Source organism: Malaclemys terrapin, chromosome 2, assembly GCF_027887155.1.
Source record: "Malaclemys terrapin pileata isolate rMalTer1 chromosome 2, rMalTer1.hap1, whole genome shotgun sequence".
NCBI classification, from domain to species: Eukaryota; Metazoa; Chordata; order Testudines; family Emydidae; genus Malaclemys; species Malaclemys terrapin.
Genome location: NC_071506.1, coordinates 133,491,423 through 133,563,511, shown reverse-complemented (window position 1 = coordinate 133,563,511; position 72,089 = coordinate 133,491,423). Strand labels below are relative to the sequence as shown.

Sequence of the window (72,089 nt, the reverse complement as noted above, 5' to 3'; positions counted from 1 at the left end):
ATGCTCACAACAGAGGGTCTGGAATTTTCAAAGGAAGCTATGGGACTTGGGCATCTCTTTTGAAAATCTCAGCCAGAAGCTATAAAGAACCTCACACAGTTTTAGTCCTTGGTTCTAATATGCACTTACCTCGATCAGAGGCGCAGAGTAATTGATGCTTGCCAGGCCGTTTAAGATGCTGAGATGTAAAGCACAGCAGAAATGTGCACATTTTCATTCCTACCCACAGCTGGAAGAGCTAATGAAGCCGATACAAATACATAGGAGGATATAATTGTTCATATGTACACATGAGATTTTTCTCTTCTTTCTTTCTTTGAGGATGAAATGCCATGGTAAATTCAAAAGTAAGGAGGGGACAGAGGAATTTGGTGCAGGAGAGAACATCTACAACAAAAGTGATAACAGTAAGAAAGACTTGAGGGTCAGAGGAGGACAGTTCTGTGGTAGTTGGCTGATTCAATACAATCAGACCTACTTTTCATTCCAATCTTGCCCCTGAGCATGTGCCCAGGAGTTGGATGGGGAGTTCTTCTGGGGTTATAGAACAAAGCTGTTGAGCTACTTTGTGGCTAGCATCCGAGCGGTGGCCATGTTAGTCTGGATCTGTAAAAGCAGCAAAGAGTCCTGTGGCACCTTATAGACCAACAGATGAATTCACCCACGAAAGCTCATGCTCTAATACGTCTGTTAGTCTATAAGGTGCCACAGGACTCTTTGCTACTTCGTGGCTGATACTCCAATTTCAGGGCAATGCCCTCTGCAGAGGGGTATTGGTCAGCATGGCAGATACACCTGTTCTACCCCCAAATTCCCTCTCTGTGGCAGCATGCAAGGAGACCACATAGAACTGGGCTGCAGGAGCTCCCCAAAACTGGCCTCATTCTGAAGCAAGAAGACCCTCTACAGCCAAGGAGAGTCAGGATTTGCCCCATACCAAAGCACTGTTAACTTTGCCTTTCTATACTGTTGTGTGTGTCCCAAAGCTGTGTACATACATTAGCAAAATATACAGCTAACCCCACCCCCATCAGTGATGTAGGTAGGTAACTGTTACACTCATGATATAGCTGGGGAAACTGAGGCATGGGGAGATTAAGCAACTTGCCCAAAAGCCTGTGTCAGGACCAGAACCCAGTTCTCCCCATGCACAATCCTGTATTTTAGACAATGCTCCCTCTTCTGTCTTTATAATGAAGTAGAATGAAAACCAGAAATTGTTTCAATGCCTTGCAGTGTACAATATGACTTCTTCTTTCTTTCTCCCACCCTTTGCCTGTCTCTGCTAAGACTGTAAACGCTTCAGAGCAAGAACTACTTACTGTTTGTGTGTACAGCACCTTGCACCAAAGGGTCCTGATGTAGATCCCAGATCTAGGCACTCCTGTAATCAGAAAAAAACAACCTGATTATACTGAACCTCTGTTTATAGGGCAAACTGTCCGGAGAAAAGTATATCCACAGTATTTTCTCTCCGCCATTTCCTGGGGTGAAAATTCCAGTTGTGTCCTTTGAGTTTTGTTCAGGGTTATTTTTTTTTGTCTCAGGAGTTGGAGCATTTTGCTATGAAAACAAATCATTATTCTTTTCTCGATACATTGTTTTGATTGGAGTAATCAACCAACCTCCATAAAATCATTGAAGATTTGCTGCCAATCACACTGAAATCCTAGCACAATTGTACTCTCCGCTGGGGAATTTATACAGTACGAACAAGCAGAAAAGAGGATTTATTCCAATTATTCAAGTTTTTTTTTACTGCACTGATAATTAATCCTGATAGAAAAATATTTTAAATCCTCTCAAAATAACTAAGTGCTGGTATGGTTAACTGTTTCATACCTGTTTTTCAGGATTACTTCTGTTCTTCAGATACAAATATGTATTGAGATGAACTGCCTTCTATATGTTATTACTACTAATCTTTGGTATCATTTAATGCCTAGAGACTCCAATCCAGGATCAGGGTCCCATTGTATGCCATACAAACAGGGCATTACACAATCCCTGCACCAAAAAAGGTGATATACTTAATAGACAAGAAAATATACAAGCAAGAGGATGAACGACTAGTTGGGTGGTGGTTGTTGTGTCCCACCCCCCACCCCCACCACCTCCCCCCAAAACTACTGAATTAGCAAACAGTTTCAATTACTCCCTTGGGAATTTTACTCTTACTGAATTTTGTTCAACTATCAGGCAAGGAACACTGTGTTTTATATCCAGACCATGAAGGCTACATTCCTGCCAGAGGTAAATCTTTCCTTCCTCTGGGTAAAGCCACCATCTCAGGAAAAGACAAGGCCAACAATTACTTTATAACAGACTGCCAAAGCCGAATGGGTTGCCTTAAGACAATCAGAAAGTCCCCCAAGTAACGCAGAAAAACACAATGACAACATAGGTGGAGCAGTGAGTACAAAGAGTCACAAAGACGCAAGAGCAGCTTCCTCCCCGTCACTACCTTGGGACTGGAGAAGCAAACTCTGTGCAAGATGTGTTGATGAGTCAGTCACAACCCACACTTTCTGACATGGCATGGTTAAGGCTTGATTGATGTTATTCAATCAGACAGATGTCTTATCGCTGTATCACAGGAAGGTACTTCAGGCAGATCCACCCATGAGACCTCAGGGGAAGACACTTGCTTCTGAGCTGTATTCTCAGGTCAAGCAGCAAACTTCCCTTAATGACCGGGAGTGGTACATTCTGTAAAATGAATGAGATTAACAGAAGGACAATATTGGTTTTCCCTGTTTGCTTTAGCGAGGACTTTTGCACAGCTCCCAGCATTGTGAAGCTTTTTTATAATAGAATAATATAGTAATATAATATTACTCAATTGTATTGAGGACCAGTTATGAGAGACATTGAGTTTTCTTAGGGGAGACCGAGCCTGAATTTTAGCCCTCCTGTTATAAGATTTATTACAGAATGGATTAGAGAAGAGATCCAAACTTTTAACTCAAAACCTACGTGAGTTGGGACCTCTGGATCCTAAGCGTTCCTGAACTTTGGGCAAGTACAGATCTACGCTAAGATTTTCCCAAGTGACTAGTGATACTGATTGCCTCCATTCTGGAGTGCCCAACCTGAAATAATTAAAGGAGCCAGACTTTCAGAGGCTGGATGCTCAGTGCTTTCTCTTTTTGGAAACCCAAAAAGATGAGGTGCACAAAATCACTAGTCATTTGGGAAAATCTTAGCACCAATCCTAGGTCTACACTCATCAACACAAGCCAAACCTAATATCACAGCCCCTCTTACTTATGCGGTAACTATCACTTCTTTGCAACGGTTTGATGCAATTGCCTTCGACTGACACTCAATACACTCCCAAGTCCAACACAAAGCCTTGATTAGAATCAATAAAGCCTTGCACAGCTTGGAACCTGGCTAATCTTTGAGATGTCAACAACTATGTCTTGTTACCAGTCACCTGGAGTTTAAAAAAAAAAAAAAAAAAAAACAGGGTGCAGAAAACTCGGAATCCCCAGTAAAGGTCTCTGTGCTCTGGAATCCAATCTTTTGTTAAGCTGAACCATGACTATGGAGCAAGGAGAACATATTTATTCAGTATTTCTGCTGATTAGGTTCAGTAACCAAGCAGGTGTTCAGACAGGACAGGGATAGCAGAGAATTGCCTTTTATAAGCAGCTGTTAGCAATAGATTTGTTATTCTTTGTAAACACCCCCAGATATTGACACAATGGTCATGATATGAATGTATAAATAACCCTGATCCCTTTCCAAATGACATGCGTACACTTACATGGTGGCCTGTTGTGATACTTTGTCCTGGGTACCTCTCATGCATACTGCGGTTCCTTATGGAGATAGTAGATCTTGTTCTCATGCAGTGATCTATTTCTCACGCAGTGATACATTTCTCATGCCGAGTAAATAATGAGCTGTTCTCATAGCCCTGAACTGCCTTTAATCATGTACACATTTCTCATTGCAACAAGAGAGCTCGAAGATAACAGCAGTATCTTATTGCCTTCCTCCCCAACTGAAATCCTGGGAGATATTCCAGCCCACAAGAAGTCAGAGTCACTCTGGTAGGAATCCACTGAATTTACACCAACAATGGATTTGGTCCAAGGAATTTATGAGAGGCAAACTTTGCATAGCCCCCTTCCACCACTACTCTGGCTGTGGCATTCCAGGCATTTTATGCAGCCGGAATCTGGCCTTAGTGTTGAGGAAGGCCCATTTGAAACAGAAACAGCCACCATCGGGCCAAATCCTCTGCTGGTGTAAATCAGCGTTGCTCCAGTGGTTTCCATGGAGCTACTTTCATTTACACTGGCTGAGAATCTGCCCTTCACCAACGTCTTCCTTTCCTGGGCAGCTCATCTCCACTTTGTTTAGTATAGTTAGTGAGCCGATGCCTGTAACTTTTGGTTCTGCTGTCTTGTCTTCTTCCCCCTCCCAGCATCCAGACCTCCAACAGGTGCTCTGAGCGTAGTCAACTTTTGGGAACTCCAAATAATATATTCAAATGTGCCCAATAAATGCTCCGACAGGGAGAGAGACCGGAGAAATTAAATAATGAGCTTGTAAAGAAAACCCAAGCCTTCCTTGCACCTTTTGGTTTAATTGGTTACAGTCTATAAAATAAATTGAGGCTGTAAAATGTTTCAGGTGCTGTTGAAAGTACAGTGTAGTCTAAGGGAGGCTGAGAATCAGGACTCCATTCTCTGCCAGTGACTCAATGTGTGACCTTAAACAAACTCCTCAGCCCCTCTAGGCCTCAGTTTACTTCTCTGTAAAACAGGGGTATTATTTCCATACCTCTCAGTGGAGATTGCAAGGCTTAGCAGAATGAATGGGAAGTGCTTTGAGATCCACAGCTAGATGGCGTGGCAGAAAGGGAAAAGTGTCACTGGAGTTTTTCTGGTGGTACCACTATGAAAAGAGACAGCACAACTTTTAACTAACTTAGGCCCAGATCCTCAAAAGATATTTGGGCTCCTAACTTCCACTGAAATCAGAAGCTAGGAGCCTAAATATCTTTAAGGATCTGGATCTTACTTAGGGCTTGTTGACACCGGGACACACAAGAAAATTAATGTGAATTAAATAAAGATGCAAATTTTAACGTAGGTTATTTAAACTGCATTAACCCCCTATGTGGACACACTTGTTCAGAACTGAAGTGGCTTTAATCTGATTTAGCTTAATTCCCTTCCAAAGTGAATTAAACTAAATCAAATTAAGGCCACTTTAATCCTGAAAAGAGCAACCACACAGGGATTTAATGTGGTTTAACTAACCCACTTTAAATTTGCATCTTCATTTAATTCAGATTAACTTTCCTAAGCATCCCTGTGTAGACGTGCCCTTACTACCAATGGTCAGATGTGGTCTGAGCCAGGCAAATCAATGGTTTATTAAAACATCCCAGGGAAGAAACGATACGACTGAAGATGAAGAAGAGGTGCTAGCTTTTTTTATTGAAAAACCTTATCGCTCACCCCATGGAGATGGAGGGAGACTGGGAATTCATTACACCACATCAGTGCAAAGATTTCTCCTGGCAGCTCAAGGACTGTCAGGAAATGATTAAGAAAACAGAGGAAATTAAAGTAAGTCAGAAAGAGTTTTGATCCCAGTCACATTTCTCTCCCTATCCCCATCCCCTTTGACGTGGGAGAAGAGAATTGCTCAGAGCCCAACTTAATGTCAAAGGGCAACACCGTAGAGCGAGAAATATACTGGGTGCCAAATGGAAGCCTAGCCCATCTTCCGAACCAAGCTTCTTGTTTGCTTACGTTGTTAAGTATCTCAAGATAGGAGCCATCACCTTGTTATCAGCAACCAGCTGTCAACGCCTAACGAATACGGATGCGGCACCCTGACATTTTCATACTTTAATAACACCAAGAAACCAGTGAAGACTGGAGAAGCCAATGTAGCCTCGCACAGGATTTGTTTAATCATTTAAAGGCAAAATCCTGCAGTTGTTGCTCAAAGTCCTATTGAAGTCACTTGCAGTAGGTGGTTGGGGGGTGCGCCTGAATTATATCTTGGAGAAGCAGCCGTGCCTAGTGGATAGCGCTCTGAACTGGGGGTCAGGAGACTCGGGTTCTATTCCCAGTGACCTACTGTGTGATCACTTCACCTCTGTCTCCCTTCACACCTTGTTTGTTTAGAAAAGGGTCTCAGGGGACGTCTACACCAAATAGAGGTGTGAGTGCAGCACCGACAGACACACCCAAGCGGTCTTTGATCTAGCTAGCTTAAACACCAGCAGCAGCAAAGCTGCAGCCACACAGGCTGTACAAGCCCACCCAGGACTTTAAGTACATACTCAACAGCTAGCCCATGCCACCAGGGTTTCACTGCTGCTGTTATTTGAGCTAGATCAAAGCTAGCTCAGGTCTGGCTCCATGTGCTGCAGTCAGACTTGCAGTGTAGACAGACTTTTAGACAGTGTGCAAAGTAAGGGTATGTCTACACTACAGCCACTTCAGCTGTGCCACTGTAGTGCCACAGTATAGACACTTCCTACATCGATGGAAGGGGGCTTTCCATCAGTGTAGTTAATTCACCTCTCGGAGAGAATTCTTCCGTTGACCTAGCCATGTCTACACCAGGGATAGGGTCGAACTAACTACAGCACTCAGGGCATGACATTTTTCACAGCCCTGAGCGCTGTAACTCGGTTGATCTAATTTTTAAGAGTTGGTCAGGCCTAGCACAGTGGAGCCTCTAGGTATGATTGTAGTATAAATACACCTCTACCCCGATATAACGCTGTCCTCGGGAGCCAAAAACTCTTACCGCGTTATAGGTGAAACCGCGTTATATCGAACTTGCTTTGATCCGACGGAGTGTGCAGCCCTGCCCCCCCTGGAGAACTGCTTTACCGCGCTGTATCCGAATTCGTGTTATATCGGGTCGTGTTATATAGGGGTAGAGGTGTAATAATAACCCTGAGAAATTTTTCCTTAGCTTTCTGTTTGAGATACAGACTATATGTTTTACCACTTCTACTAAATAATAATAATAAAAGAATCTATAGCTCTTATACAGCACTTTTCACTGTCAATCTCAAAGCACTTTACAAAGGCAGGCAAATATCATTGCCGCTCTGAGCTCACAATCTAAACAGACAAGACATACAAAATACTGTGGTCTTCATTTTACAAGTGGGGAAATCAAGGCACAGGGCGATTAGAGGTTTTGCTTGAGGCCATTTAACAAGTCAGAAGCAGAGCTGAGACTAGAAGGTCTGCCAAATTCTAGTCCAGTGCCCCTCCGTGGGCCCACGCTACAGTATAGCAGCAACTAGCAAGCCTGAATGAGCAATTCTCTTCAGACTCCATTCCTGAGATGAGGGGATAGCCACAGTAACCCGTCACTGGACCCACTGCAAATGCCCTTACCCGTATCTCCGACTTTGATTAATGCAAATTTCTCCTCTTTGGCCCAGCTCTGTCCTAAATGCAGTCACTGAAAGCATCCTTCGTATCACGTCTGCCTGCCTCCCACTTTGAACCCCTCCACTGGCTTTCCATTTCTTACAGCAGCAAACCCAAGCCCGTAAGATGTCCCCTTTCCTGCATCTCTCCTCCCATCCCCTTTGTCTCTTTTCCCACTCTTAAGTCTACACTTAAGGTGTAGAACTGTGGGAGCTGTGTTGGCGGAAGAAGCTCCCTGCCGACGTAGCGTTGAGTACATGAGGGGTTAAGTCAGTATAAATACATCACTCAGGAGTGTGGATTTTTCACACCCGAGTAACATAGTTATACCGATATAGTCTCATTTAGACCAGACCTCAGCCTGATGCCGGCTGCCTGGAATACACACACTCCTTCATCTCAGTCACCAAGCACCTCTTTCTCCTCCTTCCAAAATCCCTTCTTCAAAAGCCACCACTCTCATTGATCTGTCCCTTCCTTTCCTCCTCCTAAGCGATCCCCATCCCTCTTGTGAACTCATCCCCTCTGCTGAGCTTTGTGTGACAGCTCCTAGGGGCCAGGGACAGGAAGCTGAGGCTTGTCGGAGCGGAGAAAAGGGTGGTTAATCTTTGTTTGTTCATTTGCTTGCTTGAGTTCTACTCCTGCCACCTTCTCCATTTTTGTTTTGCCGGCTCCCTAACGTGGGGTTTTCAGTAAGACGTGGTAGTGACATCATACCACAAATAAGGCTGTTATTTGGGGTGGGGATAGCTCTGTGATTTGAGCCTTGGCCTGCTAAACCCAGGGTTGTGAGTTCAATCCTTGAGGGGGCCATTTAGAGATTTGGGGCAAAAATCTAACTGGGGATTGGTCCTGCTTTGAGCAGGGGGTTGGACTAGATGACCTCCTGAGGTCCCTTCCAACCCTGATAGTCTATGATTCTTTTAAGGGGGGGGGAGGGATAGCTCAGTGGTTTGAGCATTGGCCTGCTAAACCCAGGGTTGTGAGTTCAATCCTTGAGGGGGCCACTTGGGGATCTGGGGCAAAATCAGTACTTGGTCCTGCTAGTGAAGGCCGGGGGCTGGACTCGATGACCTTTCAAGGTCCCTTCCAGTTCTAGGAGCTGGGATATTTCCATTAATTTCTTAATCTGCAGTACCTGGGCAGAATCAGGTGGATATGAGGAAAGACTCCACTTGCGTCTGTTTTCTAGACAAAAGAGCTTCAGATAAACAGCCAAACATGAACCACCTGGAGGTTTGCCCACTGCTCTAACCCCTTTCTCCTACAGCCCCATCCTGTGCGGTGCAGAGAGCACTCAGTGACCATCAGTTTCCAGCACTGTATTATATTATTCTTATTTGCATTAGTCTAGATTGAGGCCCCGTTGTGCTAGGCACTACACTCAAAGAGCTTCTGATCCAAACAGACAAGACAAAAGGTGGGAGAAAGGAAGCATCATTTTACAGATGGGAATGAGGCAACAAGGATATGGGGCCAGAGTTTCAAAGGGCCTCAGCATGCTGTGAGTTTTTGAAAATCTGGCCATGAGAGTCACAACACGAGCTGCTGGGCACTACTGAAAATCAGAACCTTATTTAGGCGCCTGTATGGGAGCTGAGCTCTTTTGAAAACTTGGTCCCCAGTTGTGGATGCTGAGGACTTGGGAGACTGGCCCCAAACTTTTGCAAGGTCACTGAGGGAGTCTGTGTCAGAGCTGGGAACTGAACCCAGATCTCTCAGGCCACAAAGACACCCTTCTCACTCTTGCACACACAGACTTTTAAAGCTGAGGGGAGAATGGACAACAAAAAGCTCGATTTCTCCAAATCCATCTGAAGAGCAAGTTGGATCTATTATTTTCTTTCCCTTTTTTCTCCCTTCCTCCTTCGGGGAGGCACCATTGTGTTTTCAGCTGTTTGGGCCCAGATCTGAAGCCACATAGTGACTGACATCACCCATTTGTGCTACATCCCCATTTGTGCTGGCAGCTCTCTAAAGATAGATCAGAGGGAAGATTAGCATCCCAAGCAGTATTAATAGGAGGCAGCTGCTCTTTAAAGAGACTTTTAATAATGTAAAGAAACTTAGTCATATTTTAAAAGACTTCTAAATTAACCAGGCTACCCCTTCTCCTGTACACACACTTCTGTTCTCTCTTGGCTGCTAAGACCACTTCTCGCTGCTTGCTCAAACAAGTGATGCATCAGCCCCTGATTGGCTGGATAAGATCAGTTCCATTGCTGATGTCAGACTTTGGCCCAAAGGAACTGGAGTCTTATGATTGAAATGGCAGCTTTGTACTCGGGGAAGTTGGCAGTATACACTTTAACTACTTTGCTGCCAAAAACTACTTTGCAGACTCCGTTTACACTAGAAGCAATTTGAGGCAGGGACCTCTGTCTTTCTAATGTCTGTAAAGTGCGCTCAGCCCATTCTTAGAAAGAATGCATCAGATTTATGAAGACAGTACCCTATAAAGTAGGGTATGTTCTTTGTCACAGTGACTAGAGCAAATTCCTCCCTGGCCAAGAGAGGCATTAATGAGGGGACCAATTGCTACTTCCGAAAGAGAACTGAGCAGACCACAACGATGGATTATTTAATTATTAGAAATGGCAGACTGCCACGGAAGCCTTGTGATAAAGAATCTGGGGATTACTGAGACAGTCCTCAGAAGGATCCAAAACTCTTTGTGGGACCAAGAGAAACAAAGTCCCGACACACTCCGCCGTACTCAGTCAAGGACTTCTGATTTCAGAGAATCACAGACAAAACCCTTTGTGTAAAACCCTCTGGCAGAAACACAGAGTTAGAGACGGGAAAACCCAATAGCTGAAGTCCATACTGCACAGGCGGACCAAACCAAACCCCCAGCTTTGGGGAAGGATGGTCTTGTAGTTAAAGCCCTGGGCTGAGGCTCAGGAGATCAGTGTTCAATTCCCAGCTCTTGTGTGACCTTGGGCAAGTCACTTAACATCTCCTTGCCTCCACTTCCTGACTATAAAATGGAGATAATACTACTACCTTTCTCCCACCCTTTAACTCATCTGTGATTGTAAGATCTTCAGGGCAGAGACTCTCTTATTACATGTCTGTACAGCACCTGGTACATGGGAGGCACTGTTCTCAACTGAGACTCCAGGTGAAACTGTACAATACACAGATAATAATAGGGAGCACTCCCTGAACTTTGGAAAAAGTATGGAGCCAGATTCAGTTCACATTTTGCAACTTGGGACCACCTCTGCTTTGTATTTCTGTTGGATTTTCAATAGTTATTTTAACACTACACAGAGCGGGCCAAAACAACATGAAATCTGGGTCTTTTCTTTTATGGTGGAAAGACCAGACCTTCAACTATCTCGGTTGATAAATGGCTCCTTAGCGCAATAAAACCACAAAATGCAAATATAAATCTTGTGAAATTCAGATTTACTCACATCTGTTGACCCTATTTGCATAATGCTAATCAGGAGGTCTGGACACTATACAGTTGCCTACAGGGATGTGGAAAAGCTGCTAGGTTTATGAAACTAATCCACAGAAAACGGCAAAGCAGTGAGTGCAATTTGTCCACTTTCCCAGCACTCTCCTGCCTCTCAACCATTTACTCCAGGTGATGAACACTTCACTCTGCTCTCTTGGAGCCGCTGTATAATCCCCTCCAGCTCCCAGCAGTCTTACAATGCCATGTTTCCTGAATAACCTTCTCTGAACATTAACTGAATAATACATTGAAACCTTAGCTGCTCTGTGCTATACTGAAAACAAAATGCTGTCATACAGTGCAAGACTCACACCAGCTCAGACTCTCTACTATGGTGGACTGAGCAGGGAATGAACATTAAGCCAAATGCTGTCTTCACTTAAACCCAGTAACTCACCACTTCCGTGCATTTCATTTAGTTATCTGCACCAGCGCAAAGCGATTTGATAGTCTTTATATTATCGTAGCCTCGAGAGGCTCTCACCAAATTCTAGGCCTGATCGTGCTAGGGGCTGTTCAAACACAGTGAGAGACTGTCTCTAACCTGAGGAGTTTACAAACTAACAGACTAGACAAAGGGAAGGAGGGGAAACAGGGGACAGAGCGTGGAAGGGTCATAGCAGGTCAGTAGTAGAGCCAAGATTATAACCCAAATATTCTGACTCCCAGTCTAGTGCCTTATCTACAGCACTGTGTATTTTGCAACTGTGTATTTTGCACCCTCTTTTGTAGTAGTGTGAATGATAACACAGGGACCCTGATGCCTATTAGAGTCAGAAAGGATGAGGGGAATGTGAAAAACAGAGGGTATTATTGGAGAGGTCCTTGTTAGTGGTGGATGAATCTAAAAAACTTTCCGAGTTTTGAAAAACTAGCAGAAGATTTGTTGCTTCTCTGTAATTCATCCGAACCCCGAGTCTGCAAAACTGGGCTAGGAGGAAGCTCCAGATAGCCTCAGTACAGAGGCAGAAATACAATGGAGGAAAGATAGTGGGCCTGCCTCTCCAATTTGTTGCACCTAGCAGCATCATTTACACTTATGCAGAATGAGTGTGCAGTGGGTATCAGAGCACAAGTGTAAACACTGCCACAAGGTGCAAGGGAATGGAGCATTAAGTCCTTTTTGATTAACATTTCCCCCGATGCAGCTCCATCAGTGGCAGAGATAGCGATAGCATAGAAATCAGCTGCAGACATTCTCATCATAGCTCAGAGACATTCTAGACCCTGCGAGCTGTTAGAATGCTGGTGCCTTGTCTGTATTAGTGTTCCCACCATTGCCAGCACAGTGGGAGCAAGAGCAGAATTTGGTCCAAGATTAAGTCATCTTAGCACCACTCTAAGGATGTGACCGTTCCCACCACCTCGCCCTTATGAAGGCAAGTTACACGGTCCTGACCCTGCAGCCTTTTCTTCGTGGAAAGTGTTAAAGGATTGAGCCCAGATCAATAGCAGCCTAGGTAAAAGGCAAGGTAGGAACCTGCCCAGTAAGCCGGGGCCAGATTCCAAGAAGTGCTGACCACCTGCAATTCCCATTGAGTTCATGAGAATGATTTCAGGAGGGTTGACCTCAAAGGTACAAATGTGGTTAAAGCACAGGACTAGAAGTCAGGATTCCTAAGTCTAGCCTAGTGTCTGCCACTGATTTGATGTGTGACCTTGGCTAAGTCACTTAAGCTCTCTGTGCCTCATTTGACCCATTTGTAACATTGGATAACCAAACCGAGGTCAGCTGTGAGGCTTAATTAACAAAGGACTGAGATCCCTAGATCGAAAGCACTCTACACAAGTGAATATTATCATTGTGAGCTGCCAAATGTGGCCTTGATAGTTTCATTAGATAAGTTTTCTATCCCTTGATGCATATATTATTTTTAATTTATATTTTAGGGAGTCTGTTCCCTTTGGCGGAAGATTAGATGAAAGTGACAAAATGTACTGACTGCCTTTGGCACTGGTTGTCATAACATTAATCATACTGAATTCTTTGCAATTCTTAATTCCAAAAAGAATTCCACAATCACTTACACCAAAATGTGTCTCCAAGTTGACTTCTAATCACTTTTCCATGCAGTACACACCCTCCCCTCAAAGTACTGCATAGAGAGTTTGGAAATTGCTTATAGCCAGCATATGTATTTTGGGGGCAGGAGACAAAGAAGAACTCTATGGAATGTAATAGTTCCTAATGCATGATGCATTTCCCCCTGCCCCATTAATTCTATGAGGCTGCATTTTGTTTCGATATTATTGTGCACGGAATCCACAGGTGACCTCAGATAGAAATTAAGCAATTTCCCTAATTTTACTTTATTTTTGAGCTCAGATATTTTAATTGACTTTCCTCCCCTGTTCCCAAAAGTCCTTTTTTTTTTTTCCCCCCCAATTTAAAGAAAGGTCTCAGATTAAAAAACAAAAAAATAAACAAACACACATATGGTAAAACTCAGCCACCACAAAGTGGAAAACAAAACCAACAAATTTGACAGACTCAATCCACCCACTTCACCAAGTCTGTCAAACCTAACAATAAATAGTATTTGCATAATGCTTAATATTTTCAAACCACTGTACAGACATTAAGCCACACATGAGATAGAAAAGTGTTAATATCCCTGTAGCGAGGCGGTGGGATACCCTACAGCCCCACTGAGGGCTGAACCTCCCCTAATACCAACGTGGGCGGAGCCACTGGGTCCAGTGCCCGCCCCTCAGAGGTCACGGTGCCGACCCGGAAGTGTAAAAGCCCGCTTGCAGAGCTCAGTGGAGCCCACACCGGCAGAGAGAACAGACGTCTCTGGCTGAGCTCCCGCTTGGGAGACAGCCGCAGGCCGCGACTGGCCTGCTGACTTATCAGGCCGGCCGAGCCTACCTCTCGCCCACTACCCTGAGGAGGACTGGCCAAGCCTGCCCCGTGCCAGCTACCCCGAGGAGGAGCCGAGCCTACATCTTGCCTGTTACCCTGAGGAGGACTGGCTGAGCCTGCCCCGTGCCAGCTACCTATCCCTATCCCAAACAGTCCCTATCCCAAAGATTTTACAATCTAGACGTCTCCCCAGAATGGAGGTAGAGGGTGAAAATTCCTTCACTGCATTCCCACTCTATTCCTAGTATTGGAGGGTTTATATTAAGGGATGCATCAGTGTCTGGAAACTAGTGTGACAGGCTGTTTAGAAGTGTTGACAGATTAAATTAGATTTAGATTAGACCGGATGACTAGAAAAATGAATAAACTGTAGGGATTAAATTAGGTAACCAGAGATTATATTAGAGTTAGATGGAAGGATTAGATTAGATTAAGACTGGATCATTAGGTAAATGGGGGATTACAATAGAATAAAATGTATACACTGGATGATTAGACAGATGCACAGATTGGGTTTCTGAGAGGAGATGGATTTAGAGGAGACTAGATTAGAATTAGATGGCTATCTTAGATTAGTATTTATCTACAGAGTGCCTCTGACTTTTTGTACTTCCTGATTTACATTTATTGTTCAAAGGCTTCCTGCTTCCCATACCACTCTTCTTCTACTTGATCCTGCAACAGAAACGCCGAATCTGTGGCATCATATTAAATTTCCAGAGCAACTTCCTGCAATGTCACAAATACAAGATTACAGACTCGGAATCAAAGGGAAGGAGAAGGGTGGGAGGCATGAGAGAAAACTCTGAATGAGACACAAATATCGGAGAAAATAGCCTGGGGAAAAACAGGAAATGACTAGCCAAGCAAACTGCTCTGTGTGTCCAATATTCTCAAACCGTGGTTGTGTTTTGTTTTTTTCCCCAAGTTTGCAACAGTGTGAAAGTCCCAATTAAACATGAACAAAGCTCAAAACAATAGTCAGCACTTGTCTTTTAAAGCTGAAGTCTCATGCTTCAGTCTGCTCACTGCTGCTTATCCCTCTTGTGCCACCTGCTGACCAAATGAGGATTTCCTCGGGCATTTCAATGAAGCGCCTGATCAGGTATCATTTGGGGACCTCCAGAATATGAAACTAGAATGATAAATGCTTTGCCACCAGAACGACACGCACCCTCTTTCCCCCCCCCCATCTGTCTCCCCCCTTCCTCTCCCAAGAAAGTACCCCAAACAGAGCTTACTATAACCCCTAAAAGCCACTAGAGTCAGAAACCCCATGAAATCGGCTAGGGACTTCACTATTGTCAATCTGTTGTAAATGGCAGGTGCTCAGATACTATGATGATAGGAAACAATAAAACACCCTGAGAGAGGGGTGAGAGAAAGGAGAGAGAGCGTGTGCACTATATCCAATCAAATAATAATGGGCCAAACCCTAGCATCCTTTCATAGTTTTACTTGGTTCCACGGGAGTATGCATGAGAAAGAACTGAGTAAAACATAAATAGGGAGATCACAATTGTGGCTTCTTGTTCTTTATGATTTTGCATACAACGCCTTGGGCCTAAGAAACATCTTTCAGTTACTTGAATGACAGTTCAGAGTCACTCCCTTATCTCCTGGAGAGACGCTCCCGATTTATACTGCTGTAACTACGACCACAATCTGGTCCCTCACCAGGAGTTCTGCTTGAGTAAAGGGCTCAAGAGGGAGCCTTCGGGCTATCATTGTGTTGCACCGATTGCAGCTACAGTACGTCAATTATTGCAATCAGCTTCTGGGCTTTGAGAGGGGGGTAGAAACAGGGGCACTGCGGCTGTGTCCCCAGAAGTTCCAGGAGCAAGGACGCCCTCTGGTGCTTCCGCTGGGCCGGTGGAGCTCTGCACAACTTCCAACACAGAAAGGTGCATGGCCGAGAACTGAGGCAAAAAGCCCTTGAGAGCTGCACCATTGAGCATATTCCTAGCACAGAGTTTGTTTTACTAATTAAAAAATATATGTTTTAAACTACAGTTTTGTGGGGTGGGCTGAGCACTGATGAAAGGTGTCAAGATGGACAGCTGGGGAATCTGAAATCTTCCATTTATCTCTAGCACAGAGCACAGTAAGGCAGACTTCCTGCACACCTCCCAGACAGGGGACCTGAGAATAGAGGCAATGTGGTCCAATGACTAAGGCACTAGTTGACGACTCTGGAAACCAAATTCTGAGGACTCATTTCATTTCTGAAAATTTTAAAGGGAAGGCTGCATATAATTTCACCCAAATAGCTTGAATTTTGTAAATTTTTGTGGCCTCCTATTTTATCAAATGTCTGGTAAAGAGAAAAGTAATTGAAGAAATAACATGTGCACAACTATCATTTTTCAAAGTTAACTAATATGGTAATTTAAAAATAAGTAGCAAAAATCTCATCAGGATTTCTGAGGAACAAAGTGCTGGCAATTTTTCAAAATGATTAAGTCATTGTTTTAGTTAACGTGGTTTTTATAAACCCTAAAGCTATTTTTGATCGCTGTTGAAAAAAGGAGAAAATCATTTTTTAGCTAATGAAAAGCATTTAAAGACACAGTTGTGCCAATTTTCATCCCACATTAATTAACCCTTAATGGAGAATGCTGGCCTTTCTACATGGTTGTTTTGGAGGGTTTTTTAACCATGCTATACAATTCTGAAATGGAAAGTTTATCCATGTATAGAATTCTACAAGAAATTTGTTTAAAATAAAACTTAGAAAAAGGACAGCATTCTCGGTTGCATTTTATCAGATTTTAGTCATTTATATTATTATTAAAATTTACTAGTATTACAGTAGAACTTACAAGTGCCAATCAAGATTTGAGCCCCATTATGCTAGGCGCTGTACATACCCATAAAGACAGTCCTTGCCTCACTTACAATCTCAATATGCAAGAAAGACTAAAAAGGTGAGATAAATAATTATCCACATTTTGTAGATGGGGTAATAAGGCACAGAGATTTAGTGACTTACCCAAGGTCACACAGGAAGTCTGTGGCAGAGCCTCAGATCTCCTGGGTCCCAGTCCAGTGCCTTAACCAGAAGACTATCCTATTGAACCCTATTCAACTTCTAAAGAACTCTATTTCATCACTATTAAATTCCATAGACTTTCTCAGAGGAAAAATGAATGCATTGTGATAAAATTGTTACTAACATTGGGACAGATTCACCTTCTGATTTTACTGAGCCTTCACCAAGATGAAGATATGCAGAGTCTCTGATACAGAGCTATGCTGCAACTGATACAGAGAGGGAAAAATATATTTATAGGTGAGTCTTGAGCTGCCCATTATCCCCTGAAAGTAAGGGAACAAACCAAACCCCTCAAAACAAGAGGTGAAATCAACATGCTGGTTACAGGTAAAATGGTTCCACTCAGGATTACATAAAATGAAAGAGAAAAGTAGCTAACCTTGATGAAGAATGTCATGCATATAACATCTTTCCAGTAAAAATGAATCATTACCCCAGGAATACTGGAATCCAATATCTACCAATTATGAAAATGTCCACATAAGTCAATGCATTCAAGGTTCAATAAATCAGACATTTTTAGTGAAAAAATGCCCATTGTATAACTCTCTTCAGTTGTTATAAATCTCAGGTGCAGAAGCAGTAAATACCATGACAGACAAGTATTTGAAATATAACCTAATGAATTCAAACTTCCACCAACAGTGAATTATTAATGCTAGAGGCCTGATTCAAAGCCAATTGAAAGATTCCCCCATTGACTTCAATGAGTTTTGGATCAGAGCCTAAATTCCCATATTTTCAGAGACTGGCGCTCAAGTGGGACCATTGGGTAATGAGTGCGAATGAGTGGGAGTGTCTTATCCTAATTCTTCTGGGAAAGGTTTGACATTACCCTTTACCACACTAATGTACAGTCCAATACAGTCAGTCACCCCAAGAATAGGACTACTCCCGGCAGGGCTGAAAATGCATTGACAGAGAGCTGTGTGGCTGATCACAAGAAGTTTGCAGTGTTTGTCTGGATTTAAGGAGCCTAGTCAGTGGCTGGGAGTTATTAGGGCATATCAACAGCAGAACAGCTACTCCTGACTAAGCACATGCTATTCACCACATTCATGAGTAAAAAATACTCAGCACTTTTTAACTTCAAAGTACATTAGGAGTGTTAACTAATTAATCCTCACAGCTCCCCAGGAGGCAGGTAAGTGTTGTTAGCGATGGGGACACTAAGGCAGAGAGGTGAACGGACATACCCAAAGCTACAAGTTTAGAACTCATTTACCCCAGGATCCCAATCCTCTGCTCAAATTACTTACAACAACAACAACAAAAATCACACTTCCTGGATACTGGGTTTGATCCTGAATGATACTGAGCACTACTGAAAATTTGGACCCTGGTATATATGAATTGTTCCCATTTAGTCAAGTCCACACAGATGCTTACAGTGAAGGGAGAAAGGAGGAAACTGTGGTCCCAGATGACATTCTATACTCTCTACTACCCTCTACCTGGGAATGTCTGCCAAGATGGGGTCATTATTCTTTCACTCAGGAATGGCTCCCTGCTCATCAAATGCATCAGCCTTTAATACAGTAATGAAGGGAGATGCCCCAATGACATTTCTCAAGCATCCACTGATCGGTGATTTCGCAGCTTTCATTTCAAATGAGGTTTCTTTTCTTTTCAATGCTTTGCTCTGAATTTTAAACGGAAACAAGCTGCATATTAGAAGTGTCCTGGAATAATTGGGTTTCCATGCCAGACTGCCATGATTCTCCTCCTGTAGCATTTCATGGAAGTTGTGAAATAAGCAAGCTGCTCAAATCAAAAGGGACTGAGTGGAGATTTAGGCCCAGTGATTTCACAGGCCAAATGCAGGCATAAGTGGGTGAAACTCCACTGGAGTCAACTGAGCTGTGCAGCAAAGTATTTGGTCCTACACTGGAAACAGTCTGAATGAAAAACTCAAAGTCTGTGCAGAGCCTAGAACAATTTAAACCTAAATGACCTAAATGACAGCCTGATAAAGCTGCCCAATGTCAGCAAGTGCTAATGCTGTAACTCTATTGAGAATAGGATACTGCTGGGAAAATATTGTTGTGTTTTAAAAGGTTAATAGAAGCTGGGACACTGTAGAAAACAAGATTAATTGGGAACAAAAGATGACAGGGCTGTGTGTGTCATGGCTGCATGGTCTAAGCACTGCAACTTTAAGCACTGGGCATCTGGGTTTTGTCATGTAAAGATGTTCTTCTGCACTGACAAAAAATGATGCACTGTGACCTAAGATTTAAACAGGTTAGATAGGCCCTGCAGCCAGCCTTTGTCAGCAATCTGCCATCCCTCTTCTGTAATCCCAGAGCTTGAGACAAAAAGCTTTACAAGTGCTGCCTTTCTGCTCCGGAGCTTTCGCTAATCTGAGCATAGCTATGTGCATGCTATTGTTGGTATGTCAAATTAGTCTTTATCGGTGCACTGAAAATTATCTGCATGCGCTTTGCTGAGTTGACCCACGATGTATCTCTATTAAGCAAATTCAGTATTGAAATAGAATTGTCCTTCAAATCAGAGCTGGTTGAAAGGGAAGGATTTTTCATTTAGTCCCAATTTTTCCTAAAAATTTTTATTAAAAAAATTGGGGGTTAATTTTTTCACTTTTCCTTTTTTCTTCTTCCCCTCCGCCCACTTTGTCTGTCTTGTCACAGAAAAGGGGGGGGGGGAGTAGGAGAGGGAGATAAAAAAAAAATTAAAAATGCTCATTTTCATTTTCCAGTTACAGCCAAAAACCAGAAATGTTTGCAAATTTTTCCAAACATGTCCAGTTGTGAACAAAAGGATTTTTTTAATGTGAACATTTTTAATTTGAAAAATTTCAACCAGCTCTTCTTCAAAAGATTGATGGAGAGCCGGACCTTGTAAGCTAGTGAGCACCCCTGACTCCCGAATTATGGGATCTGAGCTTTTCAATAGCACCATTCACATGTATCTCGATGCTTTAATAGTCTTTAAATACTGACTTTCTGACTATGTACAAATCTGATTTGCTTTACTCACACTACAGTAAGGAATAGAGCCACTGAAGCATTTAGGAGAGTAGGATAGTATGACAGGGGCTCCTAGGAACCTCAATTGAGCATCGGGGCTCTCTCTACTCTACTAGGCACCGTACCAGGGGAGGCCAACCGCAGCTCGTGAGCCACCTGCAGCTCTTTTACAGTTAAAGTGCTGCTCGCGGAGTCCCCCACGCTCACGGAGTCCCCCACGCTCCTCCCCCGCCCCCCATTCTTCACCTCCCAGACTGGGGCAGGGGGAGCTCAGGGCTTCTACCCATCCCTGCAGCAGGGTGGTGGGGCTAGGGGCTTCTGCCCCACAGGAAGCGCCTGCCGGGGTTTGTGGCTTCAGCAGGAGCGGGGCTGAAGCTACAAGCCCTGGCAGGCGCAACCGACTCTCGAACTTCTGAAGATTATTGTATGCGGCTCAGAGGGTCAGTCAGTTTGGCCACCACTGCACCGTACAGACAAGTAATGAAGCCCCTCCCCTAGAGACCTTACAGTATAGGTGAGACAAGGTGGGGGAGGGAATATCTTTTATTGAACCAGCCTCTGTTGGTGAAAGAGACAAGCAGTCAAGCTTCACAAAGCTGTTCTACAGGTCGGGTGTCAGACAAGATGACCAACGTTGTTTCCTTGCGCTCACTTGTTTGTTTCTACCTGTTGTCTCATACTTGGGGGCAGGGACCATCATTTTTGTTTGTAGCGCACCTAGCACAGTAGGGTCCCAGTCCAGGATAATACAAATAAAGACAAACAACGACAACAGATGGACAAGTCAGGCCAATAGGGGTGGGACGATGAGGTAACAATCAAAGACACAGCTTAGCATACAAGCAGAACCCTCAGCTCGCCACTTGCCCAACTGGGACACGGCCCCTGGTGTATTCCATGGTCCAATTTTAGCACCAAAAAGAGTGTGGCATCTTACTACAACTAGCAAGTGACACTTCGGGCAACAGTCATCCCGGGCGTGACTTCAAGCAGAGTTGAAGAGTTCTCAGTTAGTAAATCCTCTCTGCCTGTTAAATAAATGAAGCAGATAAATGTCTCTGTTGACAAACCATTTCCTGACATTTTGTCTGAGGCTTGATAACCTCCACCCATGCCTTGAAAGATATGTACAGCTCCATAGTTCCAATACTGTCACTACCAGGCTGTTTGCTATCAACGCAAAATAAAAACAGATCATGTGGTTGCTTTGGATCAGTTTTATTTCCCCTACAATGATTACTGAGCGTCTCTCTTTCAAAGTTCCACATTTCCTGGTCAATGTCATAGATTTGCCCGAAGGCCTGTGCTTTTTGGGTGACCAGGACAACTCCCTGATCACCCATTGCTTGATTCTGGTTGAAGGCAGATTCTTTCATAATGTGGGATCTGTTGTATGTAGCATTAGGCCCAATCCTGAAACACTTGCTTAGGTTTCAAAAGCCAGTAGGGTTGAGGGCATGCACAACTCATCATGGGACTGAGCCTTAAAAGCTTGTTTGAACATGGTCCACATTTGAAAACTACACGTGGTGGGCCAGATTTACAGTGGATTTATGTACTTATCTGGCCACCATTACTATAGTATCTGAGAACCTCTCATCATCTATCCTCAACACTCCTGCATTATCCCCATTGCACAGATGGGGAACTGAGGCACAAGACTGACCTTGCCCAAGGTCACACAGAAAAGGAGGGACTTGAATCCCAGCCCTATGCTGGCGCTCTTACAACAGGACCAGGTTTCCTCTCTGATCTGAACTCCCATTTAGGTAACGAAAAAAGGGCTAACAATTCAAAAGAGCTCAGCACCAACCGTGCACCCAACACATTGCGCCTGGCCACTCACTTATCCTGGTGCCTGAGCAGGAGTGAACTCTTCTGAACATCTGGCCTGGATTGTGCATGCTGGCTTTGAAAATCTGGCACTGCGCGCACAACCATCACCCACTCACTTTACATTTTATTTCCCTTAATGCTCGGATCTGTGAACCTTTTAAAAATAAACCCGGAATCCCTTTGGGAAGAACACAGCTGACTTAGTTGGCTCGGTCACATCATGCATTCCCAGGCAGGAAGAGTCATATTTCCAAAGGGAGCCGGCCCCTGCTCTGATTGCTCATCAGCATGATGGAGTTCTAGTTATAGCTGTGAGAAATTGGATACTTTTATAGAGACGTGGGTACAACATTGTCAGAGAGACACCCTGATTTAAATAGGATCCAGGGTTCAGCAGTGGCTTTTTCCTGACTTCATCTAATCTAGTTAAGAATGAAGGTAATATCCCTGGGTAATTATAATAGAATTAACTTGCGGGTCAGAGAGAGGTGAATGATTTGTGATCATTACTATAATACCAACTGAGGCCAGTGGTTCTCAGGCTTTTCCTTCCCTAGACCACTAAATTATCTGTGGTTTCTTGCCATGAAATTGAATTTGCTGTGGGACCAGGGTCAAGGCATAACAAAAGCACGTGTGGGTACATGTGCAGAGTAGAGGGTGATAAGTGGCAGGGATTGGAAAGGGAATCAGCATTGGAGGATCGCTGGTGGGGATTCCCGGGGCAGTGTCCCACTAAGTTCTTGGTCGGAAAGATACCTTTTGGCAATGAGTTCCACGGGCTAAATGTGCATTATGCTGAAAAAGTATTTCCTTTTACCAGATTTAAATTTGACACCTTTCAATTTTATGGATTGTCCCATTTGCTTGTGTTCTGAAACAAGGGGAGCAGAACTTCCCAATTGTACACAGGGCCAAGTACAGTGTCAACATTAACATATAATAGAGACAGAAGGTGGGTGAGGCAATATATTTTATTGGACCAACTTCTGTTGATGAAAGAGACAAGGAACTAAAGAAGAGGAGCTCTGCAGAGATTCAAAAGTGTCTCTCATTCATCAAGGGAATTTGGTCCTATAAACAGGACCCACATTGTCTAATATCCTGGTACCCACACGGTTACAACACTGCATACTAATATATAATGGTCCTGGAAGAATGTCAGTACAAGAGAGCATGCACCAAAGACTCAAAATTAGAGCAGATTAGAACATTCAATGCCATTGAAATTGCAATATAATGACAGCAATGCTCAAACCCAGCCCCTTTCGGAGCCAAGCATATTCATATTCATGGACTTTAATGCCAGAGCAGCCATTAGACCATCTACCCTGATCTCCTGTATTACCTCCTCTATCACCATCGGCATGCAAGTGCCATTACAGAATTCATTTTGCAGGTGCTTTTAACAAATTCTTCTATGATTTTTCATGTCTTGAATAAGGGCTGTAGAGAGCTTATTGATATTATTTCTATTGTGGGTGCAGGAAGAGGCTTCAATAGACTGGGCCCCTTTTTGCTGAATTCACAGATACTATGGTGACAATAGAGCAGTATAAGCACCTATAGAGAACAGAATACAGAGATCACAGCCAGTCCCTGCCCCAAAAGGCTACCAGTCTAAAGGCGAATTATTAATTCCAGGCATAGACAAATCAGGCAAGGGAGTGAGTAGGTGACAGGATATTAGATGGAAATTGATGGGTATGGTTTGCTTTACCAAGAGGAAGAATCTGATTGGATAAACGGGCCGGGGGGGGGAGGGGGATCTCCTAGATCCCCAATCCACTCTTTCCTCTCCCCCATTTTAATAACAAAATCCGCAAAATCCTGAGTGCTGGAGCACTCCATGCCCCCCCCCCCCCCAACTCCTCTCGCCCAGGACCCGGACACCTTTGCGACTGAAAGCCCATTGAGTCAAATCAGCGTCTCCACATTAATCTCCCGAGCAGGCGTCATTACGGGGGCGGATAAAGCTACTTACCCCCAATTCCTTCCTGCTCGTCTCAATCTCAGCCAAGCATTTTACCTTGGCGCCGGCTGCCTCCTGCCATCAACAAGCCAAGGTGTAATGTTACTGTCTGTTTGCTGTTGGCGTTTTGGTGCCGGAGTCACAAACAGGCCATTTAGACATGACAATGAATCTATCGCGGGGAGGAATCGCCTCTCGCCTGCACTCCTGCTTAATTAGCCCGGGGATTGGCTGCACAGGCGCTGAAGGGGAAGTGAGGGGCATAAACCAGCCTCAAGTGGGTAAAGGAGGGGAAGCTCGGGTTTAAAAATCTACCTTATAATAGGGAGGTAAGAGGATTCCTGAATTGCACAGAGAAGTAGCAAAAAAAAAAAAAAAAAATTCTCAAGAGAGGGCAATGGAAGTTCAACTAGATACACACCCAGAAAGGTGTGTGTAATAGGAGATAAGGTATTTCATGCCTAGCAATATTTGAAAGAAAGAACAAGTTACCACAATTATTAATTTTGTGACACTTTCTTAGCACCCCACTGTTTTGGATGTCGTCTTAATGGTCTATTATTTCCTCTCTTAAAACGTTACCTCCCTCCCTACCTGGCTAAGAGAGCCTTAAAATAACCCTTTAGAATCGGTATCCCCAATGTGCTGTTTCTAATCTTCTTTCAACCCCAGCACATTGAACTTCGGGGTGTGGGTGGGTGTGTACACTAAATCACATTGCTTCTGAAAACACTTCCCCCTCCAAACTGATTCACAACACCAACTCCCAGAAAGGAGCAAATTCGGCAAAAACAATCCAACGTTTTTAGCACGTAATTTGCAGATCCTAGATTAACTTTAACACTACTAATAATCAGTATACCACCACCTGCGTGCAGTCATTGCTACAGAATCAGGTGCAACTATTTGGCACGAAATAGAGTAGATCTTTTCAGACCAGAAGTAGATGGGTTGTTTTTTAAACCACTGGAGACTTACCCTCACCTTTACTGGTTCCAATCCACGGTTTTAAACACTGTTTGGCTTTGTCTACACTTATTTGTTGTACTTGCCTGGAAGGTTGAAATGTTAACAATAATCAAGGAAGATCGGTATTCCCCAGGTTACTTAAACATGAATACAAACATTTCTGAAGACTCTCTAACCCTCACGCGCCTTTCTAACTCAGCCTTTAAGAAAAACATAGGTGATCATCCATTAACATTGGTATATTCTTTATCTTTTCTACAAGTGCATTTCGCCCGAATGATTTCACGTTTGCATCCTTGCCAAGCGGAAAGTGTTTTGCCAACTTTTCTTTTCACGTCTCTTATGATCACCAATCCGGTGATTTTATCCTCACAATATTGTGAATATCATTTCTGCATTCCAATCCAACAAAGTCAGTCTCATGTTAGAGAACCTGTATTTAACAACAACAAAACTTGACAAGAGATTTTGAACTAGAGTCTCCATGCATCTCAAGAAGTTTTTTTGTTTTGTTTTTTTACCCAGGAAAGTTTATGCCCAAATAAATCTGTTAGTCTTTAAGGTGCCACCAGACTCCTTGTTTTTGTGGCTACAGACTACCTCTGATACTTTGAACTAGAGTTGTTGATTTTGCAACTTTTCGATTTCTTCTCTCCCCAGACGCATATAGTTACAGATCAAAATAAAATACTTAGTATTTAAAGGAAATATCCCGGTAACAAACGGTTAAACAGCCCTTAAGTGACACCGAAACATAGAAATCTCATTTCTGTTCCTGAGCCAAAATTGAATAGATCGGTGGCGAGTTATTTCCAGACTCAGGAAAAATGTAAGATCTAGGAAGTATTCAGAAGATTTTGTCTTTAGGGCGTTAACTTTTAGTTGTCAGTTACCAGTTTAGAATAAGTTCTCATTCCTATCCCATTCGCGTGTCACGCAAATCCTAAAGCATGGTTACATAAAAACCCCGTGCATTTTAACTCAGGCACGTTAGAACAAAAACACGAGATGAAATAAAGTAGCAACCCTTTGCAAATGCGAACGAAGCGAGAGCGCTGCTCATGCCAATGGTTAACCACCGAGTGATTTCAATCGGAGCAGAAACAAATGTTGTCAAAACCTTATTCTTTTGATTAAACATCATAAGGGCCCGATCCTGCATTCCTCCTTCACCGAAAACTGCCTTCGATAAGAAATTTGCAGACACGGGGAATACAGGATCGGGCCCCAATAAATATTCAAGACGAATTTTACAGCTGGTGTGTGAAAAGCTCATTTAAATTGAGTCAGACGGTTCCTGAAATTGCTGCGTTTTCTGGTATTAATTGACAATGTTTTAAGTCTGCCTCCCCTCTGAAAGAAGATGCAGAATAGGTCTTGGGATAGAAATCAAACTGCTTTTTTGTCCTCTGATGTGTATCTAAAGTCTTGTCTTTTTCCTCTGGGTGAAGATGGGTGTGGAGCGCGTTTAACGCATCAAAATACTGAGATTTCAAAAGTGCAAAATATTATCTTATGCCAGGTCGCAAATTAAAGGACATAATGTAAGTGGAATCATGGTGGTGTCAGAGTCCCGTCGTGTGTGCAGGTGAATCAAACAAGGTTTTTTTTCCCAGCCTTTTAACATTGTAATCAATTAGCAGGACACAGGATTTTTAATCTCTTGCAGAAAGTATATTGCACTGCTTAAGTGCTGAAGAGTCCCCTGCTTATTCTGCCCATCATGCAGGTGTTTCTACACTCTTTATGTATGTAGACCACAGTACTCTGTCAGGGGAACCTGTGAGAGTAATTTCTTCTTCCGCCCCCATCCACCATTATTCCCCCCAGTTTGCAATTTGTAGTGGTAAGTAGTAAGACTTCAGTGGGCTTTTGGGTCAGGCCCCAATTGCCTAGGAGGTGAGACTGGTCTGTATGTGTTCACATCCTACCTGGAAACACGCGCCTGAATTTCTAGGTAGTCTCAGCAGGAGAAATGTGATGAACACCCCACAAAAGAATTCATACGGATTTGGAGCTGCTCTGGTTGGTTTTGGTTTTTCATTCAGTGGGAATTGGGGATGCTCACAAGATGGAGAGGCCCAATTTAGCAATGTAGTTAAGCAGGTGAGTAGTCCCATGCAAGCCAATGGGACATGCTTCAACACCGTGCTGTATAGAGGTCACAGTTCTGTGAATAGAATAGAGCCCGATGGAAAATGGGTACATATATCAAGCATCATTTATGGCCTTGCTTTACAATGTACATATAAATACACATTCTGTAGTGCAGTGGTACACGTACCTCTGGGGGTACTCAGAGATCTTCCAAGGGGTACATCAACTCATCTAGATATTTGCTTAGTTTTACCACAGGCTACATAAAAAGCACTAGCGAAGTCAGTACAAACTAAAATTTCATACAATGACTTGTTTATATCGTTCTATAGTAGATAATGTTTTTAGCCCTCCGCTCATAGATTATACAATGAAATGAAAGTACAATATTTATATTCTAACTGATTTCCTTTATAATTATATGGTACAAACGAGAAAGGAAGCCATTTTTCAGTAACTGTGCTGTAACACTTTTGTGTTTTTATGTCTGATTTTGTAAGCAAGTAGTTTTTAAGTGAGGTGAAGCTTGGGGTGGGGGGGTAGGCAAGACAAATCACACTCCTGAAAGGGGGACAGTTGCCTGGAAAGGTTGAGATCCAGTGCTGTAGAGTACAGAAATAGGGAATAAGATCCAGGGTTCTCCAGCATTTTCAAGTGAGTTACAATATTCTCTGAAAACATACAATTTTCAAGTGAGCTACATAAACACGGTAAACAATATTCTTCCCCCAAGAAAGAAAAAAAATCTTGTGATCTGGTAAGTGACTGAATTAAAGGAGGCAAATTGACTTGTCTTTCACATGCAAACATGCTGAGGAAGAATTCTCCTTGTCTCTGCTATGATTTCCAACACACACACAGGAAGTGTCCAGCATGTTTGATGAGACCTTAAAATCGACATCCTACTCCTATTGGTTGCAGTGGGAGCAAGATCAGGCCCAAAATGTATGACAATTATTATAATATACAGATAAAATATGTATGTATTTATTTCATGGCAATGAGAAGAGAAACTAGAAAATGGACAGGTTGGGCACTAACTAATACAATATGTTCTTTTGATCTTGGGTATCATCTTCTGGAAAAGAACTAACCCAGAAGGATTATTATTGCTGTTTGGATTTCATGTCCCCGGATGTACATGTATGAAGTCTATGATAGAGAAATCACATGTATTAGGAGGGTGGGTAAAACTTTGGATTCCCCTAATTAGAGAGAGGAATCTGGTAAACAAGAGGCTTGGGTCCTATTCCCACCTTTGCTTATGAATCACAGTATATTCTTGTGCAAGTCACTCTATTGACTTCATTAGGCTTTGGATCAGGCTCTTAATCTTCCCTAGACCTACTCTCTTAATCTACTGAAGTGGATATAATATTTATTTAACTCACAGATGTGTTGGAGGAAGTACCTTTGTGATGCACTTTGAGATCTTCAGATCAAAGGCATTGTATCAGTTTCAAATAATGTTATTCTATATTTACACATACCCTTCAGTCACCATTGTTCTATGTACCCCAAAAAATAATGCCATAAGGTAACATTGATCCATGCTAGGTATGTCCCATAAGGATGTGGGCATAAATATATTTTAATATATACACTACTAGAAAATATATTTGCCGCCACAAAGAAATTAATGTATTAAAAAACAGCCACAAGCACCTATCTGTGGATTCATGAGCTCTTTCTCTCCTTTTTCCATTGTATTTATTTTCTCTCCTGTTTCAGGCCCTCATTTCCTTGCCTGTATTTGGGTGGTTTATTTATTTAGCCTTCTCTAATAGTCCAATTTGGCTATTTTTGTGGTGTGGAGAGATATCAGCTCAACCAAGGCCAAAACTAGCTCTGTTCTGTCAGTGCTATCAGCAGACACCAGCCTTCTGAAGCTAGCCTGGAATTTTAATTGAAATGGATGTTCAGCTTCAGTGTAGCAATGGCAAAGTACAACAAAGATAAGAAGTCTGGTATCAAACTTTAAGATGAGAGTTTATCTGAATATTACCTCACAGCTCAGCAGTTAACTTAATTTGATCTATAACTTCTTGTTGTAAAAAGCCTACAGAATCTGAACAAGACAGCTTACGTTGCAAATATCAACCGGGTACCTTAATCTTCCTAATTAAATTTAAGAACAGGTTGCAATAATTTGTATAATTTCACCTGGGCAGGCAAGATTCCCAGCTATGAAAAGAACGTGCCATTTTATTCTTTTCTGACATAGATTTGTGAAAAAACAGGAGGGAAATTGGGCAGGGGAGGAGGGGTCAGAGATAATGGTTTAGCCTGAGTGACGCTAGCACTTGAATCTCTGGACCTATGATGCAGTCCCTGGGAGTTTTGCCTGAGTGAATTGAGCAGCACAGAGCTCTACTTGCTTGCCTTACTCACTGGAGTAGTGCCGTGGACTTCAGTGGCATTGCTGGTGGGAGAAAGGAGGGCAGGTCTGGGCTCTGGGAGCCAGATTTTCAAATGCTCAGAGAAGTGGCCACATTTTCCGCAGAGCTCGGCTCTCATTTAGACACTTAATCAAGAGCCAGTTTTAGAAAAACGTCTCAGCACCCTCCAGCTCCCATTGCAATACCTTTGGCCAGGTTTTCAAATCAGCTCAGCACCCAAGGTGCTTTTGAAAATCTGATCCTGTGCCTCAGTGTGTATGAAGGACCAATCCTGCAGCCCTTACCCAATTGAGTATTGTGTCCTCGTGCAATTGAAGTGAATTAGATGACTGTGTGAAAGGTTATTCATGTCAGAGTTGCATGATATGACTGTCAGAGAGAAAGTATGTGTGTGTACCTGATTGAATATAAAAAGAACAGGAGTACTTGTGGCACCTTAGAGACTAACAAATTTATTAGAGAATAAACTTTCGTGGGCTACAGCCCACTTCTTATGCTCTAATAAATTTGTTAGTCTCTAAGGTGCCACAAGTACTCCTGTTCTTTTTGCGGATACAGACTAACACGGCTGCTACTCTGAAACCTGACTGAATATAGACACCTTTAGCACTTACATAATTCTTCTTCATAGAATTTTGCAAAGTTAATCTTTGCAAACCCTAGAAGGCAGCTAATAAGAAACAATAGGTCTGATTCCTTCCTCACCCCACTTTTTCACTAGATGAGTCCTTTGGCTTCATTGGAGTTACTCCTCACTTACACTACCATAATGTAGTGACGAATCAGGCCCAAGGAGTTTAAGGTGTTCTTGTCAGCCTGGCTGGAAGAAGGAGATTTTGCATGTACTTTTCATGGACGGTGATCAAATACCATAGTGATGGGCAACCTTATAATAAATCTAGAGAAACAGATATTCTATTTCTATTAATTATTCCTGTAAGGATAAGGGATTTTTTACAGTTTTTTTTTTAAGGCAACAAGAGAAACCGCTAGTAAGATGCTCTCCATTCTAACAGCGTAGCAGAAAATGTCAGATGCAGGCAATACCATAAAGAGCCTAGATAGCTGATATTAAAAAAAAATATGTACATAAATTGTCTGTAACGCTGGGGGGAAATGTGGTGGGCAAGAGAATATCAGCAAATTAACACTCGTTAGAAGAATGTTTGCAGGAAATGTGTCACTTGGAATTTTGCAACAGAGTAACACCACTGTCCAAGATCCCAAAGGTCATTTATAAAAGAGGGCAAGAATCAGTATGCCCATTTTACAGATGGGGACACTGAGGAACACAGGCAGTTGGGAGTAGAAACCTGACTCTCTGTTCAGTCTACTCTGCCCTAGTTGTGCTCGCGGCACATCCATGATCTAGAGACCAACCCAGGGCTTCTGATAGTAATTAAACGACAGTTTGCACAGAGTACAGGAGTTAGGATACTGCATTCTCAGCAGGGAGTTCGAGCCTTGATGGAAGATTTTTTTCTCTCTCCAGCCAAACCTCTTCCCAGGCCAGAGGCACTGAGCTTTCTCCAAGAGCTAGGGTGGTCTCCACACCCCAGTCCTGCACCTTATCAGCCCTTATCTCCTAAATCCACTCCCTAATGTGATCTTAATGGAGGCTAAAATCGATTAGATTTATTTTATTGCAGCTTAAGCAAATCTTTTCTATTTCTTCCCCTGTTTTGGAAATACAAAGTGGGGCGGGGCTGCTTGGGCTCCTTTGCTCTTTAGTCCAAACTTGTCAGTGCTCAAGAGCTGTTTGATAAGCAAAACAAACACCCAGGGAAGCTGAAACATACAAGCGAGTCAGGCAAGCTAACAAAACCCCAGGGAGGAGGGGAAGGAAGTTAGAACCCTTCCTCCCTAATCGTGCTGCTAAATGATTGAAGGGAATGCTGTCCAGAAAGGGTTTAGGCTATTGCCTTTGAAAACTCAGAATTGGGCCAGATTCTGCATCCTAAAGGAAGGACCCCAAACGCTCATTAAAGTTAATGACAGTTTAGTCTGAGCAAGGAATCCAAGGTTGGGCCACTAGTTAGCAAACGTCCTCTATTATAATAATTAACAATAGAAAATCTCAGAGATTTTGTTCATATCTACCCACATATGTCATCTACCTCTGTAATATATTCTATGATCTACTTCTGTATTATATGAGCTACCTATAGATCTTAGGTTTATTACTCCCTCCTTCTTTTGGTCGTCTATATTTTACCTGTGTTTTCTGAACAAGGAATAACTTAAAAGGTAATTTAAGCAACTTGTACTATTCCGAGTGTAAATTTAATAGTTAACTTAGAATTCATCTTGGAAGATTTCTTTTAAAGGAAAAAAATAAATTTAAATTCTGACATTTTTGCCCCAGGCTCAAAAAGTGTCTCCCCCCAAACCTCTGTTCAACGACCGCAGATTCAGATCAAACTGAGTCAACTATAGAAATGAAGCTCGTTTTTACACCGTAATTTTTATCGAGAGTTTATGGGCTTTTCTCAGAAGTAATGAAGCTTCGGGTTATTCCCCAGAAACTCCATTCTTGCGTCTCTAAGCATAGATCTAAAATAATATCCACCCTGAAAAACATCAATAGAAATGTCTGAAACTGAAATACAAAGAACCAAGGCAAATAATGACATGAAACTCTGGTGGGTTTTGTTCTCCTCCCCCCTTGGAGGTGCTGATTATGGCGTTTTCTTCTTGAAAAAGAAACTATTTCAGTATTTTAAGTTATTGTTTTAATTGTTATGGCTACTACTGAACACGGGAAATTTGGGTAACAGAAGCTATTGTATTAAATATCAGATCCCAAGTGGGTAACACCAGCCGGCCACATTACAATGTAATCAGTCCTGTTTGGAAACGTATCAATCTCTGGCTATGTGCAACCGACATTGATTCCATAGTCTTGCACACGCAAGCATATCAGAAATTTGCTCTAAAAATATAACTAACTTCCCTGAGCCAACATTTTTCCCCTTTCCCCAGTATGCATATTTTCTCCAAATGTGTTTGCCACTTGCTTCCATAGATCCTTTTTAATGTATTCTATTCATACGTGCACCCTTATGTGTACACATGGATATAAATGCATGTACATATCCACCCATGCAACCTTGCATATAATTGTAGAGCTCCACTGAGAATATAGAAGTCTATGTAAGTGCCTAGTATTACCGATGCTTTGTAATTAGTAAAGTACCGGTTAGGACGCATAATGCAATTGCTCGCTTCACAGCTGTTTTAGGCAGAAGCACACGGTCGTATTATCAATCCTAACCATCATGCTGTACTAATTACAATATATACCCATCGGTAATCCTGCTGTTAAGCAGTTAGATTACATTTTATAGTCTTCATCTGTATGCAGGGGTGTGGTTTTTCAATGTGTCCTCTTTGAATCTATTAGAAATATATAACCTGGGTCACCAGTTCTCTAGAAAGCGAGGAATATTACCTGCAGTGTTTTTTTTAAATCTCCTAAGACTAAAACAACTGCTGTTCCCACTCCCACCATCAACTATTCACCCAAAGGAAGAGTTCAGAAAACGAAAGGCTGACCTCATTCCAGCTTAGCTCTGTCAGAATGTCCCGTTTCCCCCCCCCTCCTAATATCGATGCATATTTATTGATCTCTGGGTGATACCCTACTCTGCAGTATCAGTCAAGAGGTAAATAAGAGGCAGGGGGTAGTCACGTGGCTCCGGAGGAACCAATGGGCCTTTAGGAGGAAGCCTTCCCATTCACAATTCCAAGGTAACCCTAAGCCCGTGGGAGCACGCCAGAAGCAGCCCAGCGAGCCAAGGAACTACAGGGTCCTGGCACACACAACCCTCCAGTCCCGGGAGCCCTGATTTTGCCCCTCGGGGGATTCGTTCCCCTCCCTCCATCTCAGGGGGCCCAGAATTGGACATCGTGGAGGGGCTCCAACATTTCTCCCTCTCCATTTCCCTCAGGAGTCCGAGCAGGATGCTGCCCTGTCCTATCACTTCCACCCCTTTCTCGGTCAAAGACATTTTAAAGCTGGAGCAGCAGAGCGCTCAGAGAGGGGACCCTCAGGGATTCCTCCCCCAGGATCTGCAAGAGCCTCCGGCCCTGCAGCCACCCCCTGCTTGTCTGCACAAGAAACAAGAGGCTGCCTACAATTCTGGGGACCTTCCCTTCCCGGTGGAAGACGATCAACGCGGAAATTGCAGGAGGCGTGAGGAGGAGTATGAGCTCATGAGGAGCTCCTGTGAAGAAGAAGAAGAGATGGACCTAAGTAAGTTAACAATCGGAGGGGCAGGGAGGGGGATACCACCAGCTTGTAAACTTGGGGACTAATCCAAAACCACTGGAAGTCAATGGGAATCTTTCTATTGGCTTCAGTGGCTTTGGATCAATTATGAAGTTCATGGAGGATAGATCTTTCACTCTATGCATCCGAAGAAGTGAGGTTTTTACTCACGAAAGCTTATGCCCAAATAAATCTGTTAGTCTTTAAGGTGCCACCAGACTCCTTGTTGTTTTTGTAGATACAGACTAACACGGCTACCCCCTGATACTTGACACCATCCATGGCAGTTAGCCAAGATGGTTGGGGAGGCAGCCCCATGCTCTAGGTGTCCCCAAACCTCTGATTGCCGAAGCTGGGAGTTGATCACTGGATAATTCACCTGTTCTGTTCATTCCCTCTGAAGGCACTGGCCACTGTCAGAAGGCAGGATATGAGGCTAGATTAATAGATTCTAAGACTGAAAGGGACCTCGAGAGGTCGAGTCCAGTCCCCTGCCTTCATGGCAGGATCAAATACTGTCTAGACCATCCCGGATAGACATTTATCTAATGGACCATTGGTCTGACCCAATATGGCCATTCTTAAGCCCATAAAGAGGTGCATAGATTTGGAATTGGACTTCATAGCAAATTACCTCTCCAAGATATTCTCCCAGTGAAATGAGGCTATCTATAGGCTTTTAGTATTGGTTAATACACAGAATCTGGGGCAAGGGGATTGCACAGGTTCATTATCATCAAGCCATATATTCGTGCATCGCAAGAAATCCGCATTAAAAATCGTTAAGAAACGCTGGGAGCGAAAAAATCTGAGCTACAAGACCCGTTGCAATGAAATAATTTGTTTACCTTAAGATACCAGGTGATTTCATTTGGGATTTTATATAATGGCAGGATAAAACTTTTGAGTAGCCAGAGAGGTTGCAATTTGGAATTTGTAATATACATATTTGATATCTTTGTGAGACATATATAACGTCATGCACGTGTTGATAGATATTAACAGAACCTTATGCAAATTTAATTGTTCAAACTCTTCTGTGTCACTATTATCAACAAAATGTAACTGGATTCTAGTCTCTTCAGATTCACCTATATTGTTTTAAAAGTTCTTATAGTAAACAAAAAAGATACAAGTAAAACAATGCAAGAAATAAAGCCACTGGTATGTATACAGTAAAAGTATTTTAACAACCGTATACTTTCACAAAGTATACTTCACACTTAATATAGGAAAGCATTTGGATACATATAAATAGAAAAGAAAGCGGGTACTTCGCAGCCGCAGGGAATACAGTTACAAAATTACTACCGTGAAAGATGTAAAAATATTGTTGCTTTTGTGAAAACAAAAACAAAAAAACACTGCGTTTCAAATTAGATCCCGTTTGACTCCACGAACAAAGCTGGTATTTAAAAATTTAAAACCCTTACATATTATTTAAAACAAATAATGGTCAACATTCAACATTTATTTTTTTCCTCCAACTGATGTTTTATGGAGGTGGCTTTTTCTTTGTTGACTTTTTACTCTAAAAAAGTTTCAAAAATAAAACCAGTCACAAAGTAACAAGTCCATAAAATTAAATCATCAGCACAGGGAATTTTATAAGATGGCAAATCTAACCACTGAAGTGTCAAACTGGGGAGGGGGCGGGGGATGGCCTGTATTTTGATTTGAAAAAATTATTTCTTACGGAAATAAAAATAATATAACTTTGCATTTAATAGTTCAAGCTTTCAACTCCTTGTTAGGCCTGTTAAGCGTCTAAGGAAAATATTGAAGCAATCTTCCAATGAAGGAGGGAACACTATCAACTCCACGGGACAATGCACATCAAATTTTCCTATAAGCTGAAAATAATTTAAAATATGAAGTAGTTTTATATTATTTCACTATAAACATAGAGAAAAAGATCTGTATGTGTGTGCATATATTCAAACACTTTATAATATATTGTGTACATGCATTAACACTATTTTAATATATAAAACGTTTGAATATGTGTACACACACACACACACTCTCTATTTTTAAAAACAGAAAAATTCCAACATTCTCAATTACATGAAAAATGACTGGATGGTCATTTAACACGTGCACAATTGTAATTAAAACAATAATTCAAAATATTACAGCCCATTACGTGGTTATTTTCAATGCCATGAGGTGATTTTTAAATAATTAAATCTAAAATAAATCTCCTTCGTGCAGGATCGCATTAGCAGCATAAATCACACTAGAATAGCGAGAATAGTTGTAACCTGCTAAATACTGATTTGACGTGGTCGAAATTTTAGTCTAAACCGATTTTTTTTGTTTTGTTTTTGTTACTGAATCACTCTCAGCTCTTTGTTAACAAACAAGTGTATTTTATACGCAGGTTTAGGAAGCCGCAGTCGAACTGCCAGCATTTTCAATACACATTGATCAGATGTTTGTTTTGCATAACATAGTTCAAAACTTCCTACTTTATAGCGCAAATAAATAGGAACGCTGGGCGTTTTCCTAACACCTAAACGGCATTATTATATAAGCAAGAAAATCAATAAGGCTCATCTTGTGCCTTTTTTTTTTTTTTTTTTGAATCACCTACAACGATTTTCTTTTAAAATGTAATGGGGTGGAGGAAGAAGCAGGAAGTTCAGACAACATGGGACGCTCTGAACCAAAGTTTGGACGAGCAAAGAAAAAAGAATACACATAGGGGTCATTTATATGGGACCCCTATTCCTTGCGAAACGGCTGGTGTCCTACGCTGCTTCATGCGCACATCTCGCGACAGAAACCACCCCCAAAACACTGCACTGAAAACTAGAACCCATTAGTGGGAAACATGAAGTGAAGCGGCGGCTGATTCTGCCACACTGGCGCATATCAATTATATGGTCCCTGTTCAAGCCAAGAGGTCTACTCCCTGGAGTAAGGATGACTCCTGTGAGTAGGAGCTTGCAAGATCGGACATCTAGATTTGGAAATGACTAGGAAGGGAGGCGGGGTCTGTGTGTGGAATGGAGCACCGGGAGTACTCACAGCCACAGGGTCCACGGGCGATCTGTGAATAAATCAAACTGGAATGTAACAGGTGCAGCCCACGGAGTAGGATTCTAAAGCGAAGCGGATCTATCTATCTACGTATTAAAACAAAGCTTTGATGTGCATTGTCCCGTGGAGTTGATAGTGTTCCCTCCTTCATTGGAAGATTGCTTCAAGTTTCTTGCGTCAAATTAAAAACAAAAATAGCCTGATAGTGTCTCTCCTCCACACACACACACACACACACACACACACACACACACACACACACACACACACACACACACACACACACACACACACACACACACACACACACAAAAATATTCCGGTAATAAAAGACAGCCAGGTATACACTGAGTTACGGTTATTTGCTCTGAATCGTTCACATGGGATATTTTCAGTGGATCAGCTCCTGTTTTACTTTCCTCACCCATCAATCTCAGTAGTATAGACGGGAGTATTTATGCAATTCAATTGGAGAGGGGTTTGGTCCAATGAAATATACATAAATGATACAGTAATAATTAATGACAGCTCACCAGCCTTCATAGATCTGATGCAAAGTCTGCTAAGTCAATGGAAAGGCACCCATTGATTTAATGAGTTTTGGATCGGGCCTATTGATTATAACCAGTTTAGGGCAGACAGAGAGAAATGATCAGCGCTGGTCGATGAAAGACTTGAACTAATTTTGTTTATTCAATTAAAAAAATCGAAATTTCATTTTTTGGCAGAAACATGGGATGATTTCTCCCCTCCCTCCCTCCCCCCAAGACGTTCACATTAAATTCAGCCTATTTTTCGAATGGCTTAACGATCATGAATCTAATTTCACAGGAGCCCGGGATTAGTTCTTTGACCCAGGGCTAGAAAACACTCCAAACATGTGTAACCCTTCTGGGGGCAGAGCTGAAAATGTCTCCCTTTGCTTTGGGTTTCGCAGGAAAATCTCTGGCCGCGGACTCTTTCGAGCCCAGGGAGAAGAAAGACGACCCGTGCGAACGTCCCAAGCAAAGGCAGAGGCGGAAACCCAGGGTTTTGTTTTCTCAAGCTCAAGTTTTCGAGCTGGAAAGGCGGTTTAAACAGCAGAAGTACCTCTCGGCTCCGGAACGGGAGCATCTCGCCAGCCTGCTGAAACTCACCTCCACGCAAGTCAAGATCTGGTTCCAGAACAGGAGATACAAGTGCAAGAGACAAAGGCAAGATAAATCGCTGGAGTTCTCGGCCCATCCCCTTCCTCCCAGGAGGGTAGCGGTCCCTGTGCTAGTCAGAGATGGCAAGCCGTGCCTTGGGGGCTCCCAGGGTTACACTGCCCCTTATAATGTCACGGTCAGCCCTTACTCCTATAACACCTACTACAGCGGTTACAGCAATAGCCCGTACAGAGCAAACTACAGCGGTAGTTACTCTGGGGGGCCCGCGAGTACCACACCAGCCAGTCACATCATGAACATGAGCTTTAGTGTCTCCAGCGCTGCTCAGACCCAGCAGGGTCACTTGCAAGCCACGCTGCAAGCAGGGATCAGGGCTTGGTAAATGTCTCCCTTGAAACTGACCACCTGGATGATGCTGAACATCGCAAGGGCAGGAGGGCGATCAGAAGCCCCGGTCCAGCCCCCGTGGAGACTGTCTTTTAAAAGACGCTGTGTTAGAAAAAGGGGGTCTCTGGCGCTTTCAGGTTCTGATCCCTGGGGACTAAGCTACGGATCACTTTATTTATTTAACATGGGTGTTTTTAAATACAGCCCTTCCTCTGTCTCTCACCTTCTACCCCCCCCCAAAGGTATTTGCTTCTCCAGAATGCAAGAAGAGCAGTGATCATCCGAGTCCAACCAACCTAGTGTCCTTCCTAAAGACAAATTTGAAAGTACTGGTTGTGCACTTTTCTGTACGTTTATTTTCAGCTGACCATTTTATTTAATTCCTTTAAAAAAAAGTTTATCCTCTGTGATAAAGTTCGGATATACCTATCTTCATTCCTGCCCAGCACACATTTTTCATTTGTGTATGTTTTTCAATTTAAAAAAATGAAACACCACGTTTTTTTCAATTACATTGTTCACACTTAAAAAAAAAGGTCTGTCCTGTCCCACTCAAAAATGTGCAGTTACCACGAAATCTGATTCAGCACAGCAATTGGAAATAAATGCTCAAGTTATCAAAAAGAGAGAGAAAGGTCATAGTCTAATGGCCTGAGCATAGCTCTGTAAGCCAGGAATTCCTGAGCTCTGATCTTCGACACTGACTTTCTCTTCAACCCTGGGCACATTCTTTAACCTCTCTGCTTCCCTTCCCCATACCTAACATTGGTTTATTTTATTTCACAGGAAAGTTGTGAGGGTTAATTAATTAGTTGCTGGGTCAGATCTTCAGCTGGTGTCCAACAGCTTAATTATATTGATTTCAATGGAGCAATGACGATTTACATAGCTAAATATATATATTGAGCCACATCCTTAGCTATGTAAATCGCCATTGCTCCATTGAAATCAATATAATTAAGCTGTTGGACACCAGCTGAAGATCTGACCCAGCAACTAATTTATATATATAAAGTGCTTTGCAGGTTACAAGAACTACCCAAGTATTAAATCTGGAAGAGCCGAATATTGTTTCCAAGACTGAGGAAGAGAGCTTTCCAAGAATCACTTCTGTGCTGGCATTTTCAGGGGCATTACATATGTTGTGAATAACTACACTGATCATTTGGGTTGTTATTGTAGAAATGTTTTTCGATGACTAAATAAGGACATGGTTTTACTGAAATTTATTATATTATTAAAGAAATGCTGTGTAAAAGGATTAGTATTTCTCTACACCGGAGTGACAAGAGGTGGAACTAAAGTCCAGAGGAAGATGCTGCTCTCATAAAGGAAAAAATATTTCAGATAGGAAGCTGTCATGCTTCTAATTTTTTTTTTTTCAGAGCGCGGTGAGAGTTCACAGAGGGCATAATTTTACCCATTCATTTTTCTATCACAAGCATGGTGTGTCAGTCTACACACAGGTGCCATTAACATCAATAGGAGTTCCCCAGTAGACAGAGAGAGAGAGGGAGAGATGGCCAATACAGTCTGTGTCCAATATGAATTTGAGGCCAATTCTGCTCACCTTACTCATGTAAGTAGCCCCACTGAGATTTGACCCATAGCCAATCTTCATCCAACAGCTAGGCCGTTCAGAGATGCCTTTTAGCTTTCACATGCAGAATCAAAGAGATCATCTTTCTAACTGGAAAATTAATTATCTGAAGCATGTGTGTGTTGAAAGACATGGTCCTAACAGACAAGATTATTCCACAATGTATTATCCCAGACATTACACTGAGCTATTACAGTGACGGGACCACATAGCTACCTAGATATAGACAGTAGCTAACAAAAATAGCATATATCCCAGATATGTCAGGTAACACCATGCAACTTCTCTGCCAGGCCCTCTGGCACAGCATATTTGCTGTCACTGAGAGGTTAGGTTCAAGGAAAGCATTGCATGTTGTGGCCTGACATAGCCTAGGGCACAAGACAGCACTTGAAAACCAGGTGTGGGATATACCTTTCACTCCACGTCACCAATATGCCATGAAAGAAACCCAGACCCTCTGACTCAGCCACAATAGCTTGGGTTCCCTTGCCCGGGATGCTGAGAAACAGGTGTATAGGGAACTCTACCCTCTGGGCTAAACTCTGGTTTCACTTACAATAGTGTCATTCTATAGGCTCAAGTAAAACTGGTGTACATGAGAGAATTGGGCCCATTTTATTTGCCCTAGAAATCTGAGATTTCAAAATGTGATACCGAATTATTTTTGTGTCTGTCTCAATCCCTTCATCCTGAGAACAGCTTCTGAACAGCACCATGGAGATGATATAATCCTGCTTTGAAACAAATCGGTGCTATTTTCCTTAGAATATCATTAAATTATAGTGCCTAGTACAACAGAGATCCCAACCACAACTGGAACCCTAGGCGTTGCTGTAATACAGATAATTGATGGTAATGTTATGCAGCAGCAGGGCCATATCTGTCCAAATAGATTTTATCATGAAATCTAAATCATCCAAACCCATTTGGAGCCTAGTTCTGCTGCACAGAAGGGGAGAGCCCACACCACAAAGGGGCTGTGAAATCCCAGTATGCATTGGAAGCGTGCTGCATGGGGGAGCCATTGGAAGTAGTGTGGTGGTTGGGGGTCGGAGGGAGAGGCAGCTGGATGGTGCACATGGCCACTGAATGCTGGATTATGTAACCCTCACGCAAATCCCTCCCACCTGAGGCCAGACAGAGATCTAGAAGGCTGCAGCAGTTCAGAGACTTCCTATGTGTGCGTACAGCGCCCAGAGCAATGGGGACTCTAGATGCTAAGATAACAAATAATAATAATAAATTAATGGATTTCATAGCCTGGATGCTGTTCCCACCCACCCATGGAGAACTCCTGCCCCTTTACTCAGGATTCACAAAGGCAGGAGAGAACTCCATCCTTAGTACCTGATCAGTGTTTAATTTATGCCAGGGCGGAGGCAATTTTGTAATTTTCTAATGAAAAGCAGATGATATTAAGACAGAAAAACACAATTAATTAAGGATTTTTGTTAAGATTAGCATCTGTGTTTTCAAAGCAACGCCGTAAAAGGAAAGTTAACTAATAGTAGATTTCCTGATTTAAATGCTATCTGTATAAGTTTTTGGCTTAAAAAGATCTACCGGCAGTACAAATTTAACTGTAGAAAAACAAAAGCATAAAACCAAAAGCATACTTGATTGTACGGTTGTAACTGGATGAGCGAGAAATGTGTGATTGTGCAATTTTGCTTGTGTTTACAAGATGATTGTGTGTGATTCTGGGTAGAGGGGATTATTAAACTGACCAAGAAAACAGAAAGAGAGAGAGAAAAGAAAATATCTTATTTTTTAATATAGTCCTGGATTAGCAGTTTGTGAACTTTCTCTTTATTGCCTGGCAACCCCTCCCTTTATTTTTTTTCAAAGAAAGCTACATCACAGTTCATTTACTTAGAGACAGTTTTTCAACTGCTCAGCACTCCACTGAGGGACTGATTTTCAAAAGGGTCAGCACCCCAAGTGCTGAGTAGAGCTGGTTGGGATTTCTTTGGCAAACTGGTTCCCCATCAAAACATGTTGATTCACTGAAATTGTTCACAAGAAAGGGTCAGTTTTGATGAATGTCTCAATTCAAAAACATTTTTTGGGGAAAAAAAACAACCTTTGAAATTGTCAACAAATCCCATTCTGACATTTTCATAACAAAAAATTCCAGTTTTCCAGATCAAAATGACTTTATTTTGAACTCTGAGCTAATTACAGTAAAAAAAACACCTACGTTTAAAATGGTTAAACATGAAATGAAATGTTTAGAAATGATGGAAACAAAATGCTTCCATTAACTAAACATTTTTCATTTGTCGGTTTGCAAAAACAATTCAAGATTTCGACTACGTCCCCCAAGCTGGAACAGGAACGTTTTTCTAAAATCTCAAATATTTTCCCAGGATAGGAAAACAGTTTCCCACCTAGCTCTAGTGCAGATGTGTTTTGAGAATCTGGCCCTAAATGGGTGGGTTTTCAGAGGACTTTGTACCCACGGTCCTAATAAACTCAATTGGAGTTGCTGATGCTCAGCATCCTATGAAAAGTTAGGCTGCAAATGTCTATCCAAGGGAACCATCTGCTCCCAGAACTCTCACTCAGGTTATGAAGAACCCCCTAAATTATCCTCACAACCCCCTTGCAACTCCTCCCGCCACATCCCTATAAGAGTAGACAACAGGTCCCCTCAAGATCACCCCCTGCTGGTTCATCTCCCTCAGTGAGAACTCTCTCTCCACTCAACGCTGCTACCTCCCTTTCAGCCCCCTTCTTGACAACTTATCCTTGAAGTATTTGCTGGAGAGACTCTTTCAGGAGGCAATTAAGCTTTTATCTCCACTCCCGCTCAACCCCATCACTCTTTAGTGTTCGTTCACTTCCCAAATGGGACGTAACTGACACATAAACAAAATAATCCCCCTCTCCCCCAAGAGATAGTGCTGTTCACTTTCCTGCCTGTCCCAGGGCTTGAGGTGCCATGTAGGCCAGGTAGATAAATCAATAAAGCTGCAGACATGCTGACTCTTCCCCCATTCAATCCAAGCTCATTCTGGGAACTTTCTGAGATCAGATCTGCCTTGGGTCTCCTCTCCAGCCCTACCACAATCAGGAGAAATGACAGTTCTGACTTTTAGGAATGCTAGGCAAAACATGTGCAATGCAACCAACAGCATTGCCAACTCTTATAGTTTTAATCACATGTCCTGCAATACATGAGATTTTTCTTAATGTCTCAGCTCCAGGAGTCAGATCACTGCAGGGGAGGCTTAGCTTTCATTTAAAAATATAAATTGCTAGTGCAGAGAAAAGTCTGAAAACATGAATCCCAAAAGCTCAAAAACCAAAAGGCAAGTCAAACAGAATCCAGAATGTATTCTTTTAAAAAATCTCATGATTTTTGAGTGCTCAGAGTTGGCGATACTGAATTAGTCATGTATTATATAGATTTCTTTTCCTGATATCCATAGATAATATGCAAGACTATTTTACATCACACACACACGCAGGAATTACCATGCCAGATCAAACCATTGTTCCATGCAGTCCAGTGTTCTGTGTCTCATAGCAAACAGTACAAGGTACTTCATAGCTAAGGTGTAAAACTCCTATAATGGGCAGTTATTAATTCTACAGGGGAAGTTTCTTCTTAATCTCAGTTATTTAGTATACTCAGAAGCAGGAGAGTTAACCCTTCTACGGTTTTATCCTTGCTACTGTCACTCTAGCTATTCTTATTATTCATATAAATATACTAAATAGAGTCAACATAAATAATCTTTTGTTCTGATTTTTAAAGGGGAGAACGGTTTGGTGGTTTGAGCTATAGCCTAGGACTTGGGAGTCCTACGCTCTGCCAAAGATGTCCTGGGTGACTTTGGGCAAGTCACTTAGCCTATGTGTGCTACCATTCGCAAACTGGGGGATGATAACACTTCACTATCTCCCAGCAGTGTAGTGAGGATAAAGACATTAGAGACACTCAGGCCATATAAGTACTTAAGGGCTTGTCTTCACAAACAAAGCTAATGACAAGCTGAGGTGTAATCTACCCTGCACCGGAGTGGACCCTGCTACTGCACATTAGCAGTTCCCTAGTGCGCTTTGAACTACTCTAATTTCAAAGCGGGGTAGATGAAAGCACGTAGATGAAAGCACACTAGGGAACTGTTAGTGTGCGGCACCATGGTCCACACGGGCACTTAGCGCATGTGGCTAGGGCGGGGTAGATTAACACCCCAGTTTCCTGGGAACTACCTGTTTTTGTGGACAAGCCCTCAGATCAATATCTCGATGGAAAGGTTTGAAGAAAAATCAGTAGTGGGTCACAGCCCGCAATTACATTCTGTGTTGTGTTTGGTCACTGCTGCTTTGCCATGTGTTCATGATACTGGGCCAGATCCCCAGCTGGTGTAAATCAGCACTGATTCCAGTCAATGGCACTACACCAATTTATACCAGCTGGGGATGTGACCCTTTTCATACGGCTTCACTGATGCTCCTCTGTTAATGTTTCATTTAGATGAAAAACAACACGAGAGAGGAATTGCTCCTTTTTCCTTCAAAGTCTTTCCACATCTCTAGAAAAAACTGCAAGCTCTTGAATTACATTCTCTAATCCGAACTGGCTCTACATTTCTGGTACCCCTACCACCATTCTACCCAGGCATCAAGTGAATCTCCGACAGAACTATTGCTTGCTGATGCTTGTTTGTGTTTGCTATTTTGGATTCTTCTTAAAATTGAAAATATGCTGGGGAATTTTTCTGCCCTGTCACTCAAGTGTGATTGGTTCTTTGGGCTTCGACTATTGTGCCTCTTCTTAGGTAGGGTGACCAGATGTCCCGATTTTATAGGGACAGTCCTGATATTCTTGTCTTATATAGGCGCCTATTACCCCCACCACCTATCCTGATTTTTCACACTTGCTAGTTAGTCACCCTACTTCTTAGGACACTAAGCTACAATGGTTTATTTACTTTTTTAATGTGCTGCAAATTTAGCACTGGTGATAGGTGATGGATTAGCAGCCCTGGGGAATGAATGAAGCCCTCTGTTAATCTACAAAACAAAACTGAGACCCACCAAACTCATTTCACAGAAGCCACCGAACAGCCATGCCATGTTAACAACTGTAACAGTAGCCACTGGAATCAGCGGATGTTGACCTCTATCATGTGGTGCAGTGTTGACCTTTGTCACCCAGGTTCATGTGACTGGGACCAACATAGCGAGAGCTGAGACATACGTACCAATTCCAGGTTCTCACATCCAATCTCTAGGGGTCACTATCTCTCCAAAATGCTCTCTCAAAACACTGAGCCCCAGATCCTCAAAGGTATGTAGGCTCCTAACTCCAGTGGAAGTTAGGAGCCTAAATACTTTATTGGATCTGTGCAACAGAAACTGCAGTAAGGAGGAGTAACAGGATGGTCTGCCCCTCTAAGGCCCAGGGAGTTGGAGACCAGCCAGCTCTGTTTGATTAGGGACAGAGAAAGGGAAAGGGTCAGGTGTTTCCAACTCTACTTTCCCAGCCTTTTGTAGGGAAGAGCTGCAAGAAAGTTAGCTCCTGTCTGGCAAGCCTTGGAGCAGGGGGAAGAGATGCAAGGGGAAAGGCCTCTGGGTCCTGGCAGCCTGCTTTGTTTGTGGAAATTTGTGAGAAGAATAAAACTGTGCCCTGAAGGGAGGGGCTTAAAATACTTTAGGTTTGTTGTCACTCCTTCCTGAGCTGAGCAGACAGGCCAGCTGCCCTAGGCTCTGTTAACTGTTAGACATATAAGGTGGGATTCACCAAGGTATTTAGGCACCTAACTCCCATTGATTTCAAAGGTATTGATTTTAATGGGAATTAAGTGCCTGAATACCTTTATGAATTCCACCTATAATTCCTTGCCCCACCTTGAAAACTGCTAAACAGGTTTTTAGCTGTGGAGGAGGAAGTCAAACTAATCAAGTGGCAAAATACCCAGAGAATAAACAGTATACAGGGGTATTCACAAATGGCCTGCAGGAAGATGCATTGGGCAAACCCTTACAGGAAATAATAGAACTTGAGACATGATAAGAGTTTCACCTGAGCAGTGGGCTAGGGGCATGGAGTAAGCAGGGCTACCTGGATGAGTCAAGGTTGCAGGATTGGGCACTCGATGCTTTTTCTGTGATGCATCCATCCCAGATGGCTGAAGGTGCTTTAGTTGAGTAAAATGCATTTACAGGCATGCGCAGCTTCAAGGAGGTAGGGCCACTCCATTAACTCTACTGAAATCCCAATGCAACATCCACCTAGTCTCTCTTGGGGGGGAGGAGGGGGGAAGAAGGGACACGGCGGGGGAAGAGAGAGAGAGACAGACAGACAGAGGCATTTTGAAGGCTTTTGGCAATGCCTAGGGAGGGCAGACATCATCTGCTGTCAACTGTCAATCACAAACAACGCCAGGTTGAGTTTATTTTAGAGCCTGTAGCAAGCTACAGGCACCACCATGCGAGCCTTACTCACAGGAGCAATGCAAAATAGAATCACTCAACTGTATAAGTCTTTGCAGGATCACACTCTAGGACTTAATCCAGTAGCCACTGCAAAATCCAAATCCCCTATGACGGACAGACACACACACAAGCCAGGAGAGTTTTGTGAGCTTGATACCTGCAGGGTCAGCCTCTTTACAATATTGGTGTCTGCTGGCAACAATTCATTCAAATGCCCTCCCCCCCCTTAGAATTCTTGGCTTATTTAAAATATACTCAGCCCACTGCCAAATGCTGCACTTAGGGTGACCAGATGTCCCGATTTTATAGGGACAGTCCCAAAATTTGGAGCTTTTTCTTACAATTGGCACCTATTACCCCCCCCCACACACACACACACACACACACCCCACACCCGTCCCGATTTTTCACACTTGCTATCTGGTCACCCTAGCTGCACTGTTCTGTAGAATGATTTGCAATTTGGGGGGGCATTACATTTCCCTTCCCTTTAAATCTATCCTGTTTTCCACTCCCCTTCAAAAACCTGGTCTAAACCACAAATCGTGTATTATTAAGACATCTGAAAAGCCAGACAGACCTTAAACACACACACTAGAGCGAAGATTTCAACCAGCGCTAGAATGGGTTTAGCACAATACACCAAGTGTCCACACAGGGGCACTCCCACAGCCAAACTGAGAAAAGAGAATCTCCTGAAATCTTGCAGCTTCTGTTGCTCGTCTGTAGTTTGTGCTGAACTCCCTGGCATTCATCAAAGTTTTCTGTTACACTTGTAACCACAGTGGGCTGGTAAAGGTTGGTCCTGGGGTGAAACCTAGCAAAGCAATATATTATAATCACACCTATGCTTGGATAGAGTTGAATTATTATAGCCCTGCAACTACAAGGAGTGAGTTGGGGGGCAGCATAGTCCAGTGATTAGGAACTGGACTGGGAATCTGGAGACCTGGCTACCACAGAAGTCAGTGGATTTACACCAGGGATGAACCTTGCCCTATGTTTTTAATGTTGATTTTATTCAAATGATAGGCATAGGGAACAAACAGTCCCATTACAATCAATAAGGCTGCAGTGGGCAGAATTTCGTCTGTGTGCATATATACTTGGGGCTGTTTCAGCCTTGGCAGAAGCAGACTCAGCTGACAACGGCTGTTCTGTTATTCAGGGTTCACTTATGACTAATTAGTCGATTGGTTATTATTTGCATTACACTGGAGGGGGCGGGGGGAAGCTCTACAAGATTGGTCCTGTGCAGCACAGGTGAGGAGCGCTGCATAAACAAGCCTAAGACAGGACAGGCTGTGCAAGGAACCCATTCCTACAATAACAAGAGCACTGCGCCCGCACCCACCAAGTCACTGCTGCCCAACAGGCAGGAGGCCGAAGAGGTGAGAGAAATAGTATGAAGACAAATAGGGTCACGCCCCTGTTCTCGTCAGACAATCCCATTCTTCTTCCACAGCCCGCTCCATTGTAACCCTGTACTCTTACATCCCTAGGTACTTGTATGGCCTTCACCACTGTAGTAACTGAGCACCGGTCTCTTATGCATTAAAAACAGAGAGAACTGAGGCTCACTGCTGCTCAGTGCAGAAGATCACACCTAACACTTTGCTTTCCATTCACTCACAAGTACCCTCCACACACATACACACACACACACACACACACACACACAGAGGCAACAGCCCCACAGACTTACCCAAGGACCTGGCGGATAGGGTGACCAGACAGCAAATGTGAAAAATCAGGACAGGGAGTGGGGGGTAATAGGAGCCTATATAAGAAAAAGACCCAAAAATCGGGACTGTCCCTATAAAATAGGGACATCTGGTCACCCTACTGGCGAATCAAGCACTATGTAAGTGGTGTACTGTGACTTAATAGTAACAGTAAAGCTATTACTTCATATCAAAGGCATAAGCGATCAGTTACACTGTCACACAGCTTAGCCTTAAAAACACTCTGGGTCCAATTCTTAAAAGCTTCCAAGTGACTTAGGAGCCTAATTCCCATTGACTTTCATGTAGGCGCTTTAGAAAATTTTACCCAATAAGCCCAATTTTGTTTGGATTTGCACTGTTTTTTTTTTTTTTACTCCGTGTATCTCACAGACTTCAGCTCTCCTGATTTACATTGTCTATCCACAAAAGCTGCTTCAATATACATTTAAACAGATATAATTACACGGATGGTGTGCTCACACAGTTGCAAACCCACAGATCAGAATCAGGCCTGAGAATTCCAGGGAAATGCTTTGCCAGGCCCTGGGTTTATATTTATATGATGCCTTAATCTCCTCTTACAACAATTTGATCTTGCGACTCCCCTGACTTCCATGCAGCTATGCCTGACCTACACACGTCTGAGTAGGAGGAACATCAGATCCATGGTAACCAGTACCCCACCTTGCTTCACCCACCAAATACTAAACAAAATTTGCAATATTTACAGGGGAAGAGGTGGGAAATCTCAAGGTGCCCGGGCCAGCCACAGCGTTCACTCCCCCCCTCACTGACAGAGTGTGAGAAGGTCACCTCCCCCGGCTCTAAGCAAACATTCCCAATGTGTGTTACAGGTGAGGACTTCTGGCTAAGCTGTTGAACAGATTGGGTAGGAAGTCACTTGCAGGCCACCCAGTTTGAATGCATTCTAAACTTTCGGGCAGCAAGCAACGGATCCTAATCTGCTCTCCAGAAGCAAGGGACCAGGGGTTAGAGAGCCTGGCGCAGGGGCATTGTTGAAATAATACTGTTCGGCTCCAATTGCTTCATAAATCTTTCCAAATTGCTTTTCTTGGGCAATAAGAGGATAATGAGACTGAGTTATTATTGGAGCTACTGAAGCTCTCCAAGGATGCAATTCCTGTTACAAAACAGACTGCAGGGGAAAAAAAAACCCAGTGTAAACAATTTAGAGAGATTGAATGGAAAAAAAGTTAAAAGCTGGATCATTATCTGTCTATGAGGGCTTTATACTGCCTCCTATCAGTGTAGTATCCGAGTGCCTTCCATGTAAGAGTCAATAGCAGTGAAGTCCCTTGAGGATTTCAGGGCACCTCTCACTAGAGTATGCGCTTTCCCTGGGGTAGGGGCTTTGTTTTTGGATTTGGGGGTTGATAAGGGTAGAGGGCTGGAAGGAGGAGTCAGTGTTGTGAATGTCATGCTTATGGGGGAAAGGGGACAGTGATATTAGGGACCACCTGCAAATACATCAGACTAAATCTTTTCAGTGCCAGTTCCTCCGCTTATGTAAATCAGCATGATTCCACTGAAGCCAATGGAACGATACTGATTTACACCAACTGACAGTGGCGGATTTAGAGTTAGCGGGGCCCTGGGCGCAGCTTAATTTCCCCCCCACAGGACCCAGCCAAGAAAAAGAACATTTTCTCTCTCTCTCTCATCTCTCCACCCCCACCACCACCATTTCCCCCCCGCTTCATCCTCTTCCTATAATTATAAGTAATGGGAAGCAAATGAAAATAAAGTGAGGTACCTTGATTGGGGCAGGAGGTTGGAGGGCAGGAGGGGGTGCTGGGGGCAGGCTCTGGGAGGAAGTTTGGGTGCGGGGTGTGGCCTCTGGGCTGGGGCAGAGGGGTGGGCATGGGTGTGGGAGGAGGGGTGAGGGCTCTGGGAGGAAGTTTGGGTGCTGGGTGCGGGCTCTGGGCTGGGGCAGGAGGTTGGAGTGCCGGCGGGGGGCAGCGCCTACCTTGGGCAACGCAGCTCCCAAAGCAACCGGCTCACACACTCCTCTGGCAGTGGCTCCCAGGCAGGGGGAACCAGGGGGTCTCTGTGCACTGCTGCCCCTGCACCTCCCATTGGCCACAGTTCCCAGCCAATGGGAGCTGCAGAGTCAGCGCTTGGGGCGGGGTCAGTGCATGGAGACACACCTCTCTCCCAGGGGCTGCAGGGACATGCCGGCCATTTCCAGGAGCAAAGCAGCATGGAGGGAGGGAGGGAGGCAGAGTGGGCAGGGAGCCACCTTAGCCCTGCTGCTGGCACTTGTCTGTGTGCCCCTTGGAGGGAGTGGGGCAGTGGGTCTCCATGTGCTGCCCGGGACAGGGGCAGCACGCGGAGCCGCCTCCCCCCCCACTAGGGGGGTGCAGAGACATGCCAGCAGCCAGTCACTTCTGGGAGCAGTGTGGGGCCACTGGCCACGGCGTGCAGGCAGCCTGCCTGAGTCTGCTGCACCACCGACTGGGACTCGGGGGCAGGCTGTCAGATATTTGTCCTGCATTTTGGGGGGCCCCCTGTTGTTGGGGATCCCGTGCCACCACACAATTTGTTTAATGGTAAATCCACTCCTCCCAACTGAGGATCTAGACCTTACGGCAAATTTTGTTCTCAAAGAAGCGCTTCCCATGGAAGTCAACAGAAGCCAAAGAAGAATTTTACTCCATCATCTATGATGGTTTTACATAAATATTCCTGTAACGTTTGCTACTTACCAGGACTGAATGGGCCAGATCACTGGGCTAACTCCAGTGAAATTAAGGACATTACAGTGGGGATTAATTTGATCCTGTGAATTTAACTAAAGATTGGCTCCCCACAATACTCAACTCCTCTCTGTATTTGGGGTCAAATCATGTAATGGCCAAAAACTAATTGTGAGCAAACACCAAACTGATGAGAGAGAGAAGGGGTCGCACATTTGCATCTTAAACAACAGAGGATCGAATGAGGGTTTGCAAGTACACAGAGGGATACAGGATCCCAGCAGAATAGCAGGGGTGGCTTCCCACTGAGAAAGGAAAGACATACAGCTCTTTTCCCTGTTCTGACCACTACTGGCTGCCTTACATGTCTATCTCCAGGTATTCCTGCAAGCATGAAAAATGGTTACTGTCAGTCAGAGTTAAGGGGCTATGACTTGATGTAAGAGTCCCCACCGTCCCCACACCACAGGTATGTGACAATGTGCAAACGCTCATGGATCCTACCCCAGCTCTGCCACCAACTGCATAACCTGAGCACCTCAGAGCTCAGACCCTCTCCTACAAAAAAAAAAAAAAAAAATGCCAGGAGCTGTTTAATAACCACAGTGAACCAGGACCTCGGTTTTATTTCTGACCCAAAAGATTCTATCACAGTGGTCGGCAACCTTTCAGAAGTGGTGTGCCGAGTCTTCAGGTTTCGCGTGCCAGTAATACATTTTAATGTTTTTAGAAGGTTTCTTTCTATAAGTCTATAATATATAACTAAACTATTATTGTATGTAAAGTAAATAATGTTTTTAAAATGTTTAAGAAGCTTCATTTAAAATTAAATTAAAATGCAGAGCCCCCTGGACCGATGGCCAGGACCCAGGCAGTGTGAGTGCCACTGAAAATCAGCTCGCGTGCCGCCTTTGGCACACATGCCATAGGTTGCCTACCCCTGTTCTGTCATGTTAACACAGCCCACAGAAAAATATCATTATTAAACACCTATAAAAGGCCTAAATATCTTTAAATACCAGAACTGCTATAAGTAAGTATTATACACAATGCAAATTACTTTCCACCATACAACCAACACCATCTTCTACAGGGCCGTAGCAACAAAGAACGTGGCCCCCTCTGAACATATGTCTGGGCGGGGCCCCTTACAATGCAGAAACTGGAATGCGGTATTTATTTTGCCACTTTTAGGGGCCCCCTTCCTTGCGGGGCCCCCTCCGGTTGGAGGGTACGGAGGGCGCTCGCTACGCCTCTGACCTTCTACCCCTAATACTGACACCCAGGCCTGCCCTAAAAACCCTCCCCCCAAGCAGAGGGAGAGATGCCAGAGATTACACAAAGTCCACTAGGGACTTTGCTATTGTTTAAAACAACAAGGAGTCCAGTGGCCCCTTAAAGATGAACAGATTTATTTGGGCATAAGCTTTCGTGGGTAAAAAACCCACTTCTACAGATGCAGGTTTTTTAACCCACAAAAGCTTATGCCCAAATAAATCTGCTGGTCTTTATGGTGCCACCTGACTCCTGGTTGTTTTTGTGGATACAGACTAACACGGCTGCCCCCTGATATTTGCTATTGACTGGAAGGTGGAAGGCTCTCCGATACCAAGGTGATGGGCAGAAATATAAAGCCTTATGATTTCGAGAGAGAGAGAGAGAGACTTTGCAACTCCCCATGGACACAGCATGCCAGGAGCAGCAGGGTATGGCAGTTTCCCTTGGCACTGAGAACATACCGAGGAGGAATCTCACTGCTCAGGAGCGGTGGGAGCCCAGGAAGCTCTCCAAGGGCGTTCACTGCTGCCCCGGGCTCCAATCAGACCCAGGAGGCTTGGCTGGCTGGCTTATAAATGCAAAGCAGGGAGTGTTGCAAAGTGAAAGTGCCCGTGGGCTTCTCCCTGGTGGACTTGCGGGAAGGGAGATGAGCTCCCGGGCACCGCTTCCAGGAAGGGAGGAGGGACAGGGCAGCACAGAGCCCCCCAGAGGCAAGAGCCACCCCGGGGCCCCGCAGCAGCAGCCAGCGGGGAGGAGCCTTCCCCAGGGCTCGCTGCCCCACTCCTCCAAGCCGCTCACGTCCTTCCTCATCCAAGACATTCTGCGGGACGGTGCGGACCGCGGAGCTGCGGGAAAAGGGAGGAAGAGCCGGGGATGCTGCGGTGCCTCTAGCCCGGAGCCTGCGCTGGACAGTGCAAGCTCCGCTCCCCGGCAGCCAGCTGGGAAACCCCTCCCTGAAGGGGTCCCCCCGCCACCCTCGGAGCAACCAGGAGAGCCAGACGCAGGTAAGCAGCTACTCAGCCGCCGGCGCTTCCCCCCGTCCCCACGGGCGCCTGGCTCTGCAAGACTTTCCCCGCGCTTGCACGGCTGTAAATCACGGCTCCCCCTCCTAGTCAGCAGAGACCCTGCAGCCTAAACCAGGAGCAGCTCCTCTGCCTTTGAGCGCTCAACTGAAACCCAAGCGCTCTGTTCCTATGGTGCCGGGGGGGCACCTCCAAATCCGGCAGAAGTGGCGCATAAGTGGGATCTCTGCAAGGGAAAAGCAACAGAAATAGCCACTGTCTGCACAGATTTATTTCCCCCCGCCCAGAGGAGCTCAGGTCCTATTTAGGCACCTCAACAAGTGTGGGGTTTTAGTTTTGTTTTTTGCAAATTTGCCCCTGAGCCTTTTTTGAAAGACATATGACCCCGCCTGAGTCCATGGGAGAACCCAGAAAGAAAGACCCCCCTCTAATCAAGCAGCCAGAAAGAAGACCCCCCCCCCCTTAGTGCCACAGCTGCATGTTTAAAGAGCTCCTGGAAGCTCCCTTTATTTTTATTCTGGCCTGGTAAATTTGCTGCATTCACCATCACTGATTACTTTAATCTAATACGAGGTCTTAAAATCCCATTTGTTGAGTAGAAGCTCTTTGTGACAGTGACTGGCTTTTGGTTCTGTCTGTCCAGTACCTACCACAAGGGGGTCCTAGCCCATGATTGGGGCTCCACAGAATAAAAAAATATTGTGTGGATTCATTTTAAAGGGCATCTTATTGTTCATGAACCTGCTGCTGAGTCATTTTTACGGTGGTGCGTTTCTGGGACCTGTGTATTTACAGGTTGGGGCAGCAAAACACAAAAGGTTGCAAATCACTTGGCACTTCCTTTAAAGAATGGTGACATTTAAATATCAACAAGTTTCTCTAGCATGCACCTGCATGATTGTGGGAGGGGGTAAGAAAGAGAAGCTGCTACAAATTTTTGAAAATTGTTGGTGTTGGGGAAGCAGTGGAAACCATTGCATGCTCCAGGGAATGCTGAAGTCTCTCTCCATCCTGTTTTTTATATACAAGAAGGGGGATCAAACACATGTAAGCTCTTTGGGTGACAAGACTGATCTATTTTATGTCTGTACAGCAACTACCACAATCCGGCCCCAGTCCTGATTGGGATATTCAGGAACTACTATTATAATAATAATAATAAGACACTTTAATCAATCACTTTCTTTCCAGGTGAAATTGACCCTGAAGTTCAAAGAAGTTTTCACAAAACCAAAGATCAAGAGAAATGTGTCAATGAACCTCCAAAAAAAAAGGAGTGGGGGTGGGATTCCCTTGGAAATTTACTTTAAAAATCCCTTACATTGAGCCAGATCCTCAGCTGGTGTAAATCTGCACAACTCCACTGACTTCAGCAGAGCTAAACCGATTTGCACGAGATGAGGAATGGCCTATTGTTTCCAACCCAAACATTTCAACATGGGAAACTGGCCTATTTCCATTGTCCATGCTGAATGAAATAATAATTTTTTTAAAAAAGTAACAAACTGCATAAATAGTGACAAGTTCATTTGATTTTAAGGTTCTTTCGGTTTTAGTAATTGTAGGGGTCATTTAGCACCACAAAAAGAGGACGTTGCTGTTCTTATTGTTAACCCGACGCTGTCTCTTTAAGAAATCTTTCAGACTGGGGGCTTTAGTTATGGAGAGCTTGATCCTGAAAAGTGCAGAGCACTCCCAGCTCCCACTGTCTTCGATCAGAGCTGTCGGCGCTCAGCACCTGTCTGGATCAGGGCTGAAGTGACAGAATGATTCTACTGGAAATAAGATTAAGGTGACATGTCTGGTTGCTACCTCTGAGCTGTGATGGCCATCAACAATGCCCTAATTCCTTCACTCTGCTCTCCTGTCACATTAAAACCAGCATGTACTAGTGCATCTTTCACGTGACAGGTATCCTCTTTATCCCTCTAAACTTGCTCAGCAATGCTGCAGGAAAAAGAGCAGCAGCAAGGGCTTGAGACACTTCTGATCTCTTTACCCTGGATATATCAAAAGTTCAGCCTTCTAGCAGTAAAACTCCCACCTGAATTGTAACTTGTGTAGGGATCCAGATCCTGTTCTCATTGACATGAACTGGAAGCTTTGCCATTCACGGGGGTGGGGTAGGACTGAGTCGACAGCCCAAATTTTCAAACCTGGGTGCCTTAGGCGCTAAGGGACTGATCCTGCTGCCAATTAAAGCAGTGGAAAGTAGCAGTACCTCTATGGAAGTAAGTGGAATGTGTGTGGGAAGAGAACTAGGCCCCTAATTTTATACTGATCCACCTGAATAGGTTTTTGTTTTGTTTTTAAGGCTTTATATATCTACATATATAATGGCCTGATTTCAATGACAGTAGCAGGTGCTCAGCACCTCTGAAAATCAGACCCACTTTTATGGGTGCCCGGACATACACCTGGGCATCCATCTTTGAAAATGTTGGCCGATGACTACAAATTACTAGGACTGCCATCCCCAAGCATTCAAAACTCAGGAGATGTGCCTTAAAAAACAACAAAACAAAACAAACCCTACATTAGGGGGATGGTGGGATCTGGTCTCGATTTTTAATTTGCTATATAGTTGCCATCTGTGCCTTTGGGGCGCACTGACTTCACATTTCCAAACTTTTCTCTGCAACATGAGGGTAGAAACTGACTTTCTTAAAGTGAAAGCTGAGATTCTCACATAAATCACAGGACTCCAGAATCTAGGGCTTTAAGAAAAACACCAACTATTGCAAGACTCACAATAAAATCCCAAAAGTTAGCAACACCTTTTTATTTGTATTACTATAATGCCTAGGAGCCCCAGTCAGGACCCCATAATGGTGACACTCGTGAGTACAGAAGAAAAAGGCATTTTCACAACAGAGGAACATATTTTTAAGAGTATTTAGGTGCCTAACTCCCACTTAAATCAATGGGAGTGAGGTGCCTAAATACCTTCAAAAATCTGGCCCAGAGTGAACACTGTATCAAAATTCAGGGGCAGAGGAGAATTATATACAAAAGCTTTTTGAATTTTTAAGCTCACGTGAACATGTAAAAATGTCTCCAGGATGACAATGGAATTGTGTGCTCTCAGCAAGGCAAGCGCCTGAGAACAAGCTGTTCTAACTCCCCTCTTCCTTCCCACAGAGGCATATACGGAGACCAACCTGTCAGACTGTGAAAACCCTCTGAAATCCTCACCGAGCAACCAAAGGACCCCAAAGCAGCAAAAGCGCTCACGGGCAGCCTTCTCCCACACTCAGGTCATCGAGTTAGAAAGGAAGTTCAGTCACCAGAAGTATCTGTCCGCCCCGGAGCGAGCCCACCTGGCAAAGAACCTGAAGCTCACTGAAACCCAGGTGAAAATCTGGTTCCAGAACAGAAGGTACAAAACCAAAAGGAAGCAACTAGCCTCAGAACTCAGTGGACTCGATAAGAACTCAGTTTTTCCAGTCCTTAAAGAGGATGATGTCTCCAAGGCCTCTCTGATTTCTGTGTATAACAGCTACCAATACTATCCATACCTGTACTACTTGAATGGCTGGAGTCCCTCTTTGTGGTAACTACAGCTAAAGACTTCAACTTTTCCAAAGAGAAGCTCTTTTTTTATTTTTACTGTTTTGCTTTTTCTAATAATGGGGTGGGTGGGAAAGCACTTCTGACCAGATTTTCAGTGATGCCGAGCACCCTGCATGTCCTTTTCCCTTTCAGGGGATTTGCAAGGTTCTCGATACTGCTACAAGTCTAGGATAACATTTTCCAAAGCACCTAATAATAAATGCCACGCTCTTGTATAGCACTTTCCATTGGTAGATCTTAAAGTGCTTTAGAAAGGATTACAATCTCCATTCTGCCAATGGGGAAACTGAGGTACGAAGCAATTAAGTGACTTGTCCAAGGCCACCCAGGGGCAGAGCCAGGAATAGAACCCAGTCCCCCGAGTTACAGTCCAGTGCTCTATCCACTATAGTGTCTGCCCTTTTCTCTCACTGAAAGTCAAAGTGACCTAGGCACCCATGTGCTTAAATCTTTTTTCAAAGTGGGACTTAGGTGCTTTGGAAAAACTTTAGCCCTATGCACAATCAGTGTGTAAAAACTAAGTAATGATGATGGTTTTGCACAGCAATTGTCTTGGTGTGTTCATCTAGGCCACTAACTCTGTGACACTGCATAGTAGATTTTAATATTTAAATACCTGGTCTTCTCAAACAGAACATAGGTGGGGCACTGAATGGAAAAAAATGGAGTCTGCATTTTTTTGTTTTCATTAAATGGAAACTAAGAGCCATGTGGTCCTAGGGTGAAGACTGAGATATATTAGAACTATGTCAGCTAACATAACAAACCCCATTTAAGCATGTGCACCACTGCTCTTTACTGGCTAGAATTAGAACTGCATAATTATGTGTCATAGCACCTATACTGTTCGTTAAAGTAGAGTCTCCTTTAGCTCAAGTAGTAAAGACCTTTGGTTTGAAGTAGAAAGTGTGCAGTTCTATCTCTGCGTGTGTCATGAAGTGTAGCCATGATGCACTGCATAGTAACAAACATGAAATACTAGGCAACAACAGAGTTGTTACCATATGCAATAAATATTGTGAGCAGGATCCTCGGCGGGTATAAATCGATTCTCTGATTCTGAAGGAACCGACCCAATTTACACCTGCTCAGGTTCTACAGCCTACACACCAATGTATACCACCACTAACTTAGCAGCACGTACCAAACCAGAAGATAGCAAGAAAGTCAGTATCACAACGACAGATCTGTTTTGCATATCACCACGCTGATGCTGTTTGAACATTAACAAATAGAATTATTCTGTTAAATAGCCTAAGTTTTCAGCCTTCCTAACAGTTTAAAGAGAAGCAGTTGTTTGTAAAATTAGATGAGACCAAGCAGCCTAGTGCTTTAGGAAAGGCTCACTGGCTTGGTATTGCTGTAAAATGTTCTTATGATCACAGAGTTAGATGATCTTATCGTTGTTAATCACACTCACCATTTGAACAGACTAACAGAGGTGAATCCTGCTTCCATTTGATACATACTGTACTAGCCTGATGCTGCATGGTGCGGAGCATCTTCTGATCCTATCTTCTATAGTGGGAAGTGAGAAAACTCCGCACTTTGCAGTATACAAGGGAAACATGGGATAAAGCTTTTATGCCTGGTGGTTAAGTGAATAGCAATATTTTGACCTCAGTCTGTTCAAAGTAACAGTGATGGCTTTTAGGAGCAAAGGAAATGCCTGCCCATACATAAAGTTTGAGGTAACATCTATTGTGGAGGAAAGAAATGTTTTAAAATAAAAATTGGGAGGGGGGGAATTATGTTAGATGATTTATAATTTCAGTGGACCAAATTCTCAGCTAGTACCAATCACCATAGTTCTATTGATTGGCAATTTACACCCTCTGAGCATATGTGCGTTTTTTTAATCTATCCAGTTCTTTATAATGATGCCCCTCATTGCAGTATCTGAGCACCTCCTAAAGAGAATTAAAACCCCCCAAACCACAAAAAGTCAAAGGCTTAATTTCCCTCCCTTCTCCTCAAGGCAGTTGGGGCTGCATATTGTTAGAGTGATTGCTACCGGATGGAAATTGTAATCATTTCTTTTCAGAGACAAAGGGTGCAGGGAAATGAAGTAATATATTTTATTAGACCAGCTTCTATTGGGGAAAGAGACACGCTTTCAAGATTACACAGAGCTCATCTTCAGGTCTGGGGAATTTTTAGAAATCTTATTTTTCATGAAAATATCTTTGAAAATTGATCTTTTGTTTCCCTCCTCCCCCCAACCCAATAGATCTGCCCACTCACAAGTATCCTTATTCAAGCCAGGAGACTCCTATTGTGAGCCAGGATTACTTATGGGAGGAATAGTTTACAGGATCAAACCCATTAAGGTGAACAATTCACCAATGCCGCAAATTTATGGTCACTGCCACCGTGTAAATTATTTGAACTACACGAAAGGATAACTGCCTGTTTTCTAACTAGTCGGAATGTAACTTCTAGTATCTCCAGATAACATTTTTCTTCCAGCTCATTCTTTATTTAGAACCTATTCATTCTGAAAGGATTCAGTCCTTTCTCTCAGTCAGCATTAAGAGTAGAAGGTCATCTCTGGGCTGTTACAATATGTTTCAAACTCAAGCACGCTGCTTATCCACTTTCCAAAAGAAGTGATCATACAGTACTTTGAACAAAAGATTCCTTAGGGTCCTATCCTGGGGCCCTGACTCACTTGAGGAGCCCCACTAACGTCAATGGGATAGGATTACTCAAAGGAGAAATAGCTGCGGGAGCAAGTACTGAATGCAGAAATCCACAGGCACGTTTGGGCCCAATTGGGCATGACTTGCACCTTGTGCCATCATTGACACCAGTGCAAAATGGGTGCAAAACACTTACCATGCTGATTTGGTAGCTTTACATGCCTATTTTACACTGGTGCAAAGCTCCTCATTCTCTGTTGCCCTGCACCTTGTGTGGTCATTTAAATCAGTGCAAAGGGGGTGTAAAACGTTGCCTAATCAGAATGATACGGTCTGATTCTTATCTCATTTATATTGGTCTAACTCCACTGATTTCCATGAACTTACTTCTGATTCACACGAGTGTAAATGTAGTAGTGTCACCTACCTGGTCTGGCTTCAAGCGCTCTGCTGCCTCAGTTTCCCTTCACTTAGTTTCGATTTCCCGACCTTCTCAGGAAGGACTCACTGCCACACTCAAGTCTCTTCCCTGCAGGTAAAATATCAAAACCAAAAGCAGTTCCTCTGCCCATCCTGTGCTACAACTCCCATAGACTTTCCCCTTTCCTCTCTGTGGGGAAAGGAGAACTCACCCTTCTCTTCAGTCCCCCTGCTTCAGGGCCCACAACAGCTCACATCAGCAGTTTTCTCAGCCTTTTCATAGGGATCACCTTCCCCCTTCTCAACGGGTCTGATAACTGAACAGGGCTGGCCAGCCTCAGACACCCTGGCCCTTAAAGGGAATAAAGTATAAGAATATGCACCATAGAGAGTGGCTCACCCATTTTGCACAGGTGTAAATGATAGGGCAGTGGGGAATTGGACCCCATCTGCAGGGCAACAATGGATTTTATCCATTGTTCTTTAGTAGTCATGGTAACTGAACACCCTCTTGGATATTTCATCTGTGTCCCAGCTCTTCGTTTGTAACCTATAACAAAACTCTCTGAACTGCCCATCCTTTGTATGTTTATGAAATCAGTCCAGTGCAAACAGTTGTTATTTTTGTATATATATTTTGATACTATTTTTCCAATGTGTGTGCATTGTACTTTGGAATAAAAAGTTAAAGGTCTGTATTAGAAATGGGCTTCTGGGGGGGTTCTGGTTTGGGGGTTTGTTTTTTAAAATCTCCTTTGTATGTGTTTCAGGTTCATGTATTTGGGGTCAGAATCTGGCTACAGGCAGGCAAACGCACCAGGCCAGGGCATGTATGCAAACTCAGGATCCCTTACTCCCTCCCCTAGTGCACTATTACAGGGAGTAGCAATGGGGCTCGCTCACAGGCCATGACTGCAAGGGAGGAAGGCAAGCAGCCAACATGACTCAACATTCTGAAACAGGAGTGGATCTAGTGGGTTAAGGGTCATTGCTGGGGGCCAGCCCCTGATGCACAACTAATAGTGTTTAAAGGCTGCACAGATAGGGCCTGACAGGAGTCTATCTTCAGAGCTCAATGGGATTTGGATCAGGCTCCAAGGAAGCTCATGCTGCATCCTTAAGATGCCACAGATGCACAGCTCCACCTAAGCATCCCTCACTCTGCCTTTCATAGATATAATACCTTCACTCACATGCTGCGTCTGTGTCCTATTTCCAGAAACATGACTCCGGCTCGCAAAGCCATAATTTAGCCCTTATTCCTCCAATACCTTACTCCTGTGAGTAGTACTTTCATATGTGAGAAGTCCCACTGAAGTCAACAGGGCTGCCACCATAACTATAGATTACTCGTATGTGTCACTATTGCAGGATCAGGCCTAATGTGAGCGGCACACAATCAATGGTCAGGAGCAGCTGGTTCAGGAGTTTTGCAAGTATCAGATCATCACCCATCACTGTTAAAAGAGTAGGGTAACGCTTAATGCTACCAACATCTCTTACCACCCTACTGTTAAAAGGACACCGGGTCCAGTTCAGCCAGGAATGGCACATCCTGACACGTGCTGAACAGCCTCAATTCTCATTTACTCAGGAGCCACCACACCTTGCAGGAAGGAGAACAACTCCCCCTCCCCCCCTCCCGTATTTATTTACTACTCCAGACTTGCATGAAAGCTGGTGTCATTCACCTGATTAGCAGCAAATGGATGCCTCTCTAGCAACCAGCAGTTTATACAGTAAGGTGCTTATTCTTGCTAAAACGTATTATGGTTTCACATTTTTCCATAATCTCATAATTTGAGTATGTGCAGAGGCCTCTAAATGTTTTTGCTTTGGCTTAACCCTGTAAACTACTCCCAACCCACTCATCCTGCTTCCCAGATAGGAGACACACAGCTCTTTATTTTTACACTCGTAGGCCCCCATCCGACAAACACTTATGGACGTGTTCACCTTTGTGCAGGAGAGTAGGTACAAGAACTCAAAGGGCCCACTTAAACGTTTAAAGTTTAAGCCTGTGCGTGTTTGAAGGTTTGGGGCCTTTGGATGAAATTCATCTGTGTAGTGGGCCAGAGCCACGGCTACTCACCACTGATGTCCTGGATAGGCCTTACTTGGAAGGTTTAAGTGGGGTTTTGTGCTGCCTCTCTGTACAGGGGTGAATTTCACCCTTGAAGCTCAGAAAGAAGTCCTGTGCTTTTCAGCTTTTTTTTTATCAGGTATTTTGCACGCTCCAAGCTGCAGTGCTTTCATCAGAACAGAAAAAAACAATAGCAAAAGCACACAGGAACCTCCATCATAAATCCCACAACTAGGCAGTAAGTGTTTCTTTCAGATGAGTCACTTTCTCCATCCATCTTCCACTACTTCCAAGCTGACAAGAAAGCAAAATGGGCCACTTTCATCCATTAAAGTCAATGGAGTAATTGGACACCCAAAGTGAATTTGGGACAATTTGTTTCAACATTTGGATTTTTTTTTTAAATTTGTTCACACCACACGGTAGTGTTTCTCCATGGCCCTGCACTTCATATCCTCATTTACACCAGTGCAAAGTACGTGTAAACTGCTACCGTTCTGATTTCGTAGTGCAAGTGTAAACAGCAGCAAAAGGGGCCCGGCAGCAAAGAATCAGGCTTATGGGATTTGTCTCTGAGCGGATGTCAATTTTACACTGGTGTAACAAGTGATTTCTCTGGAACACAGTCCTGATTTACACCAGCGTAAGCAAGAGCAGAAGCATCTCTAGAATAACTTGTCAGTATTTGTGCAACCAAAGCTGAACTGAGGTGTGAATCTTCCCTCAAAGTGTTATTTTTTTAATTCATTATTTCTTATTGTTTATTTGTTAACTTAGTGGATTTAAATCTCTGTAAGGAAAAATAACCATAAAGCCGGGAGGGTAGCACACACACCTGCTCCTTATAAGCCATCCATGGCCCTGCTAGGTTGCCTGGGGGGTACTTTTTCAAAGCAGTGATTTTAACTGGTTGTGAAAGGCGCACAAAGTATAGCCTTGGAGACTGAAGTCCTGTATCCATGGAACAGGTACAATAGGGCAAATTCTGCTCTCAGTTGCACTGGGGTAAATTGAGAGACTAACGTCCTTGACTTCAATGGATTTATGGGGGGTGCAACTGAAGGTATAATTTGGCCTTATAGGGGCTCCCCCTCTCCCGCAAAACAAATCTTTAAATTACTTTATGATCAGGTGTTATGCGCCAAGTTTAAGTATCTTCTTCAGGACAGAAGACAACATAAGGGAACCTTGTGAAACAAACAGTTTCACATGGGACAAATTTAGCCCTCATGCCCTGATGCTTCTGCATATAGTGAGAGGTGAAAGAATGGTCTAGAATCCAAGCCCACACCTCAGCTTTGTTGAGACGTCCCTCTATGGCTACTTGTGGGGGTTTTCTGACCAGATAATAGGAACTGGACTGAAATCACCATCCTCATTTTCACCTAAGCTACCAAACCAGCCATCAAGATGGCAGAATTCGATCAAGAGGGACCACCCTCTAGGGCTGAGAGGGCCGTTCTTTCTCAACGCTCATTTCAGTCTTCAGCCCCAGTGCTGAAAGCACCACCAAAGAGACCAGACGCCATTGCGATGCTGATCTTACAATTAAACGGATGGAGACCACAATTCATTTCACACAAGCTACCACTTGACACCAGCTGGTAACAACTTCTGGTCTCCACTGCCCCGGGATGCATTAGAACCAGTGGCCTAGAGGTGAAAGGCTCCTCAGCTCATTATTAATCCCTTACACAAGCCAATCCATTCTACAAGATCCGTCGTACTTGCCACTCTTGTCTGAGAAGTTTCTTTTGCAAACCTCAGATCCACCACATGTATTAGATGGACTTGCTTTGTGTATGCGCAGTTGACAAGAGAGGTGGGGCTATTTAGTGATTTGCGCATAGGGTTAGGGGTCAAGGAGCTAGATTTTTTAAGGTATTTAGGCACCTAATGATGCAGACAGATGCTAAGTGGGCCTAGGCACTTTTCTAAGTTTCACTAGATTCCTATCTGCATTGGTAGACATCTAAGTACCTTTAAAAATACCTGGATCTATTCCCTGCTTTGCCAATGACTCACTCGGTGGCCTTGGGCAAGTCACTTTGCCTCTTTATACCTCAATTTCCTCATTTGTAAAATGATCACACAAAAGCTTTGGGATTCTGAGATAAAAGGATTGTACTTGTCAAGTATCAGGGTGTAGCCGTGTTAGTCTGTATCTACAAAAACAACAAGGAGTCTGGTGGCACCTTAAAGACTACCAGATTTATTTGGGCATAAGCTTTCGTGGGTAAAAACCTCACTTCTTCAGATCTGAAGAAGTGAGGTTTTTACCCACGAAAGCTTATGCCCAAATAAATCTGGTAGTCTTTAAGGTGCCACCAGACTCCTTGTTGTACTTGTCAAGTAGTATCAGTATTACCCGTCCCAGGTGCTGGATTTTTGGCAGTGTTTTAAGGAGCACGTATGCACACGCACCTGGCACCAGTACTTCTCCAAAAGCTGATTCTGGGAACCAAGGTAACATCTTGCCCACTGTGATCACATTCACATCCAGAGAGGCAACTTGCAGTACTGACATCCCAACTTGATTAGGCAGGGAACCCACAGATTATTTTGCAACTCCTGCCATTAAGAGTTTGTTGGCAGACTCCTGCCTAAACAACGAACGTTGGAGTTCTTTATAATTTTTCCTCCTCTGCAACTCTTTTCTGTTGAATCCCCCACGTACTTTTCTACAGGGGACAGTAAGGCTTCCCGCTGATACTTTAATGCAAAGCACAAGGACACAAAGAAAAAAGGGCTGTAATGTTTTGATATCCACATAATCCAGTGTTAAAGCATTAATGACAACAATAGGAATGACAAAGCAAACTCTTGCTGTGATAAATTTCCTCTTGATTAATACGTAAAAGAAAATCCCACCCAGACTATGGAGACATGGATTTTTAATCAGCCTTAACAATGCAGAACTCCTGTTTGTGGCACTACTAGAAACAGAAGGCATCATTTAACATCTGTCAATTAGAGTCAGGCTCCACTGCCAACATATCTATCAGGATTAAATAGTGTCTAATGCTGACATAATATTTACACTTGTTTCTGCCAAACCTTTTAACATGGCAAAAAAAGGGCTGCCATTGGATAACGTGACTGTTGACTAACATTTGCATTCAATAAACCACACACTTGGCAAGCACCCCCTTGAAGGAAGCCAAGAAAAAATTCTCTGACCTAAATCAACATTTGCAAACCAGATTGATGGGAACTAGTTAACTCCGTTGGGCTAACAGTCAAGGGGGCATAAAGAGTACAGAGACATAATAGATCAGATCAGTCCTTCAACTAATGCAATATCCTGGCTCTGAAAGTGGCCACTTCTGCCTCAGGAAAGTGCAAGAAACCCTGTAGTGGGGAATTATTACCTACCCTATGGAAAGTTTGCTATGACCCCCAAAAGTTAGAGGCTGGTTTAAGCTCTGAAGCACAAAGATTTCAATCTTTTCCAAAACGCTTTGCCATTGACAACGATGGATTTCACCCAATGACTGCACTGCAGGATCAACTAGAAGAAACTGATGGGGTGAACAGGGAAGGGTAGCCAATACGTTGGGTGTCCAAGCACTCATGGCCTGATTTTGAGAGATGCCAAGCACCCACAACTCCAGCTGAAGCCGATGGGAGCTGCAGGTGTACAGCATCTCTCACAGGCTGGCCCGAAGAGATCAAATATAGGGTGAAATCGATCCCTGGGCAGAGGGCGAGTCCAAGGCTTATACACTATCTAAATTCTACATTAGACCTCAAAATAAGGCTTAAGTGGGACAGAAGTGCTCTATAGAAGCTGTCCCAGCCCTTTACACAGTGAGAAAGCAGAGGATCACATTCAAGCAGGTTTTATGTACAGCATCCACCAGATAATCTATACCTGGAGCAGAAGTGGCCTGTCCCCATCCCAGCTCCTCCATCAATCGAAATTCACACAGAGGACACTCTTGGACAAGGAACATACAAATCAGGGGACAGAATTCATAAATTTATGAGGTTTGCACACATCCCAGTCAGATTATTCATGGTTAGGATGACCAGCTAGCAAGTGTGAAAAATCAGGACAGGGTGGGGGAGGCAATAGGTGCCTATATAAGACAAAGCCCTGAATATTGGGACTGTCCCTATAAAATCAGGACATCTGGTCACCCTATTCATGGTGCTGGAAGAGATACTCTTCAAAGAGGGACTCACCTTAGGTTCTCGCTAGCCAAAATACAGATTCCAAAAATTCTGCATTCCATGGGCCTGATTTTGAAACACAGCCTCCAATTTTGCAGGCACAATTTTGCATTCAATTTTTTTGCACATGTGTGATGCCCAACATCTTGTCTGACACTGGGGATTGAACAAGGGCTAAAAGCATATGATGCTACAGATTGAGCTAAAGCGCCCAGGTTCCAGAGCTGGCAAGCACAACAATTCACATCCTCTGTGGATTGGTACATTCCACAGTGGGTTATTCCTGTTTTTGGGACAGATGCTTAAAGTTAAACAAGTGGTTAAATGCTTCACTATATGGGGGCTGGAGCATTCACCACCTTGCAACACTCAGCCTATAAAGTGCAGGAGCAGCTAAGCAGTGTAAATGTCCCAGCCATAATTCTGACGTACAGTCTCTATCATGTACAACTAAGAAAAGAAGAAAGGTACTTTGCAGAAATGGCAAACCACAGATTTCCAGTCGCACTTGCACAATCTTCCCATGGGAAATTACAGTGCATGACTTCACAAAAGCTTCAGCAGATTCTTTTTCTTTCTTTCTAAAGAAATCAAGGTGGAAATGGGCTGCTTGCCTTTTCTATGGAACATCATGGCGTGAAGGTGGACAAACAGAATAAATCAACAAAGGATCCCTACAGAGGCATTTCCAAACATGTCTCACTGCAATAATGTATAGAGCTATTCGCTCTTAGAAAAAGACGTCTTATCTTTAAACTAAGTATTGTTTACAGAAAACAAAAAAGGAAACACACATTGATTGTCAATAGACCACCAATCTCCAGCCCAAGAAGAAAATCAGAGTAGAAAACTTTAAAAAGCCTTCCTGGGACCTTCTGTACATTCTCAGTGTCAGGTTTATGAAGCCCAACTGGCTTACTCTAGCAGAGGGGCAACAAAGCATTATGGGAAACTGTTTCATTTATGATCGTAGGACCAGAAGGTGGGAGGGAGGGGCAAAGGTTCTTTGATCACCTTTGGGCTAATCAATCTGTTCAGGGGCCTCCAGAGTAAATTAGCTAAGGTACTTATCTGGTGCTCATTGCTGTTGTATCTGAAAGCCTCACAATGTTTAACACATTTATCCTCCCAACTCCTTAATGAGATAGCACTTCTCTATTATCTCCCTACTGCAGAAAGACTAAATGACTTGCCCAAGGTCACACAGGGAGTCTGTGGCAGAGCAGGGAACTGAAGCCAGGTCTCCCAAATCCCAGGCTACTGCCTAACCATTGGCCTATCCTAATGTATGTGCTTGCAGCAACAGCCCCTACAAGCCATCCATTAGGACAGCTGAAGGTAATACACTTCTGTAAGGTGTTTGATTTGGCACCACGTGATATTTTGATTTAAAAACTAAAAGAATATAAATTAACATGGCATACATTAAACGGATTAAAAGCTGGCTAACTGATAGATTTCAAAAAGGAATTTTAAATGGGGAATTGTCATCGAGAGGGTGTTTCTAGTGGGACTGGGCCCTACTCTGTTTAACATTTTTATTAATAACCTGCAAGAAAAACATAAAAAGCATCACTGAAGAAGTTGGCGGCTGACGCAAAAATTGGAGGAGTGGTAAATAATGAAAAGCACAGGTCACTGCTTCAGAACGATTTGGATCACTTGGGCTCAGGCAAACAATACGCGTTTTAGAAAGCTAAATGTAAACGTATACATCGAGGAACAAGGAACGTCGGCCATACTTACAGGCTGGGGGACTCTATCCTGAGAAGCAGTGACTCTGAAAAAGACTTGGGGGTCATGGTGGATAATCAGCTGCACATGAGCTCCCAGTGTGATGCTGTGGCCAAAAGAGCTAATGTGATCCTGAGATGCATAAACGGGGATTTCGAGTAGGAGTAGAAAGATTATTTTACCTCTGTGTTTGGCACTGCCGCTGGAATTCTGTGTCCAGTTCTAGTGCCCACAATTCAAGGAGGATGTTGATAAATTGGAGAGGGTTCACAGCAGAGCCATGAGAAGGATTAGAAACTATACCCTACAGTGATAAACTCAGACAGCTCAATATATTCAGCTTAACGAAGAGAAGGTTAAAAGGGGACTTGATTACAGTCTATAAGTACATACGGGGGGAGCAAATATTTAATAATGGGCTTTTCAATCTAGCAGAAAAAGGTCTAACATGATCAGAATGGCAGGAAGTTGAAGCTAGACAAATACAGACTGGAAGTAAGGTTTAAATTTTTTAATAGTGAGAATGATTAACCATTGCAACAATTTACCCAGTGTCGTGGTGGATTCTCCATCTCTGACCATTTTAAACTCAAAATTGGATACGTTCTGTAAAATCTGCTCTTATTTCAGTGAAGTTCTACGGCCCGTATTGAACAGGTCAGACTCGATGACCACAGTGGTTGCTTCCAGCCTGGGAACCTATGAATGTAAGTGCAGCATGCTCCAGCCACGCTCCTTAAGCTAGGAGTGTTAGGGCCAACATAGGGCCATTGAACAGCAGTTCTGTGCTACCTAGGAAATGCAGAGATGTAAGAAATGCCATAATGGATGAGACCAGCACTCTCACCCAGTGGATAGAGCACTGAACTAGGATTCAGGAGTCATGGGTTCTATTTCTGGTTCCGGCCACTGGCCTGCTGGGTGACCCTGGGCAAGTCACTTCCTTGCTCTGTGCCTCAGTTTCCCCATATGTAAAATGGGATGATACTAAGCTCCTTTGCAAAGCATGGTGAGAGCTACTGATGAAAAGTGCTATATAAGTAGGGCCCTGCCAAATTCACAGTCCATTTTGGTCAATTTCACGGTCATAGGATTTTTTAAATCATAAATTTCATTATTTCAGCAATTTAAATCTGAAATTTCACAGTGTTATAATTGTAGGGTCCTGACCGAAAAAGGAGTTGGGGTGGGTCACAAGGTTATTGGGGGGGGGGGGGGTTGTGGTATTGCTACTCTTACTTCTGCGCTGCTGCTGGTGGCAGTGGCGCTGCCTTCAGAGTTGGGCAGCTGGAGAGCGGCAGCTGGTGGTCGGGATCCCAGCTTTGAAGGTAGAGCTGCCACCAGTAGCAGCGTGGAAGTAAGGATAGCATGGCATGGTATTGCCACCCTTACTTCTGTGCTGCTACTGACAGGGTGCTGCCTTCAGAGCTGGGTGCCCGGCCAACAGCCACCGCTGTCCTGCCGCCCAGCTCTGAAGGCAGTGCAAAAGTAAGGGTGGCAATACCACAACGCTCCCAAAAATAACCTTGCAGTCCCCCCGTAACTCCCTTTTAGGTCAGGATCCCCAATTTGAGAAATGCTGGTCTCTCCGGTGAAATCTGTATAGTATAGGGTTAAAGCACACAAAAGATCAGATTTCATGGTCCGTGAAGAGTTTTTCATCACTGTGAATTTGGTAGGACCCTATATATAAGGGCTAGGAAATATCATCATTCCCTAGTCCAGTACCCTGATGAACAGCATGAGGAAAGCCTTTTAGCTCTCAGAGATGCGTGCAGGTATATCCAAATTAGAAAGATTCATACAGCACCCGCATATAGTATCCAAGCAATAAAGCAAGATCAGCAAAACCAAAGTTACAAGCCCCAAACAATGCAATCTGCACAGCACAGCAATGGAACAGAACCAAGAGCTACAATATACAAAATTACCCTGGACAAAAAAAAATGTGCTCCTGTTCTAAGTAACTTATTTTGATTACAGCTTGTGTTCTGTCAACACAATCAACATGGCCAGCAGCCCCTTGAAATTCAGCCTCTTACAATGCCACAGTGTTCTCCAGTTTGTAAAGGAGAAACAACCTAGTAACAAACATCAATGATAACTATGCTGGGAGATGGAGTCGGAGGTTACTGGGGCCACAGCTGTTGTTACTGCCTTGTTCCTTTCTAGCTCGCGGAGTTCTGCAGCACTGTAGCCCAGATTTACAAAAGAGTTCAGCACCGTTTAGGCACCTAAATAAAGGCCAGATTCTCCAAAGTCCTCTGCATCCACAACAGGAGTCAGATTTTCAGACAAGCTCCACACCCAACATGCTGAGCTTTTTTGGGAATCTGGCCTCATTTGTGGGTGCCGCACACTTGAAAAACTGACCTTATGAAGATATAAGCCCACAAAATACAGTCTTCTCAGGAAGTTAAATTCTCATGATGGGGTTTGGTAGACAATTTAGGTCATTTCCAGAGTCTGATTGTTAGATCCACTTGTTGAAACCTCAGTGGTGATTAATCAAATCAGTTTAATCTGTAGCTAAATAGGGAGGCTAGGCACATTTATGAGAAAATTGCCCCAGATTTATCTTGTTAACGGACTCGAGCAGTTTGACTCTCAGCAACAGGTTCACAGACACTACACTTCATTTGGAATTTCCAATTAGTCTAAATTATAAAAAATGCCACAAAAATGAATTATGCATCTGTATGATTGTCATTATTTGCTTTACATTTGCACCTACAGATGAGATTGGGCACCATCGTGCAAGGCACTGTACAAATACATAATAAAATGCAACTCTTCATGGCAGGGACTAAATAGACAAGCACAGAAGAGCTTGCATTCTAAATAGACAAGCACAGAGTGGGAGAAGGAAAGCATCATTAGCTCCATTTTACATATGAGGAATTGAGGCAACAATAGATTAAGTAGTTTATATACATGTCACACAGGAAACCTGGTCTGGGAACTGAGCACAGATCTCCCGAGTGCCTTAACCCCCAAGACTATCCTTACTTGGTGTTTCTAACATCTCATGATACCCGGCCACCTCTTTCAGTGCAATAGTTCACGGTAAATCAATTTTCCTTCCATCTTCCTCGTCTGGATGCTTTGCCTTGGGTATTACGGTCTTCAACAAACTATCAGGATTTAAGCAGATTGCTGAAGCTCTTGGGTACCTGACAAAAGAGTAAAACATATACCTCTGTGCCAGGTGAACCATCTTCCCGTGAAACACTGGCAGGACTCCAGTGTTCTGAAATGTGCAGTAGGAACCTATAACCAAGGGGTTAATGTGCGCCTGGTAAATACAGCTTGGGTGGAGGCACCAAAGGTTCTTGGTCTCTGCCCTTGGGGAGAATGGAAGGTCTCATTTGAAAAGGGCTTGCCTAGGTGGGGAAAATAACTGGCATAGCTCTAGTAGAATAATTACTCGGGTAAATAAGCCTTGAGACAAGGGTGAGAGCTCCTGGGATTCTGGGGTGGAGGGCGCACCTCCTTTTGTCAGCTTTGCACAGCAATCATGGCAGTTGACTTGAAAGGTCTATAGCTTCCTTCATCTGAGGATCTTAGAATATCCCCCAAAGGCTGCCCATATATATGATCTGTGCAGGGGGCCTCCCCCAGCCAGTGTGGAGCTGACATAAAGGTTCTACCCCAGCTCTGTTCCCAGCCCCAGCATAAGGGATGGATTGGGGACATGGTCCGGTGCACTGCACTTTTCCTTGGCTATTCTCTACCTTCCAGGGGACATGGGAAGCAGAGCATAAGCTAGAGCAGCCTCCTTGTTACATCAGGCGCCAAGCAGGCCCCTTCACAGCTCCAGAATATGGGAAACACACAGGTGTCTAAAAAGGGAACGGGGGGAACTGGGAATCTGACCCAAAGCATTAGTCAAGGTCACAAAGCTGGGAGCAGAACCCAGGAATCCCTGACTCTCAGCTTCTAGTTGTAACCACTAGCCTACAGACTTAATGGCTGATCACACTTCAGAAGGAGCCACTCCTAATTCGAGTGAGTGGTGCACTTCAGTGCAGGAAACAATGCCAGACTTTCCCCTTGAGCGATTTTGTTTTTCAGCTGGGTTTGAAACAAACAGAATGTGGGATTATCAGGCCCTTTATGCCAGGAAGATAATATTAATCCTTTTTAGAGACTTAGAGTGCTGAAGCTGCCAGGATCTGTGCCAATAAGTATCTTATTTGTTTTCTTCTAGGTGTTGCCATGTACAAGGAGTGGGGGATGTGGAATCCTCATTTCAAAGATGAATTTTCATGTTGAAATAGAGTTTCTGGCATGTATTAGTCACTTGTTTCTCAGTTCAAATGTCCAGGCCATTGACAGCCATAAGGTACATGCCATGGACTAAAGCTTATCTGATTTTGCCATCCAGAGTATCTGAAAAATATCACCTGGTGCTATTTAGCCAAAGGTCTCGCACATTCTTTAAGCTTTGCAGACTTCCTCTTCTCCACCAGGAGATAAAACAATGTAAATTACCCCCATTTTACAGAAGGTCCGTGGGCGGAAAGTAAGTAAGGTGGCTTATCAGGAGCGAGGTAAGGTGGCTTATCAGGAGCGAAAGAGGTCTGTTACTTTAGGAACTCTGGAGATTTCTTATCTGCCGGGCCAAACTGTCCTATCAGTTGGCCAAGTCCTTCCAATTGTCCTCTAAGGATTGGGGGCCCTGCATGAATCAAGGGTCCTTTCTGTTTACTGGATCAGGAGGATGACCCG

General features: G+C 43.6%; 2 protein-coding genes across 2 annotated transcripts; both read left to right on the top strand.

The window, feature by feature from the left end:
- The first annotated feature begins 32,859 nt into the window (after positions 1-32,859).
- On the top strand, positions 32,860-39,184 carry NKX2-6 (NK2 homeobox 6). The gene is made up of 2 exons (XM_054020114.1): positions 32,860-33,338; positions 37,336-39,184. Exons 1-2 carry the CDS (start codon positions 33,047-33,049, stop codon positions 37,926-37,928), a joined length of 885 nt encoding a protein of 294 aa, XP_053876089.1. The 5' UTR covers positions 32,860-33,046; the 3' UTR covers positions 37,929-39,184.
- A 12,924-nt stretch (positions 39,185-52,108) lies between these two features.
- Positions 52,109-60,059, top strand: NKX3-1 (NK3 homeobox 1). The gene is made up of 2 exons (XM_054018227.1): positions 52,109-52,712; positions 55,872-60,059. The coding sequence occupies exons 1-2, from the start codon at positions 52,109-52,111 to the stop codon at positions 56,285-56,287; spliced, it is 1,020 nt and encodes a 339-aa protein (XP_053874202.1). The 3' UTR covers positions 56,288-60,059.
- The last annotated feature ends 12,030 nt before the right edge of the window (positions 60,060-72,089 follow it).

Bases quoted from the DNA above. Each gene is read 5' to 3' on its own strand.
- NKX3-1 (XM_054018227.1), top strand. From the start codon at position 52,109: ATGGACACAGCATGCCAGGAGCAGCAGGGTATGGCAGTTTCCCTTGGC. The intron at 52,713-55,871 runs GTAAGCAGCTAC...TCCTTCCCACAG, and splicing joins ACCAGGAGAGCCAGACGCAG to AGGCATATACGGAGACCAAC.
- NKX2-6 (XM_054020114.1), top strand. From the start codon at position 33,047: ATGCTGCCCTGTCCTATCACTTCCACCCCTTTCTCGGTCAAAGACATT. The intron at 33,339-37,335 runs GTAAGTTAACAA...TGGGTTTCGCAG, and splicing joins AGAAGAAGAGATGGACCTAA to GAAAATCTCTGGCCGCGGAC.